General features: G+C 40.5%; 2 protein-coding genes across 2 annotated transcripts; both read right to left on the reverse strand.

The window, feature by feature from the left end:
* Positions 1 to 2,219: 2,219 nt before the first annotated feature.
* Positions 2,220 to 15,325, reverse strand: EPGN (epithelial mitogen). Its single transcript, XM_075066072.1, has 5 exons — positions 15,289 to 15,325; positions 14,655 to 14,744; positions 3,570 to 3,690; positions 2,663 to 2,815; positions 2,220 to 2,314 (listed from the first exon to the last, which is right to left on the reverse strand). Exons 1-5 carry the CDS (start codon positions 15,323 to 15,325, stop codon positions 2,281 to 2,283), a joined length of 435 nt encoding a protein of 144 aa, XP_074922173.1. The 3' UTR covers positions 2,220 to 2,280.
* A 2,682-nt stretch (positions 15,326 to 18,007) lies between these two features.
* On the reverse strand, positions 18,008 to 60,230 carry MTHFD2L (methylenetetrahydrofolate dehydrogenase (NADP+ dependent) 2 like). Its single transcript, XM_075066073.1, is given in 8 exon segments — positions 18,008 to 19,540; positions 28,132 to 28,257; positions 33,037 to 33,129; positions 48,063 to 48,170; positions 49,524 to 49,676; positions 56,877 to 56,999; positions 60,001 to 60,193; positions 60,195 to 60,230. Coding segments are annotated over 8 exon segments (945 nt in total). The 3' UTR covers positions 18,008 to 19,427.
* Positions 60,231 to 72,089: the final 11,859 nt, after the last annotated feature.

Genomic DNA, 72,089 nt, shown 5'->3' on the forward strand with positions numbered 1-72,089 from the left:
CCTGAAGTCTTCCTCCTTTGACCCATTAGACACATGAGAAAATGTCGAACCCACTGTCTCCAGGCTGAGCATAAGTTTCTAACAGGTGCCTACATGAAGCACCTGACCAAATGATTTACTCATTGCAGGCCAGATTTTGCTCTCATTACAAATGCATTAAGCCAAAGGAAGTTGATTCAAGCTGATGAATTTACTCTGAGCGGAACAATTGAGAAAGGAGAAATTGTAAAAGTGTAGAAGAAAGAAGTCAAGATAATGTAATGGAACTGGGCTTATTTAGTCTGCAGAAGAGAAGAGTGAGGGGGGGATTTGATAGCAGCCTTCAGGGGTTCCAAAGAGGATGGATTTAGACTGTTCTCAGTGGTACCAGATGATAGAACAAGGAGCAATGGTCACAAGTTGCAGTTGGGGAGATCTAGGTTGGATATTAGGACAAACTTTTTCACTAGGAGGGTGGTGAAGCACTGGAATGGGTTACCTATGTAGGTGGTGGAATCTCCTTCCTTAGAGGTTTTTAAGGCCCGGCTTGACAAAGCCTTGGTTGGGATGATTTAGTTGGTGTTGGTCCTGCTTTGAGCAGGGGGCTGGACTAGATGACCTCCTGAGGTCTCTTCCAACCCTAATCTTCTATGATTAACTAGACAGCTAGAGAGTTTAATGAGGCTGACCTTGAGCATACCTTAAGGAATGCTCACTTCAAAACCTAGAGGAAATGGATGGTAATGCACCTAAGGTCAGCTCCTTGCCCATACATCCTTGCCATTGTATTCATTGTACATTGGCACTTCTAATCAAGCAGGGCATGTCATACTAGAGGATTTAGGGTCCAGTTTAAAAGGGGAAATGTGCATGTTGACCTATCTTACATATTTTGTCGTCAGCATTTCACTTCTTACTAAGGACATTATATAAAAAAAACACGACACGCATCACTTAGAAAAAGTGAATACACATAACAAGGGAGCCCGATTTTCAAAAGACAAATGAGGTCCCCAAATTAGCCCTTACACAGTTAGGTGCTGTTTCCCCAGGGGTGTCTAAATGCAGCTGAAATCTGGATCCACAATGTGCAGCACCTGAAACAAAAACCCTTCTGAGCAATGTTGAAAAATGATCAGCACCAGTATTCCAAAACTCACAGTTAGAAGCTGGAAAGTTTTTCAGGAGCCACTGTCCTCTGAATCTATTTTATTTCCCTATCTCAAGAACAAATCTCCCCATCTGAAGACATCTTGTGGATGAGAAGATGAAAAAGAAAGCACATAATATTAATCTGGCAGGTTGGAGCTGGGCATATTTCCTTTACCCATTTCTTGTTTAAATGGTGATATACTACAAGTTCCATGAGCATGAAGCCAGCTGGGTAGAACGGTATTAACAAGTCCTTATAACAAAATACCAAGTAGAGTCTTGTTTCTCTTGTCCAGCAGTGCACATCACTGGGCAGGAAGATGCCTGACTGACAAGTCTGGGAATGTGGGGAGCTACTACGTGATGTACTGGAAGATCAAGGCTGTCCAGATGAACACTTTCATAGTCCATTTGAGCCTTAATCTTCTCAAAATGTCATTAGCCCTTTGTCCTCTAAGATCTCAGGGACTGCTCTCATTCTCAATGTTATTTTTCCAAAATCATCTGATCTTTATTCTTCTTTGTTTTAATGATATCAGTCACCCATTTCCCAGTGCAAAGCCTTGGCCGCCTTTGTCCACTGTGGCAATAGAAGTATAAATTGCATTTAACCCATTTGAGAGATCCGCTGTGTTCATGTCAGCCCAGGCCCATTCTATAGGCCATTGGGAAACCAGAGGTAGGCTAGACTGACTACTTGTCTTTGGCAGCGCGTGAACACCATTCTTTGCCTCAGAGTGTTGAGAAACACATCGTCGTCTTCCTCCATACAAAATGCCCTTCCCTGTTGAACAATCAAGGCTTGAAGTTACCAAAAGCAGCTAAAAGAAGTCAGATCTCCACCCAAAAACAAATGAACTGTAGCCGGACAATGGGGAAGGATCCTCAGCCGTGTCAATCCACTCAAATAAGTCCCCCAACAACCTTTATTAAAGCAACCAAGACTTTTATCAAAATGAGTGAAGCCAGTCAGTTTTACAGGCGCGCTAGCTGTGCACTGGCTATTTGATTTCCACTGTCTCCGGTTATCAGTGGTGCCTGCTAGTATTTTGTTGGCACTGGTAGTTCTTTCAACTAGGAACCTCCTGTAATTTACAGGAAAATCGGTAAGCATCCTATGTCAGATCTTCACAATGCTGTGTCCCCGGTTCAGACTTTGTATGGTGATTTCAACTTCCGGCACCTAAAATGGATAGCCAATTTGTGAATTTAATCACGCGACAGAACTGTAATGATGTAAACCGAGCCAAATCCTACTTGCCTAAGTCACGTGAGCAGTCCCCACGAACTCAGTGCTCGTGGGCAGCTTCAGAATAATTTGACACATTACCGATGCAGAAATAGAGGCACAGAGCAGTTCAGTGACTTGTCTAAGATCCCACAATAAGTGAGTGACAGACCCAGGAACAGATTCCTTAGCCCTCTGCTCTATCCACGCAGACTAATATAATGCTCTTGCTTCCAGGTATTCTGATCAGTTTAGAAATTCACATAACAATTTTCATGCCCCGGAAAACACCATTTTCCATACCTCTTTCTTACATAACAATAGATTAGAGCGATGATTCCACTCAGTAACATTCCAGCGCCAATTCCCACTGCAATATAGTGCTCGTAAGAAATAAGCGCATACGAATTCAACGTCAAGTGTTCACATCTTTCGCCATTGTAACCTGTCAGGCACCTAAAAAGAAAAAAAAATATCCACAAGAGTATTCAGAAAATTTTAACTTGAAACTGGAAGATACCTCTTACCTTTGATTCATTTTAAACACTTTGCAATTAAAATGTGGAAGGGAAATAAACTGGGGTAGGTAGATTCTATTTTGCAGTCAGAACCCCGTATGTCAGAAAGCTGCTGGATCCCTTGCACTGTGAATCCCCTGAGAGAGGGTGCAGTGAGAGAACACTGTGTTCTGGTGATACCTAGCTGTTATAATGACCATTGGGCCCACAAGTAGCCAAGAATAGCTCTAGAAAGGGCCAGATTTGGTGCAGAACCACTCCCAGAAGCAGGGAGTCCCTGCTAGCTCCTTTGTGGCCCCTGCCCAGCAGTCAAGGGGCACAGCTGTAAATTTAACCCTTTGGCTTCAGATTGCAGCTCGATGCTGCAGTTCTGAGAGCAGAATGTGTCAAAAGCAGCTTCTAAGCACTTCATCTTCTGCTTTAGCTTCTCCAGTAAGCTTTAATTACCAAAAGTATAATGTTGTCACAGCTCCATTGTGTTGTTAATAAAGAACCTGAACTTGCATGGTGCCTAATTTGAAGCCTGTGCATGTTGTACTGGCTTCAGTGGAACTACTCAGATGATAAATGTATGCCCGCATACAGATCAAATTGCAGGTCAGTATAAATGTTATGTGTAACATACATAGGAAACAAATATAAACTCGTCTGCTTCTCCAAGAGTGTCTATTTAAACATTCAATGTATTGTACCTGCATATGGGTTTCTTGAGTTCACTATGAAAAGCACAGAGGCCATTAATACAATAACTGTCGTGTTCTTCAAGACAGGATTGCATAAACTTCAGAGCAATAGGTTCCTCTTGGTAGTCTACTGGGAAAGACGTAGGAGAGGAGGAAAAGTTACATTTGAAGAAATAAAATTGTCTGAAAACAGTAATCATGTCATTTTTAAAAGTACGATCATTTACAAGAGAAAATCCCATTGCGCACACGTTGAAGGTGATGTAAAATTTGCTGACCAATAGTGACACTGCCAACTAAAACAGAATGGAGACGCTGGACACCTTAGCATGGAGTTTTTCAAACATCAGTTTTAAATAAATGATTTCCTCTTAATAAGCGTGCAGAAGTTTAATAATTATGCTGGATTCATTCCAAGTTAGCGTCAGCATAACCCAGCCTGAAACCTGGCAGGATAGGAGCACAGAGGATTAGCAGGATTGTTGTTAGCCACTGCTTCTGAATCTGGCCTAATGTGATTAATTTTTAATCAAAAGGACAAAACACCATTGCTTTAAGGCAGCTTGCCTGTAGTTTGTTCTCAACACTGGCAGCTAATTGTTTTATGTAAATGGCACAAATCAGGACCATTCTTCAGGATTGTGGCTGGATCACTATTTGTTGATAGAACGAGCCAGAGGCCAACAGTAATGGGTCGCGGGATGGGGGAGTGTGGTGGGGCAAAAGAAGGGAAGATGTCAAAGGCTTGCCAGTCAGAGGAAGTATTTGTTTGAACAGGTCTCCTGTCTGCAGGAGTTATTGATAGGGTGGAGTGGCCAATCGATGCCTGTTATTTCGGGGAATTGTTTTAGACATAGCCGAGTGAGTTCTAACCTGAATATTTCACAACACCGGCTTTCAGTCATGACCGCAAGAAAAGCAAAAAACACACAGGACAAGAACAACACCGCTTCCAAGTCACTGAAGTCTGGTATTGGTCTTTTGTCAAGCGGAAAGCTTCCCTCTGAGTACGTACTGAAACAATGCTCCACCAGGGCGCTCATGTACTCTATGTTGTTGGAGGTGCCGTCAGAGATGTAAGACCAACGTCCTGTCCTGACTACTTGCGGTCACTAACGATCTCATGACACATTTCTCAAGAGTGACATTATTAATCCCCCATTTCCTGACCAAATTCCAGTCGGAGTGATTCCATTCTGCCTTACTACATTCCCCTGTGCTCTCAGCTGGGTGAGCTCTTCCTCTTCTCATCCTAGTCCAAACAGTTCCAGGTGGGTCTTGTGTGCCAATGTATTGTAAACCACTTTTGTCTAATGAGTCGAGCGATTCTGGCATATAGAGGGCCTGATTCTGTCACCATTACTCAGGCTGAACAGCAGCTCCCTAAGGGAGTAGTCCCACCACCATCCAAGATACCGTTAACTGGAGATTGCGTCAATCATGTACCTCTTTGAGACTGGATGCTAACTCACCCTTCAGTTAACAGGATGAGTTAATCAGAAGCCCCTCCACCATCACCCCTGCACCAAAGACAAAAGGGGGTTGTGAACCTGCCCAGGAGTTTGGAGTGAGCGGGTCGGGGAGAGCTTTGCTGAGAGATGGAGAGTGGACCAGATGGCACACAGAGAGGCAGGCAGATGCAAAGAGCAAGCCAGCCAAGCAGTAGTCAGAGAGTACAGTAGGGTTGCCACCCGTCTGGGTTTTACCTGGACAACTCAGTTTTTGGCTTCGGTGTCTGGGTGCAATTTAGGATTGCCAGGTGCCCAGTTTTTGACTGGAAAGTCTGGTTGAAAAGGTGACCTGGCAGCGCCCAGTCAGATGTACCGACTGGACACCAAAAATCCAGTTACCACAGGGAAGGAGGCGGCACCAGGACATTAACCCACACCAGCCTCTGCTCAGCTGGGGCTGCCTGCGACCTGCTGGCAGGCTGCAAGAGCTCCTGTCCCAGCCCTGGAGCAAGGGGGGCCCAGCTGGGGAGGGAGGAAGGTGGAGACGATTCAGGGAGCTACAGGAGGAGGGAGGGAGAGGAGGGAGGGATTGGGGCAGGGCCTTGGGGGGAAGAGGGAGAGAAGGGGGCAGGGCCTCAGAAGTCCTGTTACCAGCAATTAGAAAGGTACCAACCCTAGAGTACACTGTGACCCTGGAAAAAGCTACAGAGAGTATTTTTGGGTCTGTTGGCTAAAGAGGCTTGGAGCTGTAAGCTAAGAAGTCGTTTCCTGCTATGTAATGTTTTCTGCGCTCACTCAGAGACATAGGACTTTGTACATTCTTTGTAAACAAAACTGCATCAGATAAATTCCTGATATCACCAATTTCATCTCCCAGCTGAACATCCCCAGAGCTCCAAACTGCAGCTCAGGTCAAAAAGAGGCAAAGAGTACAACTCAACCTGTGTATTGGTAGCAGCATCAAGCCTCAGGGTTGTTAAGTACTTTGGTATTTTACGGGATGAAAGGCCCTATAGACATTTATTCTTGAAATAAGTAGGTGGGTTATTCCTCCCTTTCAGGAAATGCTACTGGAGTGGGAAGAACCACCTTAAATAAAAATGAACTTTTCAGGCGGTGAAGCCAAATTCTCTGCTGCTGTAACCACGGAAGTCAATGACTCTTGCTAGCAGAGAATTTGACCCTGTATCTAATAATCTGAGTAAAACCAGAGGGGTCTCAAGGCAACCACAGCCTTGTTTCGGGGGAATCCGAGACAGACCATAGGGCTGTAAAGAACAGATCTGGAAGGAAGAAGCCATCTATAAACTTGGTAACCACTTTCTCTGTTTGCCAAGCAGGAACTGCATGAGGCTAGAGCAGGGCCTGTTTGTGTACGTTTGTGAAAGAGAGACTCATGAAGGGGAATGTAATGTATAGCTCTTAATGTCTAACACAGGAGTTATGTGCTTGATATAACCCTTTAGTTAGAGTAAAATGTCCCACACTATAAACCATGCCCATGGTAACAGCGGCTAGCAAAGAAATCAAGTGACGGTACTACAAAGCGGAGGCTTGGCAACAGTCTCGCAGGTCAGCTGAGGATGGCCGGGCTGTGCAGACAATGCACTCAGACGCTGGATTGCAGGAGCACTTTGGGTAGGTCTACACTGCAGTTAGACACCTGGAACTGGCCCAGCCCACAAGCCCGAGTCAGCTGGCATGGGCCCGCTGTGGGTGTTTAATTGCAGTGTAGACATACCCTTTATGTCACTCTGCAGCAACTCTTGCAGCTGACTCAGGGAAGTGCATTTAAGACATGTAAAAGCAGCAAAGAATCCTGTGGCACCTTATAGACTAACAGACGTTTTGGAGCATGAGCTTTCGTGGGTGAATAGCCACTTTGTCAGATGCATGTAGTGGAGATTTCCAGGGGCAGGTATATATATACAAGCAAGCTAGAGATAACGAGGTTAGTTCAATAATGAGGCCCTGTTCTAGCAGTTGAGGTGTGAAAACCAAGGGAGGAGAAACTGGTTTTGTAGTTGGCAAGCCATTCATAGTCTTTGTTTAATCCTGAGCTGATAGTGTCTGCTATAGTGTGGCCAGAGAGTTTGAAGTGTTCTCCTACAAGTTTTTGTATATTGCCATTTCTAATATCTGATTTGTGTCCATTTATCCTTTTCCGTAGAGACTGTCCAGTTTGGCCGATGTACATAGCAGAGGGGCATTGCTGGCATATGATGGCGTATATTACATTGGTGGACCTAGATGCATCTGAATTGAGCGCTCGTTCTCTTCATATAGTGTGTGGCCAGAGCGCTTTTTGTAAGATGATTCTACCCTATCTGTTAGTATAATGTATATTTGCCCTCTATCTATGAGAGATATCTCTTATGTTGTGATCCCAAGCTGTATCCTTTCTCCGTAGAGGACTGTTACTTTCTCCAGTCCTTGTGAAATGGCGTTGTTACCTTGATTAGCAGTGTATCAGAAAGAAATGTGCGCATTCTCTGGCATTCATGAGTGGGCGATATATTTCACAAGTGTCTTATAGACTTCACCCGCACGATCGGAAATTAAGGAAGACAGAATCAACAGAGCCTAGCACGTGCGTACTCCAATGAGAGCCTCCGTACGGTGGCAATACAAAACCAAGAAAGAAACGCAAACCACCACTACCAGCTGGCATAGAGTTCACATTTACATGTCTTTTAGAGCTTAGACAGAACGCTCCAAATAACGTTCGCAATCGATCAGTGTAACTTATCTATACCCCAGTCGTTGGACCAGATTTGATCCCGACAGATTACATGAAGTTTTTGTGGCTTGTGTTTCAGGCCAGTCTCGTCAGCTACAGCAGGACTGGCCTGCCAAACCTATTGAAAAACATTAGTATCTCATCATATGTAATCTGGCACTACTAACAACTTCTATATACTTCTCAGACTCAGGACACCCTAATGTCAGCAACAAACCTCGAGATGCCAACTCTGTCTCACATACTCTACACCAGTCGACCACCATTACAGGACCTAACCAAGATCAGCCATTACCATCACCGGGTTCATTCACCTGCTAGCGTCCACCAATGTAATATATGGCCATCTACTATGCCCAGCAATGCCCCGTGCTGCTATGATACATCGTGGCTAAACTGGACAGTCTCTACGAAAAGGATAATATGCGACACCAAATAGATATTAGAGGTTAATGGCAATATATACAAAACCCTGTAGGAGAAACACTTCAACCTCCCTGGCCGCACACAATAGCAGATCTTAAAGGTGGCCATCATGCAAGCACAAAAACTTCAGGCCAGTAGTCACTTCGTTAAAGGAAACCTGGCCAGTCCTGCAGCAAGAGAAAATTCAACCATCAGCTCAGACATTTAAACAAAGACTGAAAATGCTGCCAACATAGCTTCTCTAGTTCACACACCATCTAGCAATCTTGCTGATTGAGACTAACCTCGTTCATATCTCTAGCCTTGATCTTAGCTTGCTTGCAATCTAGTTATATCTGTCCCCTGGAAATTTCCCACTACTGCATCTGACGAAGTGTGATATCACCCCAGAAGTCTCATGCCTCAAAACGTCTGTTTAGTCTATAAGGGGTGCCACAGGAGGATTCTTTGTCTGCTTTTACAAGATCCTCGATTACGGTGCTAGCTAGCGCTGCTCGATTTTAACATGGTGACGTCTCTTTGCTTGCATTTGTACAATTCCAGAAGCTAGGTATACAAAATGGCTACCCCTCTTGTATTTGGTACTTGATCGAACATGTGAACACGGATAACTGTTATCATGCAGGACTAGTATGAAAAGAAGGTGAGTACTGAAAGAATAAATAATCACAACAAGAATTTAGTTTATAATTGACTAGGTGTGTGCGGATATCCTATAACTATTATGCTTATATTCACCCACAAAAGCTCATGCTCCAAAATGTCTGTTAGTCTATAAGGTGCCACAGGATTCTTTGCTGCTTTTACAGATCCAGACTAACATGGCTACCCCTCTGATTTAAGACATGTGACTCCTTTTGCGGAAAAAAAAGAGTATAAAAATCAAACAAATTAAATTACTGTTGGGATTCCTTAACTAATGCTTAAAGAAGCAATGCTGCTGAACAGAGTAGCCAAAACTCTGCTCCATGGGCTGGAGTAGGACTGTGAACCAGAGGGGTCTCTAGGCAACCGAGGCCTTGTTTGGGGAGAATCCGAGACAGACCATAGCGCTGAAAAGAACAGATCTGGAAGGAAGAAACCTTCTATAAAATTGGTAACCACCTTCTCTGTTTGCCAAGTAGGAACTGCGTGAGGCTAGTGCAGGGCCTGTTTGTGTACGTTTGTGAAAGAGAGACTTATTAAGGGGAATGTAATATATAGCTCTTAATGTCTAACACAGGAGTTATGTGCTTGATATAACCCTTTACCACTTGTGTAATTCCTTCTCAATAAACTGCTGTGCATTGAAAATAATGACTGTGGACCTTTTTCACTGGTATGACAGTAATCTGCTTCGCCAGGAGCCAGTAAAGATACATTTCAGGGGTAGTAGCACCCTCTGTTGTCAACCCAGGGGAAGTAGAATTATTCTGCTAAATATTTCACGTAAAGCCATGGTATAATGGTTAAAATAAATTTAAAATATATCATTAAAATTTGCTACTCTACATAGAAAAAAGCACAAAATCTCCCGCTGTCAGAATAAAACTGCAATATTTTCACTCTGCACTAAAAAAAACCTTCTTGGTTTTCTATGGAAGTACCATAGCAAGTTGCCAGAAGGTGGCAGCATTCCATTTTCACAGGATGAAAGTACTAAACAGCTGTATCAGACCTCATTGTTATTCTAAATGCATTTAAAACAGGAATGAAAACAGGCCTAGAAAATGTTTTGAGACAAAGTTTGGAGAGAAAAATCTTGTAATTCAAGGGCCCAGTCCTACAGTATTTTCACACACACGCACAGACACTCACACACACAGATACACCCGCTGACATAGGCGCGCACACACACACACACACACACCGGTGGGAGTTTTGTCTAAGGGCTGCAAGCTCAGATCTCAAATCCAGACCCCAAAATTAAAAGTGCTAAATACTGTAACACTACAATTTAAGAGGAATTACATTCAAAGGAATTATAAAATCTGAAACAAAAAGAAAAACATTTTTTCTAATCACATACGGAGACAATTCTACTAACTTAAATATCGTATTATCCACCTACACACCGGATAAGCTGTTTAAATGGCACCTACTGACACTGACCTTTGCAAAGCATTTTATGATCTATCAACAAAAAGCATCATCTAAGAGCCAGGTATTAGTTCCCATTTGCCCTTTAAGTCATGTGAAGAAAATACGCTGTATAAGCATGCATATAGATGGATGTTTGCCACATGCGAATCATACAAAGAAGTGAATTTGACCTGATCTGACATGAAATCAAAATAATGGATAACTGAAGAATTGGTCATGACAAAACTGACAAATTTTACAGTTTGACAGAAAATGACAGAGCTGCTATAAAAGAAAAACTAAGTGCATATGCTATATAGTTACCATATGTACCAGCACACACACAGAGTCCACATATGCATGTGCATCCACATACAAAATATCCAAAAAACATTGCGAGTGCCAGAGGTAGATTTGTATAAACTACAAATGCCCAGCCTTAGCTCCAGACTGCAATGCACTTAATAGAAATTGCATCAGACAGAGATCCGTCATTTCTTCTGCATTAACTTTGATGCATATTGCCCCATTTCTGAGCAGGTGAGAACTAATCATCCCCATGGGATGCAGGTAAATGCGTCAAAGAACTTATCTGACCGCAAGCATGACAGCTGATCCATCAGGGGGCTATTTGGAGTAGGCTGTGCAAAACAGACCAGGAGTTTGCTGGTGGGTCTGCACAGGTTCTTTTCCTTGCATTTTGAGAGTACATTCACCCTCAGTTCCTGGCACTCAGCTGATGACGATGAGTATGCAGATTTTCATCCGTGATCCAGCTCATTTAACTCTCTCCCAGTTTTGTTCCACTCTGAGTAAAACAAGAGCCTTCCTATTTCCCCAATTCCTTCCTGATGATTAGGGAGCTGGAGCACATGACCTATGAGGAGAGTCTGAGGGAACTGGGATTGTTTAGTCTGCAGAAGAGAAGAATGAGGGGGGATTTGACAGCTGCTTTCAACTACCTGAAAGGGGGTTCCAAAAAGGATGGATCTAGACTGTTCTCAGTGGTACCAGATGACAGAACAACGAGCAATGGTCTCAAGTTGCAGTGTGTGAGGTTTAGTTTGGATATTAGGAAAAACTTTTTCACTAGGAGGGTAGTGAAGCACTGGAATAGGTTACCTAGGGAGGTGGTGGAATCTCCTTCCTTAGAGGTTTTTAAGGTCAGGCTTGACAAAGCCCTGGCTGGGATGATTTAGTTGGGGATTGGTCCTGCTTTGAGCAGGGGGTTGGACTAGATGACCTCCTGAGGTCCCTTCCAACCCTGATATTCTATGATTCTAACATTGGAAGACGTCCCCCTTAGGCAGGAAGAAATTCTCATATTCCCTATCAACTTCCAGTCAGCTGCCAGCCCAGTCTCCTGTCTCTCCATGTTGCTTCTTTCCTCTCGCTGACCTTGCCACTCAAGGTGAACCACCAGCCCCTAATTTTTGAAGTTGAGGATGACTGCATACGACATGCAGACTAAGGAAGGAGGAAGGTTCCTGGCTGATGGGTGTGGGACTCAGCTCACTCCTGCCTGGATCCACAATCCCACAGGATAGTGCCATTTCCAACCTGGCATTTGCTTGGGAGTTAATTAATTTCCTAAGGGTTTGTTATTAACATGCTTTAATTATGAGCTTCCTTACTTCAGAGTTTAATGACTGTTCCACCTGTCTAGAAATGGAAGCTGCAAGAATGAAGTGAAGGGATGTGGCCAGTTTCACACAAGAGTCTTTAAACAATTCCTTCCACCCCGAAGTCCAGTCTTCTAACTCTTAAAGGGTTACAGTTTTTAAAAGCAGAGGACTCTGATGAAGTGGGTTATATCCTACGAAAGCTTATGCCCAAATAAATTTGTTAATCTCTAAGGTGCCACAAGTACTTCTCGTTGTTTTTGCTGATACAGGCTAACACAGCTATAGCTCTGATACTTGTATCTGCAAACCCCAAGTGTGCAATTGCATGCCTGTATTTGTGAGTAATTGTTAAAGCCACCATCTCGCTGACTGCAAATATCCACTTTATATCCATAACGACAGCAAGTGCACATTGAGGAGGTACAGCTGCCCATGTGGCTTTGTTCATGCAAGTGAACCTCTCATTTGTGAAAAGTCTGGCCCATAATAAATTCTCTCTCTCTCTAGTACAACCAGTATTTCAGACAGCAAAGCTAGTCAATGAATCACAGCATAAATGTCTACAACAATGTGGCACCAAACAGCACCATTTTTTTTTCTTTATCCAATGCTGGAAGAACACCTATGTCACAGAGAAACACTCTAGGCCAGATCATGGGCTCCATCTACATTAGGAGTGGGCAAACTGCAGCCTGCTACCTGTTTTAATCTGCGCCTTGAGCGCCTGTTGGGGAGCGGGGTCTGGGGCCACTTCACGCGGCTCCCGGAAGCAGCAGCATGGCCCCCCTCCAGCTCCTACGCATATGGGCAGCCAGGAGGAGGGAACTGTGGCCAATGGGATCTGCAGGAGTGGTGCCTGCGGATGAGGCAGCGTGCATATCTGCCTGGTTATGCCTCTGCGTAGGAATTGCAGAAGGGACATGCCACTGCTTCTAGAAGCTGCTTGAGGTAAGTGCACCCCTGGGCCATAGCCCCGACCCCCTCCTGCTCTCCAAACCCCTCGGTCCCAGCCTGGGGCACCCTCCTACACCCAAACTCCTCAGCCCCAGTCCCACCCCAGCCCCCTCCCACACCCTGAACTCCTCATTTCTGGCCCCACCCAGAGCCCGCACCCCCAACCAGAGACCTCACCCCTCCCACACCCGAATCCCAATTTTGTAAGCATTTATGGCACGCCATACAATTTCTATTCCCAAATGTGGCCCTTGGGCCAAAAAGTGTGCCCACCCTGATCTACGTTGATAAAGGAAAGTACTGCACCTAAAAGCAGACCAAAAATTATTATGAATTTCTTTCAATACTACTTCTTGCATACTGCTATGGCTCTCATGTGACTATGACTGAGACCAGTCAACAGGATCAGTATTTTGACTCTTTGTGGATGATGGGGGGAAAGGAAAGCTTACAGATTGACTAAAAAGCTACTTGAAAGCCTTTAGATGACCTAGCATTAATTGAATGCATATGTCGATCTAAAAACTAAAAACAAATACATCTTAAAAACAGAATAGTTAAAAATCCATTCCTCCTTTACTTACCTGCCAAGTCCTGAGTTCAAGATTCTTCATTTCCCTAACAACAAGTACACTGCTACTTTGATATAACGTCATCTGATATAACACGAATTTGGATATAATGCGGTAAAGCAGTGCTCCGGGGGCGCGGGGCTGCACACTCCGGTGGATCAAAGCAAGTTCAATATAACACGGTTTCACCTATAACGCGGTAAGATTTTTTGGCTCCTAAAGACTGCGTTATATCGAGGTAGAGGTGTACTGTCATTACATTGCTAATACCTATGGTAGCATCAAGAATGCAGCTTGCAGAAAAAACACAAAGTTCTGTACTCAGATCCTGCCAACTTTTCAAGTTTACCTTTAAGCAGACGTATATTGAAGAGAAACAAGAAAAAGAACAAAAGGACACCATCAACATCAGTTGCAGTGGTTTTGGCAATCAAAGACTGTAGTGCAACAAATAAAGAAGCTGTCCAATAGCAGCAATGGGAATCATTAGTTTTAATCTATTTGGGTATCAGCTGCATTCTCACTTGATGTACATGACAATTCAGATTTAAGAAATAGCTGCTGATACATAGAAAATGAATAATGGTTCAGGCTGGCAGAAGAGATCTTCAGAAAGTGCACAGAATCTGAAGTACCTGGTTATTACATACTTAACCCTCCCCCCTCCCACAAACCTGCATAACTTGGGATAAGTATCAACAGAGGGAAAATTATTATTTGTAGCGACCCCCCCACTGGCAGTCACTACAAAAAATAATTTCCCCTCTGTTGATACTCACACCTTCTTGTCAACTGCTGGAAATGGGCCACATCCACTTTGATTGAATTGGCCTCCTTACACTACAAAAAGTAATTTTCCCTCTGTTGATATTCACCCCTTCTCAACTGTTGGGAACTGGCCTCGCTAGCACTGACAACTCCACTTGTTAAGGCAACTCCCCTCTTTTCATGTGCTATATATTTATACTTGCTTACTGCATTCTCCACTCCATGCATCCGATAAAGTGGGTTATATCCCACGAAAGCTTATACCCAAGTAAATTTTAGTCTCTAAGGTGCCACAAGGACTCCTTGTTTTCACTGATACAGACTAACAAGGCCACTCCTCTGAAACTAATAGATAAATAATCGCATTACAATAAACGCTACCATTTGACTAAATGACAGTCACATTAAGAGTTACCAATTCAGGTACATTCAGCAGATAGGATTTTTTTCAGTCTACAAATGTTTATTTGAGACAATACAGAGCAGAGCAGAAATACCTTCTGTGTTGTTTTTTGCCCAGCTATTCCTTAGGTCTGTGGTTAGCGACGAAACAGTAATAGCTGCCTCTTCACCCAGCGCTACCATTGCTGTATAATGCAAACAACATTGGCTTTAACAGGAAAACACTTTTGTATGAAGCTTATTTCATCTGTACAAATGTGTCCAATTAAATGGACTGCTGAATGACTAAACTTAAATAATGAGGATTTCTTTTTATTACGTTCTTGCCTCTTTGAATTCCTTTTGTCACAACTTAGTTATGACTGTGGGGAACAGAAAATGAGGTACTGTTTGTGTAGTCTCAGAATACATTCCCACACTGTTATAAATCTCATTGCAATTACTTAATATTGTATACAATACAGTTCACTAGAACATGCTATATAAGGCATATCTACTGATAGATAGATTCTCTTTAAAATGATTCAAAATGAAATCTCTATCCAAAAATTCAGTGAAGTCAGAAACTATTGAAACTAATTTTGTTTCTGAATTCCTTTGAGCTTTCTGGATTCCGCCCCGCCCCCCCACTGCTTATTACAGAAAATATGAGTGAACGTTTCTTAAACAAATGTATAAATACAAAACCTTATGTTTATAAGTCACCAATAAAAACCCCAGAAAACCTACCTCTTAGCAAAATATATATTAGCATTCCAAGTGCCATATCTAGCAGCAGATTAATAGAGTTTTCTTCTCTTCCAGACAGCTGGGTTGTTCTGCTTACCTGTGCTCATGTTTCTTCCTTGCACTTATATACCGTGAAGCGTCACCTGCTGTTCTGACCAATCAGGAAAAAACAAAAAAAAAATGTGCATCTGGCAACAACCTAAAGCCTCAGGGCAACCACACATTCATTTAGGAAACTACCATTATCTAGCAATCTGTTCGGGTTCTCTTTTGAAATACCCGTTTCCTATCACCTGTAGGCATAATTGTGCATGCAAGGACACTTTTTTATGGAGAAACCTGGTATTTGTCAAAGCAGAGTAACAAGATGCAGTGAAGCAAAAGTCAGTGAAACTAGACATATGCACTACTTACAAATGAAAGATATTTTCTGTGTGGCTTGTACTTTGGGGAGCTTATATTATTCCTAGAGAGGAAGGATTGGCCAATGGTTAAGGCACTAACTGAGAATTTAGGAGACACACACCTCACTGAAGCTGATGGGTATGCTATCCATCTCTCATTCAGGCTAAAAAGGGAACAATGAAATGTCTCTTTGTTTAGTGATAGCTGAAACAATGGGAGATCACCACCCAAGGTACTGGCTGCATAAAGACCTGGGCAGAGGCTTAGCCATGCATGCCAAGGGGTTTCCTTAGAATGGATTGAAAATGCAAGGGTTGGGGCATTCTTTGGTTGGAGCTATGCAGGTGAGAAGCAGAAAACCTGGGACAAGCCAGAGAAGAACTGGTAGCATGGCTGTGAAAGGAAACCAAGAGGGCTTCTCTTTGGGCAGAAAACTGGACTTGGAAATTGCAAAGAAGAAAAACTGACTCTTCGTGTTTCTATTGTGTGCAGGGAAACAGGACGCTCTTTACATTCTTTGTAAATAAACAGGGTTGCACTGACAAATATACCTCACTCCTATCACTCATTGCTATTTCTAATGGAAACAATCCTGCAAGGCCCTCCATATTGGTTAACAGCTCAGGCCAAAGGGGCACCAAGAGCCACACAGGTACCTGAGAAGATACCTGAAAGATAGTACAACATCAGTTACATTTCTATTAGTGTTTACAATTAGGACTGGTCCCTCCCAGGGTCACTAATTTAATCAGCGGTTCCTGATCCAGCAACGCACTTGTACATGCAAGTAGTCCCATTGCCCTAACTCTCACACATTTTTATGCTCACAGAACATAAGCAGCCACTTCCCCTTTCTCAACAGAGAGCTAGAGGGAGGGACGAACATTTCACAATGTAAGGGCTTGTCTACACTGAGGGGAGGGGGGGAATCAAACTAAGACATGCAACTTCAGCTACGCTATTCGCATAGCTGAAGTTGAAGTATCTTAGTTCGATTTACCTGGCCATCCTCACGGCCAGTCGACTCCTGCGGTTCCACCGTGGACTCCACTTACTCCTCCTGCCGAGGTGGAGTATGGGCATCAATTCATGGATCGATTTATTGTGTTTAGATGAGACGCGATAATCGATCCCCGATAGATCAATTACTACCCGCTGATCCAGCAGGTAGTATAGATGTACCCTAAAAGGAGACTGTGGTACATCTCTAATGTGTCTCACGATGTCAGGTTATTCCTCTGTGTTGTTCCTCTCAGTGACCCATAGGATTAGATCCAGGAGCTTCACTTGTCAGGAGGCAAATGGCGTGTTAGCCTTGCCCATTCTAATTCACTCTCCTGGGAATGCCTTACAGCCAGGAGGTTTTGATCTTTGTCAGGTGTGCTGAGTCACTGCACACCTGAATATTCATGGGGTGCAGTTTGTGTTTTATGCCTATGTGGGTAACCCAGGCTAATAAATCACAATTCAGGAGGATAGCTGGATCAAGCGAGCTTTATTTTCTATATCTAGCCATCCATCCACCTACCCACACAATAGGAACTTAATTGTACTCGTACCCACAAGGTGGCTTCTTCATTATCAGTAGGTTCAATAGGATTGTATCCTTATCTCCTGACCTTGCAAACACTTACGTGTGCATTTAAATTTAAGCACACACCTAAGGCTAGGTCTGCACTGCTGTACTGCTGCAGCTGTGTCGCTGTAAGGTCTTTGTGTAGCCGCTCTCCTGCTGGCATAATTAAACATAGTGGTAGCTATGTTGGCAGAAGAGCATCTCCTGCAAACATAGCACTGTCCACTGGTGCTTTTGTTGGTGAAACCTGTGTCGGTCTGGGGTAGGTTTTTTCACAGTCCTGACTGACAAAAAGATTTGCCGACAAAAGTGCTAGTATAGACAAGGCCTAAGTGTATGCAGGACTGGGACATGATTTGTACGTGGTTGTTGGACACTGTTTATGCCTCAGGCTTCAAATGTTCTTCCAGTAAAAAACACATTACAGAAATGATCATTTTATTCCATTCATTTGGCACAACAGTTTTATTTACTTCCTTGGTTTACGCTATTTTGACCACCATTGATTTTTCTAAATATGTAGAAAAAAACGTTAGCAGAAATATAAATACCTTTACTTTTCATTTTTGTATTTTATGTACATGTAACAAAAATAGCAGGTGTTTGGGGTTTAAAAACTAAAGAGAAAAAACTGTCATAAGAAAAATCAGTACAAATGTAACTTTCCAACATTTTTTTTATTGTAGAAAGTACATTTTTGTAAGTGAAGAAATATTCAGCATTATATTTGGGCTTTTTTTCATTCAGACAATCTACAAACTACTGGCAAGCATCAATGGCTCTTGATTAGAGTAAATAATCAAAACCCTCTCTACTGAGATTCAGAGATGTAAACAATGGCCCAATCTGACACCAACTGACGTCAGTCGGAGCTAGAGTGGGCCCTCAGTGTTAATAATATATGCAATCATCATCAGAATGGCATCATCACTGGCATTCCCATTTTAATTTTACATCACATTGATTACTCTAATCCAATTTTTGAACTGACTCTCTCATTGAATAAGTGAGCATCAACATTTTTATTCCTTCTTTAAATGCAGATAAATATTCCCCCTTCTCCCAAGTTTGCCTCATATTTTTATAGCAGTAGTGTCCTCTTCCCAATGTCACTCTTCTGTGGTCACTAAAGTTAACAGCAAAACTCTCATGGAACCAGGATTGGGCCTTATGGCAGAGACTAAGAACATAAGCTGATCACAGGAGGCAAGAGGGAATGCAGTTCATAGTTTTAACACAACTATTTCATTCTGGATGATCTTTTTCTCTCCTTTTATGTTACCAACAACACATTTCTATAGTAGGTTTTACTATAGACTTATTAATCCCAATCCTGATCTTGCTAAGTGAGCCGTGCACGGTCACATCATAGGACCAGGGCATATCAAATATTGAACATGCTTAAAAAGAAACACAATACACTGCATGTGTATCAACACATTTGGCTAACGAACCCTGGATTTTGAAGGAGACAAACTCTGGTTTCCATTCTAGTGCACATAGCTCCCACTGACTTCTGGGTACGTAGATAAGGTCAGAAATTGGCCTTTGGTGTATAAGCTCATTTTAATGTAAAAAATGTACATGCTGAATGTGAGCCCTTCATGATTTCAGCATGACTGGCATGCAGTTGAATCTTAGGTTTGAATCTTGCATTACTTGGGCATGCAAAATTCCTACTGACATCAACAGACATTTTGAATGTGCAAGGAATTCAAGATTTAGAATAAAATTTTCAAAAGTGTATAAGTGACTTGGCAACCTAAGTTCAATTTTCAAAAAGTGATTTAGCATTTAGGAGCTTAAGCGTCATTAACTTTCAATGAAGTTTAGGGTCCTAACTGACTAAGTCACTTTTGAAAATAGGACTTAAGAGTAAAATGTTCAAAAGCATATTTTTTTTTTATAAACAAGATTGACTCACAGAACAACAATACACATGTGAAAGCTGTGACTGAACTTTGTTTTACTCACAATTCAGCTGCAGGAGGTAACAGAAGGTATTGCAACATTTTGTAAATCATCATCAGATTCATAATATTTTACATGAAAAAATAAATACAATGTAGAAATAAATATATTTGTAGTAAAAAATAAACGTTTTATGTATCAATAAATAGAATGACTTGGATTCATTTTTTAGTGTAGCAGGAGCTCTCTAGTAAATGAGCTTTTTAGCAGTAATGAGCGTGTTCTTCAAGAGCATGGCCACAGTCATAGGTCCTACTCCTCCTGGGACTGGAGTGATAAAGCCAGCTTTCTTCTTTACCTCTAATAGAAACAGAAAAAAGATACGACTGTAAGAATATTTCCAAATAATATATTTTCAAAAGCTCAGGAAAGTTTGGGAATCTCACTTTGAAAATAAAAAAGGAAGTCCAAGTCACCTGTGCATCTGGTGGATGGAATTACAGATGGGCTTCCACCACCACTGTTCTAAAAATGTACAAACAGCAGGGCTTCAGTTGAGGTTTGAGTCCTCTGTCTCAACCTGGCCTACCGCCTGTGGCCGGAATACTTAGGCCTGGTCTACACTGGAGGTGGGGAACGATCTAAGTTATGGAACATCAGCTATGTGAATAACGCAGCTGAAGTCAGCGTACTTAGATCTACTTACCATGGGTGTCTTCACTGCAGCAAGTTGACTGCTGATGCTCCCGCGTCAACTTCGGAGTAACAGTGTTGACAGGAGAGTTCTTGGCGGTCAGTTTATCGCGTCTTCACTAGACGCGATAAATCAACCCCTGCTGGATTGATTGCTCTGGAGGTAAGTGTAGACATGTAGTGTCCATCAAAGGGAAGGGAGCAGTAAAAAGAGAGTGGAATTTACTGGGTAACATGGCTTAGAGAGCTGGGATAAGACTAAAAGACTGAATGGATCGAGCGTCTCAAGTAATAAACACTCATAGGGGTCATCAGTTCTACATAATTAGTTATCTCAGAGGAGGCTGCTGAAAACCACACCAGCAATCCAGTCACAAACCATGAAACATTACCCCTCCGCCCGCAGGGTTAGGACATTCTTTCATTATTCGTGAGAAATACTAAGGCAGCGTCCTGGACATTTCAAGGAACAGCCTTTAAGGACACAGGAGAAATGGAGAACAGTGTCATGTTAACCTATTGGCATGGGAGATGGAATTTCTTGGCACAATGTGCTACTTATATATTTTGCATAAGGTTAACCATTGGAACTCCAGGCTAACCACTTGCAAAGGAATCATTTAATTTTTGGAAAACCCATCAAATGATGGAATGCAATCAACACATTATGTATTAGTTGTGGTTATTCTACATTGCAAGTCTACTTCTGCACTCAACTGTCCAGACTGCTGCAGAGCTTGTGATTTTTTTCAGGTTGTACATTTTCACCTCTCCACTACCTGCCTCAGAACTGGCAGTGCTAGCTCTTAAGGAATTGCCAGAAAAATCAAACCCTGTTATTTCTGTCAAATGCATGGAACAGAATAGAGGAGTGAACTGGAATTACTAAACAGCATTTGCCACTGAGTTGGGCTCTGCATAGCATGTGGACTCTGCTGGTGAACAGTTTGGGAAAGGAACCTATTCACAGCATATATAAAAGGATTAAGAAGGAAGCGTCTTTTTTTCCCCTAAACAGACCATGTTCATCTCTGATGTAAGTGAGAATATCCCACCAAAGTCAATAATGGGCTGAAATTGCACCATTATTTTCAAATTAAGCATTATATGAGATCCATGGAGATTAAGGGCTAGAAAATTAGGCGGCTAAAATATGAGGAATAAAGTTACTTGACAATACTACCGATAAATTAAATGTACATGGATCTGGCGCTCAACTGTTGAGTAAAATGACAGATTTTAGAAAACCATTGAGAGAAAATGAAGGGTTGCTATTAATTATTTTCTAGCTGTTTTTTTGTAATGAACAATTGATTACGAATGAAGATACTTCTCCATACTATTTTTTGCAGTTAGGGCCTGATGCTGCATTCACTGATGTAATTGACAAAGTTCCCATTGAGTTCAGTAGCGCCAAATCAACCCTTTATTGAGGCAAAATCTAGTAGTGGTAATTAAAGTTGATAGGGTTTTAATTATGCCATTGATTGACGCCATCAGAGACGTTAAAAGCTTTTTGAAAGGTAAACATAAATTGCAATATGTTTTTTTGCTTATCTTATACAGTAAGAATGAATTTGATGAAATATGACAGTCACTCTCAAAATTCTAGGATACATGATATGCCTTTTCTTTCATTAGTTTTATAATTTTGAACAAATTCCTACTCATTTTTTGATTGAATTTGGTGTGTTCATTTAGTCAAGTTATCACTGCACTGTCCCAACCAATGTCATAATCACTGAATGGAACTGTACTCGGGCCTGAAGTAATATTAGCCCATATCAAGACTGTTATCCTGTATTGCGAAGTAACGCAATGTTAATTAAAACAGAATGTATCTTAAATGGATATATTTCAAGTGGCAATATTTCATGGTTTTCTTTGTGGTACTATTCAGAATGCAATTCATGCCATCTTATTTACAAAGAGATGTAATATACAACCTGAAGATGTTTTTCCTGTAGAAAGCTTAGCAATGAAAAATCATGCATAGTATTAATTAATTACCTGAAGTGCTGGTGTCCCTGTTAGGACTAAATGCATGGGGTGCTGTTTTTCCCAGATGCTGGGCAGTTCCTATTCTTGCACTGTATGTTAGGTACGGTATATTGTGTTATATACTGTATCATTATCCTGCATCTGAGTGGGACAGAGGTTTACTTTTATACTGGCTTACATAACTACCTGCCTAGGATCAGTTTGCAAAGGACAGGCCAAGGGTCACATTTTTTAAATGAACATAGGTGACCAAGTAAAGCCATCTAAAAATGAGTTTGCCCTTACAAAAGGGTGATTGCAGTCTGGTAAATCCCTAGCTAGAGGAGTAAATGTGGATGTGTTGAATGCATTTTTTGCAGACAAACTTTGGTGCCCAGATCTGAAAATTTGGCCCTGAAAGTTCTAAGGCGATTTGGTTTGACTGTGCAGCTTGATAAATAAAATGTGCAGTTTCTGAACTGGCATTTGGATATGACAGCCCAATCAGCCACAAATGACGTGTAGCACTGCCAATTACTTTGTCTCACTTTCACTTTTAGGTGATGTAAAAGCTTTAGCCTCTGAATCTGCTTTAACTGCATGAAGACTCCTGAAACACACAGTGTCCTAAGCACTTATTTGGCAGTCTAGAAAAAGCCAACGTTCTAATTAAGCACCTAAGGGGAACGAGTTGTCATTTTGCAGCGTCTTTAGAACTTTAAAATCTCTCTTTGATTCTTAACAAGAAAAGAAAAGCAGACTGTTTCTTTGACAAACAGGATCCTCTACTTTGGAAACAGTCTTCATTTGCTAGGTTCCTTTAAAGTTAAGAACTTCAGACACTAAAGAGGATTAATCACACAATCTAAGAGTAGATGATAGTGCTCTTAAGCCAACAAACTAGACTCACTCTTGTCAACAACAGCCAGATACAAACATAACTTCACTCTTTAAACTGAACATTTGTGGGTAACAGTCTCAAGGAACAGTCTGCAACTTTTGCAGCTCAGAAGTTGATCTGGGTACAACAGTCACAAGAGCATTTTGGCACAATCATTACGTTTAGCACGTTATTTATTCCAAATTGTCATTAATTTAAAATGCAACTTTTCCACTATATATTTCACACATAGTACTATTTTTTCCCTATGTGAACATCTAGGCTGTGATTTGCCACTTTGTACAGTAGTTGCACACCAGTGTAACTCCATTGTTTCTAATGGAGCTACTTCTGATTTACGAAGGTGAAAGTGAAAGGAATGCGGGCCCACAAAATCTGTTCTATGATCTGATCTACCTAGTAAGCTATTCGTGCACTGCCTAGCACCATAGCATGTAGGTGCTTTGTAAAGTAATTAGGAAGAAGCATTCATTGTCTGCCCACATTAACTCTACTCCTCCCATAGGTGGAAAGGAAATGTATCAAGGCATTGGTTTTTAGGAGGAAAGTTTGTATTTGTTGCTCTGTTTCTGTATGTTTAGGTCAATATACAGTCTTTGTTGAACATATGTTGCTCTGAAAGGGGAAACACATAGAGTTAACCTGATCTCCAGTGTGTAAGATGTTCCATCACCAAGAGCCTCAAGCCACGTGGTAGAGATGCTTGTAGATATTGGCCAATTTTTCAAAACATCCACTAACGTTGGATGCCCTACCTCAGACCCTTAGGGTATGTCTACACAAGGAGTGCTTTACTTGTATACTAGCCTGGCAAACCACTCCTAGTGTGAACGCAGCTTATACTGGCAAAACTGAGCTTTTACTAGTATAGCTGAGTTTGTTTGGGAGTGAAAGGGTGGGTAGGGGACTAGAATAAGCTATAATGGCAGAAGCTCAGTTTTGCCAGTATAGGGCTTTTGCCAACACAGCTCTGTCAGGGGTCACACCTCGTCACACTCCTGACCAACATAGCTAGGCCAGCAGAAGTTTGTTGTGTGGAGGTAAGGCCTGATTTTCAGAGGTGTTGAGTACCCACAGCTATCATTGCTTTCAACAGGAGCTGTCTCCTTTGGTCCAAAAGTGAAGGGCCAAACACAGCAGGACCACCTGAGTGAGAAAGCATGTGCGTTTGAGCAACGTCTGGATATAACAATATATTTAAGAGGTTTGGGGTGTAGTAAGGACACAGAGCTAAATTAAGCATCGGTGTACACAATGAAGGCAATGGATTAACAGCTGTTTACATCAGGATTAAATTTGGTTCAGAGACCCAAGAGACAATCTGGATGGAAAGAGTCAGTCCTGATCCTGCTTGGAAGTCCATAGATAATTTCACATTGTCTCTGTGTACGGACCAACTAAGACCATCTGAGAACAGATATGGTGTGCATCTCTGCATGGTCAGAAACTCTAGATGTTTTGTGTAGAAAATAGGCTATGGGTACTTCAAAAACTGTTGCAGCCATCAAATTTACTATCTGCTGCAAAATCTTTATTGACATATGGAGGCTCTGCTGCAGCCTTCCTGCCAAATCTATGATATCCCAGACTCTGGAAGGAAGGAAGGAAAAAGAAGACTTTTAGCTGAGCCACATGAGAAACACCAGGAAGTTATCAGCAAATGTCAGGTTATCTCAGGCACATTAGAAGTCACTATTGAGAAAAGACCCAACTTGAACTTTGGGGTCAGGGTTCACTTGCAAATCAGATACAAGAGGGGAGGTTTTCAAAAGCACCTAAGGGAATTAGGAGCACAAGTCTCACTGACAGTCAGTGGAACTTGTGTTCTTAAGCCCCTCAGGTGGTTTTGAAAATCTCCCCCAGGACTAATAGGGGAAATACTTAAAAACTCAAACACAGTGATTAGGCCCTTTGACATCAGTTCACGTACCTAGAATAGTTGATACACGATCAAGTGCTGCACAAAGCCCATTGTATTGGGTCTGCACCAAAATACTTATTCCTCTTTTGAAACTTACTAAGCTATTTACTTTAATGATACTCTGTGGAAGTGAGTGCCACAGGCTAATTATATAATGTTTTGTATGTTGCACAACTATTCCCTATTACAATTTTTATGTTTGTTTCCTTTGAGTCCCTTCAGATGTCTGTTTTATCCTTATATTCTGGGAAGAGTAAGCATGAACACCCACATGATGTTGATCCTCATCTCTGTTCAAATGTGAAACTTGAAAGCTTTGTTTTGGTATCATTTCTTTGAGCATAAAGAGAAATTTTATAAGCACCATAAAGTAAAACTTTATAAGATCTTCCAAAAGAGATGTAGAGAGCCATCCTGAACTCCCTCCAGCAGAGGTGGGAATTCACCCCACTGTCCACTTTTAAAGCATTTAAAGCTTCCTTTAGTTTAAAATAGCATCCTTCCGTATTTATAAAGCAGGGAATCCAAGATGTTAGTTGTGATGTGGCAACTGAAGTTCCCACCGTGCTGTTAAAGGTGATCTCAAATCATACTGCTTGATTAATCCAAGCCATATTTATATATTTTTCTTATAAAGGAAATTTAAATTTGCATTGCCCAAGTGAGAATTAATGCCTCACTTTCTATTCCAGTGCACATTTTTGTATGTCAAGGATGGTTTAATAGTAGGGAACAGCTAAGATCAGGGAGGGTGGCAGGATGGAGCCAGGTGACACTTTAAACTCTTACTGCATATTACTGCTGGCCATTTAATGCATTTTATACTCAACTGAAAAAAAAAATCAGATGTGTATAAATATGAATTCAGCCAAATGGTCAGATTTGTATACTAACTGATTATAATTCAGAGAATCATTAAGTTAATTCTCAGTACAATACTTTTCTCAGTTTAAGATACTGTCGGTAAAAACACACATGTAACTTAAACACATTAAATAAAAATGCAAATATCTAATAACTCAGATTGTGATTACTATATCATTTTCAATTGATATAATGGCTTGCTCCACTTCTTAACTGCTAAATCAAATAATTTGCATGTAAATGTTTTACTTTACAGCCTATATGCATAAGATTGTTGCTGGTTCATTAGTATCGGTGAAAGTTTCACTAAATCATTAATAAAAACAAAACAATCTCCCCATGGCAACGTGCAGCTAAGTACTACCTGTAACTTCAGTGGCATAACCCAAGTTAACAAAGTTCCTCCCTCCTTCTGGGATCTTCCCTCACCCCAGGTAAAATCCTGAGGAACAACCCACAGCAGAACTTGTCAAGACATACACAGCACAGTAATATGTCTGTATGTACAGAAACTTTGAATCATGACCTGGCCATCCGGATATAGCTTTATATTATATTCAGATTTCAGAGTAGCAGCCGTGTTAGTCTGTATCAGCAAAAACAACAAAGAGTAAGTACTTGTGGTACCTTAGAGACTAACAAATGTATTTGGGCATAAGTTTTCATGGGCTAAAACCCACTTTAGCCCACAAAAGCTTATGCCCAAATAAATTTGTTAGTCTCTAAGGTGCTACAAGTACTCCTCGTTGTTTTTATTATATTCAGAGTGTCAGATAAACTTTTTAAGAAATCAAGAGAAATGTGGCACACAAAATTTAAGATGTGTTTCTGCAAATCATGTTTCCTTGTATATACTAGTAGTTTGTGGAACTTTTGTTTACTATATTTTGTTGCAGTTCTGAACAGCATCTGCTATGTAACATTTCTTGTACCATTTTACCATCTTTTACTTACTACCATACAAAGCAGCAAGTGAAGAGAGCATTTTATTACAATTGTATTTTCAAAATAATTTCCTGTATATCTCTATTTTAAACATGCAATTATACATACGCACATACACCTCTACCCCGATATAACGCTGTCCTTGGGAGCCAAAAAATCTTATCGCGTTATAGGCGAAACCATGTTATATCAAACTTGCTTTGATCTGCTGGAGCCCGCAACCCTGCCCTCCCGGAGAGCTGCTTTACCGCGTTATATCCGAATTCGTGTTATATCAGGCGGCGTTATATCGGGGTAGAGGTGTACATGTCTAAAATATATCTAGAAGCAAGCCTGTTGCTCTGCTCATGAGAGTAATTTCATTGACTTTAATAGATCTTTATGTGTGAGTAAAGCAAGCATGCAGGATTTTGTCTAGTTTACATATGTGAAGCTCTAGTAGTCCTTTTAAAAACATTTTGAATACAATTGTGCTGTCGGACTGAGAGACTGTGTGTCAAGACTGGAAAGATTATTTAAAAAAAAAAAGTGAATTAATTTCATGCATATCAAAACGAGGGGCCAACAGCTAGAACGTGGATAGATGTAAGCTTCCCACACACAGCTCTGCCAATAAACTTTAATTTTGAACTGTAACAATCCTGCTAGTCCAGTCTAGAACTTCTTTTGAGGAGACACTGTCAATCAAGATGTATTGTGCAGTTGTTTGGTAACACATTGCACAAAAAAGGACACTAACATGAGATCAATGTGCACATTGTCATTTATGATCTAAGATAGGATTGTTTGCACCCAGATTTTCAGGATCAAGAGATTTATACATAGCAAGTCTTAGCACGGAGAAAATTACTTAAGCAAAATTAATATTTTAAAATATGAGCTTCCAGTGGAAGTGCAGAAAGATCCTTGATAACAGAAGCTTGATCAGTGATGCTGTAATACATACTCTACACAATTGGAGTCGTTAAAATTGTAGAGGAGGTCTGGAAACTGCTTTCTCTAAGGCCTGGTCTACACTATGGGTGGGGGGGGAATCGATCTAAGTTATACAACTTCAGCTACGTGACTAATGTAGCTGAAGTCAACGTACTTAGACCTACTTACTGCAGTGTCTTCGCTGGGGTGAGTCAACTGCTACCGCTCCCCAGTCAACTCTGCCTTCGCCTCTCGCCAAGCTGGAGTACAGGAGTCAACGGGAGAGCATTCGGGGCTTGATTTGTCACATCTAGACTAGACGAGATAAATCGATCCCCACTGGATCAATCGCTGCCCGCCGATCTGGCCGGTAGTGAAGACATACCCTTAGTGGTTATGGACACAAGATGCCTAAAGGGAGCAGGGAAACTTGGGGAGGAAGTGGGACCACAGCCCTTTGCCATTGCTTCCCCTGAACCTGTCATCAGTGCTGGCATGCATTTTATAATTATACCTCCCAGTTTCCTTTAAAAACAGTTATACTTGGGCTCTTTATTAATAGAGTATGTATTGAGTTTAGATACAACTTCTTGCTTCTTCAATACACTTCTTCAGATGAGGAGAAAAGATTTGATTTGACAAATTAATTTAACCTTCTCATTTTTAAAATAACCAAATACCTTAAACCCAACTTATCTAGTCCTTTTATATCAGGAGGGTTATTTTTCTTACCTTGAAAGTCCACATCCCCTACTAATTTGGTTTTCCCTGTCAGAGGGTCATGGATATGATTGATGCCTACGTCAATCACAGCTGCACCTTCTTTAACCATATCAGCTGTAATCAACTTTGGAATACCTGAAATCATCAAGAAATATTTGATTAAAGCAGCCAGATACAGAACTAAGTTATCTGCTCTTAATTATAGAAAAGGCAGGAAAAAATTGGGTTTATTTTTTCAGCATCTTTGTCATAGTTCTGATACACAGAAAACACTACGGTTTTAACTACATTTTGAGGGTCAGAAACAAAGCTGATGTCAAAGTTGATGGCTATGTGAGATCCTATTTCTACAGGAAATCATTGGATTATTTGATTTTCCATATATTTAATTGTTAAATACTTGACATCCTAGCCATTTAGCTGAACAGTGTAAAATACTGTTTACGTAACATTGCTGACACAAATTTTACTATTCTAGAAGCAGATAAAATATCGCAACCATTCAACATCTACATGCAGCCACTAGGAGATCTAGGAAGACACTATGGACTCAAGATATGCAGGTGACACACAACTCTATCTTTCACTACATATGAAAACACCACTGTCACCAAGCTAACCCTTGAATGAGATCAGTTCATGGATGAAGAACAACTGCTTGAGGTTGAACCTGAGCAAGTGGAGGTTATGCTGCTGGCAGAAGTAAACGCAGAGAATCTCGTAGCTATGAAACAGTCTCCTTTGCTTGAAGATACACACCCACAATTGGTTAGTCAAGTCTACATTTTAGGAGTGCTCTAGGATTCCTTGCTGATGCTAAGCAACTCCATAATAACACTAATAAATAATTCTACTACCTATGTCTAGTTAGGAGATTGCATCCTGTCCTGATGGATGATGACCTGGTCTCAGTAAAACATACTTTCATCAACTTCTAGCTGGACTATAGCAGTGCAGTTAATCTGAGGATGAAACCCTCAGCAACTGACAAATTCCAACCTAACTCAAGTGCACAGTGCATGTCTTCAACCAGCCATCACTAACAAAAACAACTTAATACACGTAAAAAGAAAAACTCACATAATTCCCCTCAGCTCAGAGAGAAGATGGGAGACAGAGAAAACTACACATGACAATGATGGTTACGTCACTTAAAACACTATACTGGAAGATACCATGGTGATGAATATGGTATAAGAACCAGAACAGAATGGAAAGTTATCTCAGTATTTGCAGTTTTAGCTAAACTTCCTTATAATCATGAGAGGAAATAACGAGAATTCTGCAAATACTAAGGCTGTTATCCAAAGTAATTGGTAAGTATAACGGTGACCTCTTTGTAGACACACATTCAGCCTGATCTTACTCCCATTGAAGACAACAGCAAAACTCTTTTGATGTCAATGGGAGCAGGAATGGTCCACAAAGACTTTCTTTTTTGCAAGGATTCTCATCAGAAGGAGCTTGATTTTAACACCCAGGCTTGTGCAGAGAGATGACTGCTCTGATCTGGCCTCTAGGCTCTGCTGAAATTCAATATAAGCTCTTTGAACCATTTCAACAATTCTCTTTGATGCAGAGAAAAGCCCTACCTCTCACGAACAGAATTTTAGTGCCATCTTTTTGAACTGTGTTCCAATATTTAAATAAATAAATAGTTAAATAAATTTATAGTGTTTTATATTTTTAATTTAACTTATTGCTATGGCTTTAGAGACAATCACAACAGATCTGACTAGTCATCAGCTCACTCCTGGCTAGGCAAATAGTTAACTAACAGTTAAGACAACAGTTAAGACAAATACTATATGACACTAAACCATTATGTGCTATTGAGGAATAAAGTATGGAAATACTTGTATATTACCTACGTATAATATTTTACATGATCTAATCAGAATAACACTCAAACCACTCAAAGCCATTTCCAAAGTTTCTTACCTATTACATTATAGAACCGCTCGCTTTTTAAATCAGAAGACATTCCATCTTTAAAATAAAATACAGTCTTGCTTCATGAGTTCTGGGGATACCTTCACTCACTTGATGCTGCCACTGTTTAGTAATATGGTCATTCTAATACTCTAAAACAGAACATCTGCAGTACTCCTCAGAGATATATATTGTAATAGGTTTCTCCTCTCCCACTAGCTGGGTCACAGGCAGGAATGGTTTGAGAGAGCTGTGGGGGGCAGGAGAATAGAAAGCAAAAGTGAGTGTTTCTGGATGCAAGCAGTTTTAGGGGAGAAAGGGACTGCTGTATAAGAGATAGGTGATACAACATTTCTCTCTATATATTGTATATGGATGAGCTTGAAAAGTGTTGAAAGAAGCAAATTTTCCAATATACTTTCCAGTAATGCTGAGAAGCACTGGGCTATGTCTATTTCATCAAGCTGTTGCACAATACACTGGAAGTTGTACTGGTAATAGGACAACTCCACAATTTTATGGGGGAAATTATCTGAGTGGCATAGGGATAAAGGCATTCTCTACAACTCTTATTAAACCTAACAGGAGTCGCACAGCTAAATTCTTTATAGAAAGGTCTGAGAACATGCCCCATCAATAGAGTAATATTTAAACTGAACAAAAAAAAATCACCTCCCCCAGAACAAAATGAATAAAGTTATTTAATTCAGTCTCAGCGCAGAGGGCTGGACTAGATAACTCTTGAGATAGCTTCTGAACCTATATTTCTAGGATTCTGTGATTTACCAAAGCCTCCTTTGCATACCAACTGCTAGGAGATCACTTTCTCCTAACATGCTTTACTTCTAATATGTGGGAAATTCTTAAATGCATAGGTTTTGCAGAAAAAGCTAATTATCTAGTTTTCAATATCACAATTTAGGCACAGCTCTTCTCTGCAAGAAATCTGAAATAAGAACACTTGAGGAAATGAATAAAATTAAGGCTTCAAAAACTAACAATTAAAATGAAGATAGAGTATTGCATCATGAGTAGCATTTATTGCAGAAAAGGAGTCAAATGGGGGGGCCAGCCTGAAAGTGGGCTTTCTATAGATGTGTTAGGGAACACACAAGGAGCCTCCTCCTGCTGGCATTTCCCACATACAGGCCTGTCACAACTGCAGTCCCACCACAAATGGGGTGGGGAGGAAATGGGTTCATGCCCTGAACTCCCTTCATCTTAGCAGCAGAGCAAGCCAGACACATCAGTGAGAATATTGCACCATCCAAGAGAAAGATGCAGTCTGCACAGTTCCTGTGAACTCAGGGAAACTTAAAGGGATTATGCCTTCCTGAGGCGCTCTCTCTCCCTGAGCTTCCACTGGGGCTGTGCAACTCCATGCCACACCCAATGCAGGGCTGTGTGTACTTTGCACAATCTAGCTCAGATATATCTCGTATTGTGCAACGAGTGTTGTATCATGTTCCTGTAACACAGGGGTTCTCAAACTAGGGGTCGGGTCCCCCTCAGGGTGTTGTGAGGTTATTATGTGGGGTGTCGCGAGCGGTCAGCCTCCACCCCAAAGCCTGCTTTGCCTCCAGGATTTATTATGATGTTAAATATATAAAAAAGTGTTTTTTAATTTATAAGGGGGGGGGGGCACACTCAGAGACTTGCTATGTGAAAGGGGTCACCAGTACAAAAGTTTGAGAATCATTGTTCTAATAGGTGAGATGAAGAAAAACTGTAAGAAGCAGGTATTGCTGAATTGGTACTGAATGCAGTTTAACTGCAAGCATAGCCAACAACTAACTTTGTTCAGAAGCTGTGATTAAACCCTGACAGTAAGTTCTGATGAACTACTAAGAAGCATTTATCTACACAGACATGCGAAAGAAAATGATTCCACATCCTTTATTATTTTTCACTTACAATTGTGAATTCTGGTTAAGTGCACAGTCTAGTAATCACCATGTCGGAGATCTGAGCTTAAGACTCGAGCTTATTTTCTTGCTCCTAAGCTGGCATGTGAAGAAGTGCATTTAGCCTGTCAGAGAAAGCAGCACCTCACTTCACACTTGAACAGAAATGATAAGCCTAAGAGTAATCCAACCCCCTCCCTATTCTTCTGAAAGGCAGTTAGCAAGCCTTGGGGTTTGGAGTGTGGAGGAGTGATGGGGGATGCAAAATGACACAAATCCTGTGTACTGCAAGAGGGGCTTGAATGGCCACTGTGAAAAAAAAAACCAGAAGAATTGCATGACATTGGCCAAACTTGTTTCTAATGTTGTTAGGACGTATATTAAAAATACCATTAAAGCAACACTTGCCATCCAAAGTTGGAACTCTGATTAGTTCTTTATTTAGTGAAGAAAGGCCAAATCAAAACACAAGTATTTCTGTTTATATATCTCCAGCAGTATCAAACCACTGAACTTTCCAGTTACTAATTATAGAAAATCCATTCTTTCAACAGTCCATTCTTCCATTTCCCTCTTTATACTGCAATTGTACAAAACAAGGATGAATAATACATACATAATACCAAAACAACTGCATTTAATTTGCCAAGACTGCCCTTAATTCTAATAGCAAAAGAAAGGCACTATTGTTACCTGAACGTGGCCTCCAGCTGATTTAAGGAAACCCTGAATGACTCACCATTTTTGTACAGCACAGAAAATGTTTTAGTTTTTATAATTATACCTGTATAAGCTGTGCACTGACTGATTTCCATTCCTGAGTTCATCCTTAAGCTTCCCTAAGGGGAAGGTGTCATATCTGATGAGAAACTAGCTTATGAATCTACAAATATGAAGGGCAAGAACTGAGGGCCGAATCTCTTCCCTTACTCAAAACAAGCGGACTCACTGAAGCACTCTCAGCAAGCATGATCACAACCCACTTAGTTAACATATTTAAAACAGCTAGTTGTAGAAACCGAGTACCTGGTGAGTTTTTAATATTTGCCACTGTAGTATTAAGGACACTTAGTATTACCTGCAGCTACTATTATAATGTCAGCTAGTTGGGTATGGATCTTCAGCTGCTCTTTTGGAGTATATCTGTGAGTAATTGTCACTGTAGCATCACCTGTAATGTACAATATTCACAATTAATTGTCATTTATAAAACTCCCACAAAGTATTTATTAACATGCGGAAACGATTCATTAGATTTTGGTATATTAAGAACACACATTTGATCAAATAAATTCCTATCTTATGATCTGATACATCATCACACATATTTCTTTTTTATGATCTGACACCCTTTTTCAGTATATGCAGAATGCCATTGCTTGCCTTCCCACACGTACAAAGAAGTGCAACCACATCACTCTCATCCTTTAAAAACATAACCCAGTGCAGTTGTTTAACAGTGTGGACTAAATTCCTTCCTGGGTTAATGTCACTGAGTTTCATGGAATTACATGGAAATGAATCTGGCCTTATGTATCTGTCTTACTAAATGTGATAGGAGTATAGCACTGTAAGACACCTTCACTTATCACAACCTAAAACACTGGATGTAAGGGGACTATGTTTATAACTTTCTCCTCATGTGCCCTTGGCCATTCATCTCTTTCTGTGCCAACTATACATGTCTCCTGCCATTCTGTGGCACAAATTCAGAGGGAGACTATGGACTTCTCTATGTCTACAACTGAGGTAACAGCAGAGTTACCTTCACATCTCTGCATTTCCCGCAGGTCAGAGTTTAGTTTTCAATGTATGTTTTGGAGAGGTTGGAATATACCAAAAGGGCAACGAGTGGTAATTAATGTTAACAGGAGCAGCATTCATTCTTGTTGATATTTCCCCTCAGATTTGGAAATGGTTCATCATGGAGGAAGGAGACATCCATGGCTCTGCCTCTATTCTATCCACAACAGAGCTTGGATTTCATGGGGATTCCTGGGAGCTATGACACCAATATGGAAGTCTACCACCAAGGATTTTCTGCTTACAAAGCTCTGCCCCTGGCTACCATTAGTTTCATGTTGGGAGCCAGCACATGGAATATCATTGTTGATTGCAGTGGTTCTAGCAGATTTCAGAGAGGAGAGAATTTCTTTAAGAAATATACATGCCCAAAACTATTAACAACACTGTCACTATTTGTGTATCTGGTAAAATTCCTACTGGATAGACTTGAGAATGCCTGTGACTGTGCCCACTTAGGGGAAGAAATTAGCCAGACCAAATCACATGGTATCATCAAGTGAGGTATCTTGGCTGTCCTATGCCTTCTTCTCCTAAACCCCAGCAGAAGCACAAAGATAGCTCGTCGCGCACTGCTCAGACACATATTATTCCATTAATATGGATATCAAAAAAGGTAGAATGGAAAATGTCTCCCAAATCTCCATATCTGCTTTTCTTTCACTGCAGATGCAGAAAAGTCTTGTTCCACTATCTCCTGTTACTTGCTGTTAAACAAAGAGCTGATTACTCATCTGTGCTAGAGACCATGGGAAGAGTTTGCATGCATGGCAAACGGAAGCCTACAGTCTTCTGGGCAAACTCAGCAGCTCTGGAGCCCTGCCCTTGCATGGGTGTATGTATTTGGGCACGGACAGTTCTTCTGTGGCGCCTAACACTAGACATGAAAAGTCCTACAATTGTGGGGTACCTGAGAGTAGCCCATCATGCAAATCAAGGCAGTTTGTGAGCATGGGGTCCAAGCTTCCTTGTTGTTTTCCAAAAGCAAGGAGGAGATAATTGGAAAATCAATGAAGGTAACAATCAGCAAAGAAGACTCTTCCCAGGCCCTGAGCCTTATACCAGCTCTCTTTCTCTTTGCTATCTTCCCTGCATATCCTGAACCTGTTTCACCCCATGTTTTTCACGCTCCATCCATCTCAGGTCCCTTGGCACATTGTTTCCTCTTAAAATTTTACACTACAATTTTCACTATTTCGTCCCTGCCATCAGCTCTGACACCTCAGGAACATCTATTATTGACCAAATCTGCACCGCATCTCATTGATATACTTTTCTTCCTATACTTTCAAATTGTGCCCTCACTGGATTCTCTGTTCTTCTTCCCTATCCATTCTTCATGTATCCACCCTACTGGGAAGGTCACTCCCTCTTCCAGCATATTCCTGTACTTTATGTGCTCTCCCACAAGAGAAATGAATCACAGTAATTGGCAGCAGGGAGACACCCAGAGTGTGGGAACAGCTTCACTTAATCAGTGGACCAGAGGAGGTTACACTGAGAGAATTTAAGAAGCTGTTGCGAAACCCACCTATCTGTTAAAGCTTATCCACAACTAAAGTTAAAAACAAACAAGGAAAAAATAAAACCAAATAAGCTAAAGGAAACAAACAGGCATAGACTCACAGAAACTGGAAAGGGTGAATCCCCTACAAAGTACCCTCTGGACATCAGCATGCAGATCTGATCTAACTGTTCATCACTGAGGCTCTTTGTTGATGGGGTCCCTGGGGAAAAGAAACCTGGATAGTTGGTTGGCTGAAACACAATTCTAAGTGATAGGAGATAGACAGAAAAGATGATAAGGGGTCAAAGGGAGGGCAGCAACTTTCCGTACTCAAATTCAGGCTCTAAGGACAAAGAGCCTGGCTGCAGCTGACTGGGTGTTAGCTGGACCATTCTTCTAGAATCTCTTAGCTAACAGGTCTGCTGTGACAGCAACACCCCCAATCATTCTTGTCAAGAATCCTATAGATGAAGTGTAGGCCTTGAGGTTACTTAAAGCTATATTTTTCTCTCTTAGCATCTTAGGACTCAATAAATGACATGCACAAAACAGATATTGTGGAAACAGAAAGGAGATGTTATTCTTTCTGGAAATCTGCTGTCATGTCTTTCAACTTACTGATTATCACTGGCACAAAAAAAATTAATGAGGGAGCAATCCCACTGGTTGTTTAGATGGCAAAAGTTTATCTTCTTCAAGGATTTCTCGCTCATATAAGTGATGTTGGCATAGAAAGTACGCTTATTAAGTTTGCAGACGATACCAAACTGGGAGGGATTGCAGCTGCTTTGGAGGACAGGGTCAAAATTCAAAATGATCTAGACAAATCGGAGAAATGGTCTGAGGTAAACCGGATGCACGTCAATAGAAGACGAATTGCAAGAGTGGGCCACTTAGGAAGGAACAATCAGTTTTCAGCACACATACAAGAATGGGAAAGAGAACTGTCTAGGAAGGAGTATGGCAGAAAGAAGTATCTATGGGGTGCATAATTGATCACCAAGCTAAATTATGAGTCACAGTTGTGTGACTGTGCAAAAAAGCAATACGTGGATTCTGGGATGCATTACCAGGTGTGTGTGTTAAACATGACACGAGCAGTTATTCTGGCTCGCTCTACTCTGGCGCTGGTTAGGCTCAACTTGGAGTATGTGTGTACAGTTCTGGCACCACATTTCAAGAAAAATGTGAGAAATGGAGAGGGTCGAGAGAAGAGCCAACGAAGAATGGATTAAAGCGTTTGAGAGACCAGACCTACAAGGAAGGGTGCTGAGAGAAATTTGGGTTTATTTAGTTTGGAAAAGAGAAGACCTGAGAGGGAACATCGATAGCAGTTTTCAGGGTATCTTAAAAAGGGCTGGTCATCAGAGGAGCGAGGACGAAAACTTGTTCACCTTAGCCTCTGATGCATAGACAGGAAGAAGTGGGCTTAACTGCAGCAAGGGAGATTTAGGTTGGAGCATGAGGAAAAGTTCCTAAACTGTCAGGGGTAGTTAAAACTGGAATAAATTGCCTTAGGGAGTTGTGGAATCTCAGTCTTGGGAGGATATTTAAGAGTAGGTTAGATAAATGTCTATCAGGGATGGTCTAGACAGTATTTGGTCCTGCCATGAGGGCAGGGGACTGGACTCGATGACCTCTCGAGGTCCCTTCCAATCCTAGAGTCTATGAATCTATGAATTGATACTTTAGCCAACCTGCTTGCATACTGAGACGTTTATGTGAGATGAATCTCTTTTATAGTTAATTTATTTTTTCCACCCAAATTGCAGAAGAACCAGATGTCCTCTTAGGAAATTAATGCTATGGGTTCATTGATATAAATAATTATAGGTTCCAGATTGTCTGCATTGATCCATTATTGTTGAGATTTCAGGAGAGAGCACTGAATGCCTCACATTGCCAGGACAATCTGACTCTGGAAAACAGCCTGAGGTGTAGATGCTATCCTGAATGGAAGAGTTTTATGCTGGTACTAATCATTCCACATTAACAAGTGCAGGAATTGATAACGCTGTGGAGCTACTGGAATGTGTAACACAACTCCTCTGAGCATAAGTAATGCCCTAGCTGAGCTGCTGCCGCCATTGATTTCAAATTTCTTGTAAAATAGCTGAATTCTTTTCAGGTTTTTTTTTTTTACATTATTGCTTGGTATCATTAAACTTCAAATGAACTGTGAAGAACAGGGTAGCATGCCTACCTTCCAGTTCCATGCTAAAACTGCAATACCAGAGATGCAGTGCTGAAGACCCAACCTCTTTTCTAAACTGATGGGGAGATCAAAAGGGGGAAAGCCACAGAGGAGGAAATGTCCATGAGGCAGCAATTAGAAACTGGATGTTATCAGTTTCCATTCCCTTAGGGAGAAGAGTCTAAGGAGGGGAAATATAGACCCTGACATTATGGAATCCAGAGCCAAGAAACATAGCGGTGTATCTAATAGGGGATCTCTGAAAGGAGAGCCACCTTTGCAACAGTACATATGGGTACAGTTATTAAGATTTTAGAAAGGAAGACTTTTAAAAAGCTGAAAAAGTCCACACCAACAGTCATCAAAGAAACTTCCTCTGAGGAGAAGAAATGCCAGCTTGTTTAGAAAAATATACCTTTCCTTCATGCACATAGTCACACAGCCTCTTGAGCTACTATACTGCTGGCCAGAGACTCTGCAAAGTTAAGAGTAGGCTGGAAACTTAATTAGCTTTTAAGGATGAACATTAGAGGCTTTCCCTACAACTTGTGAGGAAAGATATGTCCTTAGGCAGTCCCTAAAGCCAAAGAACTAGCAGCTGCATTGAAGAATGGGCTTCACATCCACAGCAGTTATCCTGGGACTTGTATGAACCTCAAAGTAGGGAATTTTTCTGTTTATTTTGTGGTTAGGCTAAAATACCATAAATATATTTTTCCATACACCATTACCTAAACTTCAAAAATAGACTGGAGGAAAAGATTTTGCTGACTAAGGCTTTTTGTGTGATCCTGCTAAATCACTCCACCAGCCTGCAAATATACTTAGGATTGATGCCTGGACTCTAGATCAGCGGTTCTCAAACTGTGAGTCAGGACCCCAAAGAGGGTGAGACTCCATTTTAATCGGGTCACTAGGGCTGGCTCAGACTTGTTGGGGCTTGGGGCTGGGACCAAAGCCCAAGCCCAAGTGCTTCAGCCTTGGGTGGCGGGGCTCAGGCTTTGGACCTGCCACTTGGGCTCAGGCTTTGGCCCCTCCCTCTTGAGGTCATGTAATGATTTTTGTTGTCAGAAATGGGTCGCAGTGCAATGGAGTTTGAGAACCCCTGTTCTAGAGAAGAATATGATTTCCTTTCTGAGGCCAGCATCAATTTTCCTGCAAGAGGGATCAGACAGGAAGGTGTTGCCATCTGCAGGACAGAAGGACTTCTAGAAAGATATCAGTATAGCTGAATCCAGCACAGGAAAAGAGCCCCATAATTGTGATATGTCTGTAAAGAATTTGTATCAATTTATCAAAACTTTTGATATGGGGGATTCCCCATCAGGAACATCTCTGACCTCCAATACAATCTAATCCTGATCAGATAAAGCTAGACAAATTCTGTATCTCCTCTCAGCATCTAGAAAGATCCCCTGTGCCCCCAACTTTTTCAGCTTTAAGACAAGCCTGAAAATCTGTAGAAAATAATTTAATCAGATTATTGATGCCATCCAATTTAACATTCCTCAAAGAGTCATAGTTTGAGGATTTGTATTTATTGTACTCACTGGGTTCTTAAGAGGAAGAGGAAAACCTTTGAAAGTTTCTTTTGAAAGTGTGTGGGTTTGTTTAGGGGTAGATGTCTTATTCTTAGGAGAAACTGAGGGTGACTATTTTTACTTACTTTTCACCTTCGCCCTTATTGGTAGAGGAAGGATCATTGTTGTTAGAGAAAGAACCACTCAGAAAAAATACAAAATGGGACTTGGTTTAGTGAGATTTGGCAAGGAACAGGGGGTTGTTCCATCAAGAGGTCATAAATGTTTAAAGGGTGGTTCTACTCCAACCAGTGGCTGCAAAAATGACACTGTGGGGTTAGATGCTTATTGTCCTTCACTGATTTCAGATACAATCCTTAATTTTATAAATGAAAATATGCATTTTAAAAAATGTTAGACCTTCAAGCTCTACATGAGATCTGAAAGTCAAGCTTTTTTTTCTTTTCTCCTCACTCATCATCATCAGTTACCCTGTGCCAAAATGACGTGCATTGGATTCCAGATGCTCCTTAACAACAGGTTGCCATATGCTAGGTGAGGCATTGTTGGTGGGATGGTCTTGGGACATCACTGTGAGGTTTTTGATTTGTCAGGGAAGTGGAGGTCAGAATGAGGGAAGAATTCTGACTAGTATCTTATTTTTTAGAAGTCAGATGGTAAGAGGTAGCTGGTTTATGAGGGTAGGTTCAAACATCGTATGATGCAAATTATAACTCTTAATGTAACCAGGACAAATACACGCTTTAAAAAAAGATTTATCCCATTAGATCTTTTCACCACAATTAGTATATTCACTCTCATTTATAGATTAAAACAAGGAAAGGTATGTAAAAATGTATGCCAAAATGCTAAGTTTGAGATTTCAAATTAATAATAGAAAATCCAGTGAAGAATCCCTTAGCAACTATCTCCTTGCTCTCAGGGATTACAAGAATGTTGTCCATTATCTGAGCATTGGGTAACTTGACTACAATGCAGTAAATACTACACATACTATACACAAAAGAACTTCACTTTGCTGGAGGATTCTCTGCAGCTTGAGGTCTTCAAACCACAATTTGAGGACTTCAATAACTGAGACATAGGTTAGGGGTTTGTTACAGGAGTGGGTGGGTGAGATTCTGTGGCCTGCATTGTGCAGGAGGTCAGATAAGATGGTCATAATGGTCCCTTCTGACCTTAAAGTCTATGAGTCTATAACCAAAGATGTGAATACTGTTGCATACTACAAACATGTAAGTATAATAGATATTTGTAATCTGCAACAGTATTCACATCTTTGGTTATAAAACAAAGTGAAGTTCTTTTGTGTATAGTGTGTGTATTATAGTACATGTAAACTGAGTGTTTTGAGGAAACCAACAAAACACTTCCCTCTTTTTATCCTTTCCCTCTCACTTGGGCCCTGATTCACCTGGGCTGCGGCTGAGCTGAGGTTGTGGGAGCCTCATAAGTACAAAGGTGGCTGTACGCTTCTTTTGTACCTCCCAGATTAGGCTACAGCAGAGGCTGCTCTAAATATGCTGAGCCGCAATGACTCCGCACAGAGTCACCTAGCACTACAGTGTGGCTGAAGTGCAGAGCTCCATTCCACTATGACATGGGCTGTATAAGAGACGGAGCCAGTTCTGCGGGCTATATGCCTCTTGGGAATCCCCTCTAAGACTGACAGCTTTCCATCATACAGGGGTCACAACACAGGGCAGAATCTAGCCCCTTGTGTCTGTAATTCAATCATTTTATAAAGACTGATTAAATAGGGATGGAAATCACACCTACAAAGACAACTTTTGGGTCATCTACAAAGCTCCTATCAAGCCAAATAAGAGTTAAACTGATAGAAGCATCTTTAATTAATTCATCCTCTAATAAGTCACCCAATTCCCAAGTTACGGCCAGCTTTTGGGTTGGCAAAAACCCTCTTACACACCTCTGCATCCATCTTCCTTTCATTCCCATACTTGTTTTGTTATGGTTGCTTTGACTAGAAGAATAGATAACTTAACCTATAAAATACAAAGACACCTCTCTAGAAGTACAATACATTTGGCTGGGATGAAAGCAGTATGTTGTATCTTTGCCAACCAGGAGCACGCTAGAACTCTCAACATGGGAGGGAGAAAAAAAGAGTAGGTTAGAGGCACAAGTTGGGAGCAGATACTATGGTTGAGTTTTATGGGGGCGGTGGTGAGGAGCAGCCAAGGGCATGATGGTGATCTCCTTTATCAAGCTATACAAAAAAAAAATGGATTCTATTCAGTGGTTGGGTGAAGCTTTTCACTGGGTCCCCTTGTTCCCCTGCTTCATTTCCCCAATGTTCATAAATATTAAATCCTGCTTCAAAGGCGAGCCAGTGAAAAAGCCACTTATATGCGGAATGGTACCTTATGTACAGAAACACAAGAGGAAAAGGACCTATTAGTAACAATAGTCAGAAAGTAGAGGCTTCATCCTTGCCAAATAAAACAAGCAAATTAAGTCCTACAAAGTATATGCAGGGTGAACATTTAAAGACCATGTAAGATAACGCTACCCTTTTAGAAGGCAATGTTGGATGACAGTCTATTGTGTACAATACAGAAAGGAATATTGAGTCTACAGAGATATTCAAACTCTGGAAAGAGTACAGAACTTGACAAATTAGCTCAAGGGGGATGAAAAAGATTTCCCAATGAAGCAAGGCTCATTGAATTTAAAGATATGTTTTGAGAAAAGGTGACGGCAAAAGAAGTGTTGTTATAGCTTTTAAGTACCTCTGGGGTGAAACAATGAAACAGAAAATATTTCCAGGAGGAGAGTTTTCAGAAAGCTGAGTAAATACTGCAAAACAGCATTTGAAAACATTTGCTGGAATAAAAATCCATAGATGTATTTCAGTGGTAATTCATAACCCTTTCATTTCTCTCTCACAAATATTCATACAAATAACGTTCATGTGCAAGAACGTTCATAGAAAGAAAAAGTCTTACAAATACTTGTGCAAATATATAGATGCAAAGTTTTGTGACAGAAATATTTGCCTGGTCATCTGGAAAATGACTTAAACAGCTTCAGTGACTTATTCAATTCCTCCCCCTGTATATAAAAGTTTCAGATATCCAATCATGAAACAGAAACAATAGTCCTGGGACTCAGATGTCCAGTTACAAAGCATAAATAATGAATTATGGATGGCGAATAGGAGTTGCTTATAATCTGTGAGCAATCACACAGACTGAAAGATATTTGCATAAAACATTAATCAAATAAGCTTGAAAAAGAAGTTCATACTAGCTTAAATCTGTTGATATAAGTAAATCTGCAAACAGACAAAGAACTAATTTACTCAAATAAACTATTTGCTACAAATACTTCACACAGTTCTGGATATCAAATGTATGTGGAGGAGTCATTCAATCACAGAATCACAAAATATTAGGGTTGGAAGAGACCTCAGGAGGTCATCTAGTCCAATCCCCTGCCCAAAGCAGGACCAACACCAACTAAATCATCCTAGCCAGGGCTTTGTCAAGCCTGACCTTAAAAACCTCTAAGGATGGAGATTCCACCACCTCCCTAGGTAACCCATTCCAGTGCTTCACCACCTCCTAGTGAAATAGTGTTTCCTAATATCCAACCTAGACCTCCCCACTGCAACTTGAGACCATTGCTTCTTGTTCTGTCATCTGCCACCACTGAGAACAGCCTAGCTCATCCTCTTTGGAACCCCCTTCAGGTAGTTGAAGGCTGCTATCAAATCCCCCCTCACTCTTCTCTTCTGCAGACTAAATAAGCCCAGTTCCCTCAGCCTCTCCTCATAAGTCATGTGCCCCAGCCCCCTAATCATTTTTTGTTGCCCTCCACTGGACTCTCTCCAATTTGTCCACATCCTTTCTGTAGTGGAGGGACCAAAACTGGATGCAATACTCCAGATGTGGCCTCACCAGTGCCAAATAGAGGGGGAATAATCACTTCCCTCGATCTGCTGGCAATGCTCCTACTAATGCAGCCCAATATGCCATTGGCCTTCTTGGCAACAAGGGCACACTGCTGACTCATATCCAGCTTCTCATCCACTGTAATCCCCAGGTCCTTTTCTGCAGAACTGCTGCTTTAGCCAGTTGGTCCCAGCCTGTAGCAGTGCATGGGATTCTTCCGTCCTAAGTGCAGGACTCTGCACTTGTCCTTGTTGAACCTCATCAGATTTCTTTTGGCCCAATCCTCCAATTTGTCTAGGTCACTCTGGACCCTATCCCTACCCTCCAGCATATCTACCTCCCCCCCAGCTTAGTGTCATCTGCAAACTTGCTGAGGGTGCAATTCATCCCATCATCCAGATCATTAATAAAAGATGTTGAACAAAACGGCCCCAGGACCAACCCCTGGGGCACTCCGCTTGATACTGGCTGCCAACTAGACATCGAGCCATTGATCACTACCCACTGAGCCTGACATCTAGCCAGCTTTCTATCCACCTTATAGTCCATTCATCCAATCCATACTTTTTTAACTTGCTGGCAAGAATACTGTGGGAGACCATATCAAAAGCTTTGCTAAAGTCAAGATATATCACATCCACCACTTTCCCCATATCCACAGAGCCAGTTATCTCATCATAGAAGGCAATCAGGTTGGTCAGGCATGACTTGCCCTTGGTGAATCCATGTTGACTGTTCCTGATCACCTTCCTCTCCTCCAAGTGCTTCAAAATGGATTCCTTGAGGACCTGCTCCATGATTTTTCCAGGGACTGAAGTGAGGCTGACCGGTCTGTAGTTCCCTGGGTTCTCTTTCTTCCTTTTTAAAATATGGGCACTATATTTGCCTTTTTCCCAATCATCTGGGACCTCCCCCGATCACCATGAATTTTCAAAGATAATCGCCAGTGGCTCTGCAATCACATCAGCCAACTCCCTCAGCACCCTTGGATGCATTAGATCTGGACCCATGGACTTGTTCATGTCCAGCTTTTCTAAATAATCCTTAACCTGTTCTTTCACTACTGAATGCTGCTCATCTCCTCCCTATACTGTGTTGCCCAGTGCAGCAGTCTGGGAGCTGACCTTGTCTGTGAAGACCGAGGCAAAAAAACATTGAGTACTTCAGCTTTCCCCCCCATTCAGTAAGGGTTCCACACTTTCCCTGACCTTCTTCTTGTTGCTAACATACCTCTAGAAACCCTTCTTGTTACCCTTCACATCCCTTGCTAGCTGCAACTCCAGTTGTGCTTTGGCCTTCCTGATTACACTCCTGCATGCTTGAGCAATATTTTTATACTCCTTCCTAGTCACCTGTCCAAATTTTCACTTCTTGTAAGCTTTCCTTCTGAGTTTAAGCTCACCGAAGATTTCACTGTTAAGCGAAGCTGGTCACCTGCCATATTTGCTATTCTTTCTGCACATTCTGCTATTCTTTCTGATTTAAGGAAAAGGTTTAACATTAGTTATGGATGTAGCTGTGTAGATTTTTAATTAAATTTTCATGTAATTTAGGTCACATGTAGGGGCCTAAAGGATGACAGTAGTAAGTAACAGGACACTCAGGAAGCAGGCCGAGCTTTCATTGGAGGAAATACATTCACATTGCAGTTGCTACAAAGAAAACACTAGGAGAACCGGTTCATTTAAATATTGTATCGACAATTCTAAGCATGGGAGAACAGAGGCAAATCCTGAATACAAGTGAAGAAAACTGAGGTATTTAACTGGCCTGAATATCTAAGCTGTGAAAGAGGTCATTATGAACTAATTCCATAGCAATTTCTCTTTCCGATTATAAAACAAAAAGTGTCTCAGATCACTAATTCTTCTGAGTCTTGGCTGGTAGAAGCCAGAAACCTGTACAGTATTTTTGCCTATCAAACTTCACTGCTCTAATTAGATCGGCATTGTAGATGGGAACTTGGAAAGTTAGTCCTGCTTCCTTAAACCTCATAACTAACAATATAAGAGAACTAATTCTTCTTCCAGGGCAATGAATGGCAAAATTCCCATTGATTTTCATGAGAGCAGGATAGAGCCCAAAGCTTTTCACTGCCTATAATTACTACACAAACATACAGAGATGTTCCAGACACTAACTTTCCCACAGAGGTTGCATGGAAAAAACAACTATATGATTAGTAAGAAGCTTTCAACATTTCATCATAGTAATAACACATTTCACTACACTCCTACTAAACATGACTGAAATTAAGCAACTCCCATGTTTACTTCATTTATAAATGACACTTCTGAAGTTCTAACATCAAAACAATGTTGCAACAGGATAATATCTTATTTAAAATTAAATAGCATTTGTTATTTTTTTACACTGCAATTATAGCGGCATATCAGTGCCGCTATAACTAAGGAAGCATCAATAATTCCTTAATAAACCTTATTTTCCCTTATTTTCAGGGGGGACATAAATTGAACCATAACTAAATTCCTCCAGGCTGAAAGTTAATGTTATAGGTCTCAGTTGAAAAGATACTTTGGTTTTCATTTATAAATGTTGATAAGCACAGCCTAAATAATATGGCATACTACAAAAGTGGTCAGATGTACATACCAATAAGTTAAAAGAATATAAAAAAATTAAAAGTAATATACAAGTTTGGAGAACGAGGGATGTATCTGTATTATTTTTTTTCTAAATATCATGTGTACCTCAGTTTACCTCTGTGATATCACGCTGCCTGGCTCCACTGAATTAAATCAAAGGATGCTGCTAGGGTGAAATCAACGGGAAATGAAACTATGGCAAAAAAAAGGTACAGTCCAGAGAACATCACCTTGGGGAAAGAATGAGGAAGCTATCAATTGGGAAATATCCCTGGGCCAGATTCCAGCTAGGCTGGCAAAGTTTACTCTTCCGTGCCTAGGATAATAGGGCATGCTAAAACCTTAAAGATGCTGGCTTAGGGAAGAAGGAGGCAGAGTTAGTTGTCAGCAGCTGCCTTGGGGGAGAAGAGTCTGACAGAGAGACACTAAGAAAGCAACACAGAAACCGCAGCAAACCGGCTCGTCCTCTCAACCCAGAGATGGAGACAGCCAGGCAGAAGGGAACTTTCAAAAGCTTGCAAGGAAAGATTATGGTGTAGGTAAAGACCTATGCGTATAAATGTTTTGGTTGTTATCCTTTGTTGTGTGAATTATGTACATTTGACTGAATAAACAATGCTTTCTTTTGAATGAAATATTTTTGAGTCACTTTAATCAGCAGCTGTTTCAGGTTCCCAGAGGAAACAGTTGACAGGTGCCAAACAGAATTGGATTTTTTGGGTTTACAAGGTTAGTAAATGGGAGACTGAAGCCCAGACATCAAGTCTAAGAGCAGTAGGACCACATGGTTTCACCCGAGAGGGGTGAAGGTAGCTAAACCTCTCCCCAAAGGGGTGCAAGTTGAGAGAGATTAAAAGGGGTCTAAAGTGCATCTCGCCCTGTAACCGTGGCAACATGACTGACAGAAGATACTACTTTAATACATTGAAAAAGTAATCATTATCAACAGTTTTAAGCCTTATTGGAACCAACAAAGTTGATTTGTTTTGGATGCATTTTCTCATTAATATAACTTAAAAACCCATCCTTATCTGAAGTCAATGGAACTACTTATGTGCTTAAAGTTAAGAATGTGTAAGTACTTTGCTGAATCAGGGCCTTAGGTATATGGAGGCAAAAGGACAGGGCCTTATCCTAAGGTCAATGGTAGCAGCAGGAATTCAGCAGATGCTCAGCACCTTTCAGGATTTGATCCTAATAGTTGTGTAAATTAATACTTATCGCTCAGTACGATGAAGTCCAAATTAATGGCCTTACACTAATAGTCTCATTTAAGTCAATGTAATTATTTGGGAGAGAAAGACACACTGCATTTGTTGCAGAGCTTTGAAATCAAGATGAAACGGTTGTTGCTGAGACTATTCTCGGTGATGAAATATTGTGACTGGCCCAGAAAAAAAAAGGGACAAGGAAGACAGGAAGAGAAGGAGCGTTGGGATTATGGATAGTTTGTCATACTGACACTGTGAGCTAGAAACACACTACCATTTCTGCTTTGAGATTTGTGTTTCACAGAATCATAGAATATCAGGGTTGGAAGAGACCTCAGGAGGTCATCTAGTCTAACCTCCTGCTCAAAGCAGGACCAACACCAACTAAATCATCCCAGACAGGGCTTTGTCAAGCCGGGCCTTAAAAACCTCTAAGGAAGGAGATTCCACCACCTCCCTAGGTAACCCATTCCAGCGCTTCACCACTCTCCTAGTGAAATAGTGTTTCCTAATATCCAACCTAAACCTCCCCCACTGCAACTTGAGATCATTGCTTCTTGTTCTGTTTCTTAACAAGCTTTCAATAAGGTCCTAAGTATGGACATGTATAAAAAATTAAGTCACTGCATATCATTTTTAACATTTCTATGGTCAACATTTCTTATAGAAAATTTTATTTACTTTTAATCAACCCCTTCCTCAATACACTGTTAGAGACCACTGTCTAACTGCTTCAGTTGTGCTTATCATCAGATTCAGTGCAGAGGAATATCTATCTTGGGAGACTGGTTCTGTTTGTGTGGAATAGATTTGTTGGTGAGTAAAGAGATTTCAAATAATTGGTTATGCACCTAAACAAGGTAAACTTAGAAACTATACATTAACAAAATTGCTAGGATCTGTTCCAAAAATGACAACTGCCTCCTGGCCAAATTGAACACGTTTATTTTAAATAGGGATTGATGAATCTCTGAAGTGCAGAGTTTGGGCTGAATTTGGGTAAGTATCCAAAAGTTCAGATTCTTATCCAAACAATCTGAACCTCAAGAGTTAAACAATTAAGCTGGAAATTTTGCAAATACAAATATTTTCACGAGATTACGAGCACAGTGTTTTCTGCATGCAAACTGGAAGGAAACATTATTCATCCAAACACTTTTGGAACACGGAAAAGATTGTTTGTGTATGATTCTAAAAAAATAAAATTGATTGTACTAGGGATGAAATGTACCATTTTCTCTTCCCTCTCCCCTTTGCCTCTCTCTCATTTTGGGCATCTTCACTGATTAGGTTATTACAGTAAATCATAATACTCTTGGACATACCTCCAGGCCTTTCATGTTCTCCATCTGTATGTAAAAGCATTGAAATAGGCATTCCTACATTCTTAGATCTTCCAGCTACAACAACATTTTTTCCAAATGTTTGTATTCCTTACAGGGAAAAAACAAATAAAAAATAATTCAGCTAGTCTAAAAGACCCAAAAAACCTTACCACTTGAACTTGAATATTTTTTTTTCTATTTTAGTGTTAAAATAAGTGTTTTCATACGAGGGAATTTTTACCCTCAATTTTATATTTTTCTGCAGAACTTATCCAATTTATCACTTAAATTATCTTTCATTACTTAAAATTGAGGTTCATCTAAACTCTAGTACAGGTACTTGCAGATGATATTACAAAAATATGCAAAATATATCAGTGACCATAAAATTACATCATGAAAGATCAACACAGTGTTTTGACTATTGTCTCTGTGTTCAATTATTGTACATCTACTGGCTTTAAATATCTTATTCTATCTGCAGAATACTGCTCCATCCATCTTACTATCCTTTCTTCTCCATTCAGTCCAGTACTGTAACATTAAAAAATATTATGAAACAGTACATGTTTGCTGCCAAAAGTTTTGAAATGCCAAACCAACTTTTGACAGCAGTAGTCTCTTCAGAGACTGCACTACTTCAGTGCAGAGAAAACACTTCTTTCATTTCAATTTATTCAGCTAGTTAAATTCAATGATGAGTTCACTGAAAGTTAAGACATCAATTGGGAGTTGACAAAGAAGGAAAACTTCTTTTCCTTTTCTCATCTAGGAATAAAAACTTGGTGAAAGTGCATGGGATGTACTAGTTATAAAATTTGGAAGCATGTGGTGACCAGAAGTAATCTGTTCAATTCACTAAACTACAGATAATATTTACTTTGTTTAATAAAGCAGTTAGTTTATCACACGTTTTGAAAAACTTTATTTTACATTTAAAACTTTTTTTCTTATGCATCCAGCACATTTAAGGTAGCTTTATTTAAAAAAAAATAAAATTCTGTTTTTGTTCATGTTTAATTGAATTTGAATTGCCATCCAAATAAAATTTGGCACAAATCACAAGTGAAAAATTAATCATCATCTAATAAATAAAGGCATAATACTTCAGTTTCTAATACAATAAAATATGTAAAAGTTAAGAATCTCAATGAATAGAAGTTTAGCTCAACTAATTGCTTAAATAAATGTATACAGTGCGTCCTCCTGGTTAGCAAAAAGAAGCACCAAATTTAGTGAAAGGCTATATTTAGTAGCAATTCAACACGTTTTAAAGGTTACCAACTAATGAGAATCAGACTTTCTTTAGGAAAGAGTTTATTTAAATCAAACTTTCCTACTTACTGATTAAAATTGATTATTTAAATTGCTTTGATTTAAATCAATCCACCCTGCTGTATTCTATCACGTACATTTCTTTTTTCTTCTCCAGAGCATTTCAATAGACATTTAGTTTCCTACCTGTTCTTTTTATAATTTCCCAAACAGCAGCAGCAGTGGCAGGTATTACAGAAGGTTGATCAAGACACAGTCGTCCAACATTGATAATATGGAATCCATCCACATCCTTTTCAGGTGCAACAATATTGCAGACTGTTCGTTCATCTATATGATCTGGAAAATTGTTATTTAAAAATTATATTTCTTCTCAGCTGTCAACAGAAGTGAACACTCCCAGCCCAACTTTTTTATTTTTAAGGAAAACCACATGTATTTTATTCAGTTCAACAGTCTGTCAGGTCACCATAATTATTCACCATGACTAAACTGCCAGCATGATACGGGGGAAAAATCCTTCCTACTCCACATATGGTGATCAGTAGTTTAACTGAGATCTATGTCAAACAGATTTAGTTAAACTATCACATCTTTTGTAATATAGACAAGCCCAGATACTCATGAGTTAAAATTTAAATCTGTTGTTAAAATATAGTGTTCATTGGTCTGTGTGAAAATAGCATCGTGGTTTCAGTCCAGGTCCCAGTGGATTGATGTCTGCAACACTCAGAAACCACCACCAGAAATGACAGTCTAAACAGAGTAGTGAGGGACCAAATGAGAATGGAGAGTGAATTACTCTCTCGCTCTTAGGGTTTGTCTACATTACCCACCAGATCGGTGGGCAGCGATCGATCCTGCGGGGACTGATTTATTGCATCTAGTCTACACGCGATAAATTGACCCCGGAGCCCTCTCTTGTTGACTCCTGTACTCCAGCGCTGCGAGAAGTGCAGGCAGAGTCGACAGGTGAGAGGCAGCAATCGACTCACTATAGCGAAGACACCACGGTAAATCGATCTAAGTACGTCGACTTCAGCTACATTATTCACATAGCTGAAGTTGCGTCACTTAGATCGATCCCCCGCAGGGCTTAGGCTATGTACGCAACCACTTATCTCAGCAGATGTTGCTCAGGGGTGTGTAACAAACACCTCTCTCAGCGGCATAAGTTACACTGACGTAAGCGCTGGTGTGGACAGTGCTATGTTGGCAGTAAACATGCTCCTGCCAGCACAGCTACTGTGGCTCATTCGGGGTGGTATAATTATGTCAATGGGAGAGCACAGAACAGCTACATGAGAAATCTTGGTGCAGCTGCGCTCTGTAAGCTGCCTAGTGTAGACATGTCTTAGAGGTGGCCCCTCTAGATCAGTGCAGATGCCTAAAGGCAGGGCTCTGCAAGAAAGCGGGGAGTTTATAAAGCCACTATTATAACTGTTCGGAGTATATAGAGAGGACTCCAATCCCCAGGCTTTGAGGCGGGACCTTTCACCAGTTCTAAATTCACAAGAAATACTTAATCAACAACTCTCACCTCCACCCTTGAATCTGTTAATATCGCTGCTGATGCTTTGCAGACAAAACCAATGACTCTAGAGCTAAAAGTCAGCACACTCCAATCTATTCCCAGAGTCAATCATTAGTCAATAAATCAGACTTTGTCCTCCTTACTTATGTTACTCTGCCACCATGTGGCCAATTCATTTCACTGACTGAAAACTGCTGAAATTCATACTAGATAACCTTAAAGTTTTGCACTTTAAAAACAAACAAAAAACCAACACTTTCCAGCCACAGATCTCAAAACAACTTAAGAGGTATTAAACCTCAAAACCCTTTGTGAGGTATAGATTATTTATCCCCATTTTACAGATGGGGCAACTAAGGCACAGAGAGGTGTCCAAGGTCAAAGAGCAAGATGGGTGGCAAAGGTGGAAACCTGATCTGACTCGCAGTCCTGTGCTTTATTACTGTTATTTGTATGACAGTAGACCTTAGAAACCCCAGTCAGGAGTCCGGGCCCAATTCTGCTAGGCCCTGTACACATGTGTACCAAAAAGACAGTTTCTGCCCTTAACAGCTCACAATCTAAGTGCACGATGAGACAGCAGGTGGACACAACAGAGGGGAACACAAAGGCAACAGATCTTGATTAGCTCAGTAAGCAGTAGTCACAGCGCACCAACTGCCTAGCCATTGCTGAGGGTTTTGTAGGCATCACAGCATGGATGGGCTTGTAGGAGAGACGTAAAGGAGGATAACATAAAGGCTTTGTGAATTTTTTCACACAGCTCATTCTAAGCATAAGAGATAACATGAGAAAAAGCATGAAGCTGTTTGAAGGAAAACTGGATTAATGGGTGATAAAGGTTAGCACTGCTTGCGGAACAGAGCTGAGGCTGACCACTTGATAGCATACAAGACGCGATAGGTAGGATTGAGATATGCCATAAAAAGACCTTAAAAGTGAAGACAAACCATTTGTTTTATGTGGTGGAGTAGGGGGAACCAATGGAGGAATGCAAAAGGAAGTGACAAAGCAACAAGTCAAGAAAATTATCGTTGCAGCAATGTTTTGAGTGTATTTAACGGGTGATGGGCAAGATGACTTACCAAGACTCGAAAGAAAGATGTTGCAGTAGTCAAGTTGGGAAATGCTGAGAGCCTGCATGAGAGTTTTGGCTGTGTTGACAGAGAGAAGCTGAATCTTACGGTATGTCTACACTGTGAGCTAGCGGTGTGATACCCACCTCAGATCAATATACTTGCACTAGGTCTCTTCGAGCTAGCATGCTAAAAACAGTAGGACAGCCATGGTAACGTGGACAGTGGCAAGTGGTGGCACAGGCTAGCTGCCCGGAATATGTACTTACAGGATTCAGGGAAATTTGTATTCCGGGCAGCTAGTGGCTACATTACTATTTTTAGTGTGTTAGCTCGAAAAGAGCTAGTGCAAGTATGTGTACAGAAGCTGCATCTCACACCCCTAGCTCGTAGTGTAGACATATCTTTAGAGACCTTGTCCAGAAAGAAGCAGCAAGATTTAAATGTAGCCTGGATGTGTGGATCTAGAAAGAGGGCAGAGTCAAAAGAAGATGCCAAGATAAAGTGACAAGTAGGACCACAGTCTTGTCCTTGGTGACAGAGAGATGCTGGGATGCAGAAGAGTAGTTTGGGAGGATGTCTACACTGTAGACCTACAGCCGCTGTAAGGTCTCCTGTGCAGCAGTTCTATGCCAGCAGGAGAGAGCTCTCCTGTCGGCATAATTAAACCACCCCTAAGAAGGGCAGTAGCTATGTCGGCGGAAGAGTCGGTCAGGGTGTGCTTTTTTCATATCCCTCACCGAAAAAAGTTTTGTTGACAAAAGTACTAGTGCAGACATAGCCCTAAAAAGCGTGCTTTAACCATGATACCATGTTTCCTCTGGAAAAAAATTACATCTCTCACTTCTATTCTAGCTACTATTTTATCAAATGATGTTTTTCTTTGGAGGTTATACAATAGCTGTAATTAGTTATTGATTTGTTAATTAGTTGGATACTAGTTCATCTTCACATGCGGGGAAAAAAATGCAGAAAACGTTGTCCAAAGCCTATGATTAGCAAGTATGAAAGGGTCACATTTAATGAAAAACCTTATTAGCAGAACAAGTAACCTAAAAACAGAACAAAACAAAACAGAAAGCCACTTGCATATCCCATGAAAATGATAAAGTGGGCCATGGTCAAGTAGAAAACAGAAAGATGTTTCAGAGTAGCAGCCGTGTTAGTCTGTATCCGCAAAAAGAACAGGAGTACTTGTGGCACCTTAGAGAGTAACAAATGTATTTGAGCATAAGCTTTTGTGGGCTACAGCCCACTTCATTGGATGCCTAGACTGGAACATGTTCTCTATATGTATAAATATCTTCTTGCTGTATGTTCCAGCCTAGGCATCCGATGAAGTGGGCTGTAGCCCACGAAAGCTTATGCTCAAATACATTTGTTACTCTCTAAGGTGCCACAAGTACTCCTTTTTTTAGGAAAGATGTTTGACTCAATGCAATCAATACAAAATTTTCTGGGATGCTAATTAAGAAACAGCAAGCACTTTATTTAAAATGTTTGTGATTTGAGATGGAGGGGAATACATAGCAGCTGCCAAATGCCAGTATGACACACAGCACCCCAAAATGAATAGGGGGAACCAGGACCCAACTTCTCCCTTACACCACTCCAAGGAGTGTGTTGGGCTCATCAGGAGAAGTGTATACGGCCCACACACTGGGACTCAAGCAAAGGATTGTGTCTAAAAGATAAAGGCCTAAAATGATTAAATCTCTTGACATTTGTACTACTAGACTGCGTCTGCCATAGTATCCATGGGAGCGCAGAGTTATATAAACATGGACATCTCATATGCTTGTCCCACTCTGCACATGCATTGATCTGAGAGCCACCTATGAAGGGACCCCTCCATGCACACCTAAACAGGGGTCACATTAAGCAATGATTTCTGGAGCTCCACTTATGCAAATTAAGAGGTAATTGAAGCAAATCATTAAGTAGTTCAAAGTATTTCTATCAACAAAGGTTTAACTCACTTGTAAAATTAGGACTTCCCTGGGGTCACAAAGAGTGAAGCAGTTAGCAAAGCAATCAGATCTTATATTTCTAATGGCCCATTTTTATAATTACTGTCACTCATATAGGTGTGTGTTACATAATTAGTTTTTATTATAATAATTATATTTTCATATCATAAATTATTTTCCATGATACACATTTAATTACTATATTGTGTCTGTGCAGTGTTCCAACACCTTTGGAAAAGAAAGATTGCAGAATATAAAAACACCAAAGAGAAAGCAGGTTCTGTCCTTCCAACAGTTACAGTTTAAAAAAAAATAAAATAAATAAGAGGCTCTTTGTGGCTGACCATCAGTTGTTAATTCATTCTAGAGAAGCTACATAGACCTAGCATTCCCAGATCTCAAAGCAAAGACAGCTCTCATTTCGTGTGCCTGCGTGTATGTGTATGAAAATACCATAGGAACAGATTCTCTACCAGACAAGGAAAGAGATGCAACTGAATCTCTTAGCTGTCTAAGGAAGAATATTGCCTCATCTTTGAGAACACCCAAAAGAACCAAATTACCTTGGGAAAAGGCTAGTGTTTATTTTTTAAAAATGAATTACATACTTAATGCAAAAACACAGTGCTCAAATACAGAATGGGGGACGACTGGCTTGACAACAGCACAGCTGATAAGGAACTGGGAGTTGTGGTGGATCACAAGGTCAACATTAAGTCAGCACTGCGATGCTGTTGCACAAAAAGCAAAGGCAATTTTAGGTTGCATTAACATAGACATAGCATGCAAGTGACAGAGGTGGTAATACTGCTCTACTCAGCGGTGGTTAGGCTCAGCTGGAGTACTGTATCCAGTTTTGGTCACCAGTGTGTAAAATCACACAATCATAGAAGATTAGGGTTAGAAGAGACCTCAAGGGGTCATCTAGTCCAACCTCCTGCTCAAAACAGAACCAATCCCAACTAAATCATCTCACCCAGGGCTTTGTCAAGCCAGGCCTTAAAAACCTCTAAGGATGGAGATTCCACCGCCTCTGCAGAGAAACTGGAAAGAATCCAGAGGTGAATGTCAAAGATGATCAAAGGGATGGAATGCAAGCCATACGAGTAGGGTCTTACCAAATTCACGGTCCATTTTGGTCAATTTCATGGTCATAACATTTTAAAAATAGTAAATTTCATGATTTCTACTCTTTAAATGTGAAATTTCATGGTGTTGTAATTGTAGGGGTCCTGACCCAAAAAGGGAGTTGGGAGAGATTATTGTTGGGGGGCTTAAGATACTGCTACCCTTACTTCTATCTGCTTTCAGAGCTGGACACCTGGAGAGCGATGGCTGCTGGCCAGGAGCCCAGCTCTGAAGGCAGAGCCTCCGCCAGCAGCAGCACAGAAGTAAGGTTTGCATGATATGGTGTTGCCACCTGTACTTCTGCACTGCTGCCTGCAGAGCTGCGCCCTCAGTCAGCAGCCGCCACTCTCCGGCTACCCAGGTCTGAAGGCAGCGGTGCAGAAGTACGGGTGGCATAGCATGGTATTGCCACGCTTACTTCTGTGCTGCTGCTGGCGGGGCGCTGCCTTCAGACCTGGGCGCACGGCCAACAGCTGTCGCTCTCCAGCTGCCCAGCTCTGAAGGCAGCGTAAAAGTACAGGTGGCAATACCACAATTCCCCTAAAATAACCTTGTGACCCTCCCTCGTGGCTCCCTTTTGAGTCAGGGCCCCCAATTTGAGAAACACTTGTCTCCCCTGTGAAATCTGTATAGCATAGTGTAAAAGCACACAAAAGACCAGATTTCATAAGGGGAGACCAGATTTCATGGTCTGTGACACATTTTTCATGGCCGCGAATTTGGTAAGGCCCTACATATAAACAAAGGGTGAGGGAACTGGGTATGTTTACTTTGGAAAAGAGGAGATTGAGGGGGAACATGATAGTAGTCTTCAAATACTTGAAAGCCTGCCATAAAATAGATGGAGAAAAGTTGTCTTCTCTTGCTACAGGGCGCAGGACAAGAGGCAATGTGTTCAAATAACAGCATAGCAGATTTAGATTAAATCTCAGGAAAAACTTCCTAAATGTAAGAACAGTAGGACAATGGAACAGATGCCTAGGGAACTATGGAAGCTCCTTCACAGGAGATTTTCAAAAGGAGGCTGGATAGCCATCTGTCTTGGATGGTTTAGGAACAACAAATCTTGCATCTTGGCAGGTGGTTAGACTAGATGAACCATGTGGTCCTTTCTAACCCTATGATTCTATTCTGGGGAAAAATCTGGAACTAGGAGTGTGTTGGGATCACCCTGTGGGGATTTTTAAGGCTGGTAAGAGAGAAGGTGTGGCTGACTGGCTGCAGCACAGAGAGAGACATAGCTGGGAGTGACTTACATACTGGAGGCTGTTTGTGAGCAGTCCAAGCTGGTGGCTTCACAAGCAAAGCATTGGAAAGGGCATCCCAGGTTACAGGGCGGAGTGACACAGCTACTCATTAGTCTGGACTGTTCCCAGGTATGTCACAGCTTCCCCAGCCAGTGAGTATAGCCCCATCCCCTCTCACACACAACACAAGGGAGTGGGAGAAAGTCTGCCCAATTTATATAGAGACTGACACAGAATAATTCCTGTCCACCTTTGAGAAAAAATATGTGAGATGCACAATATTCCAGGGCATAAACAGATACCTATCCTCTTAATCCCATTAACAGGGAAATTTGTGCATTTGATAAGAAACCTCAGCTTCAATAAGAATAATCTCCACTGTTTCATTAGTGAGATACAGGATAAAATAAGGAATCAATATTAAATAACGGGTGTAAGCATCATGCAGCAGACTCATTATAATCAGCAGTTTCCTCTGAAAGGCTTTTTATACCAATGGGGTGCAGCTTGTATGCACAAGTTGTTTACAGTTCTCTCTTACAACTGTCCAAATTTAAAGCATATAATAAAATTGCATTACTTACCTGGAAGAGGTAACTGGACCAATATACCATTAACTCTTGAATCATGGTTTAATTTGGCAGTCAGATCTAAAAGTTCTTCCTCAGAAATGTCTTTAGGCTTCAATATTATCTCACTACAAATGCCTGATAAAAAAGCAAAGCAAAAGACATTTGCACGGTGCAAGCTTTTTCTAAGGTGAGCTGAGACATTTTTGGCGAGGTTTTTTAGAAGTGCCCAGCACTCGCCCAACTCTGCTCCCATTGACTGTCTTCAATGAGCACTTAAGAAAATCTCACCTTTTCTGTTTAATTTTAATAGTATGCATATATAATTCATGTGTAATCTTATAAAGAAATTCATAGGAAGTTAAATGTCTTAATTCAGTAGGTCTAACAATATTAAAACAGATTTATATATGTTTGGAAAATCCTAATCAAATAATTTGTCAAGCAACATCATAGAATTGTAGTTGTATTGATATCGAAGTGATTCAGATTTCCATTTAGACTGTGGTGTTAATTCAGGAGGGCTGCTTATTCTTCCAATGTAATCATTATTAAATGTATTTTTCCTGCAGGATTTTAGAGGAAACATTTAATAATAATAAAGTAATTCTATTGATGAGACAATGTAACAGAATTCTAATTTCTTTTTATATACCAAGTTCTCCATCTTCCCTATGAATTGAAATAATAAAATTATAGGGGAAAAATAAAGATTTTTGCAACATCATCTGACATTCGTGAGCAGTTCAATTTTTTTGTTTTGTTTTTAACTTAATATAAAACCAAATGCATGAAAACAATACAATTTAATCTAAAAATATATAAAACCAACTGACTGTTAGTGGGTCAATTCATTCTTTTCACTACTACAGGTAATAAAGTATAAGACAAGAATTTTTGTTTAAAGCTGGTATTCTTAAGGACATCGAAAAGAAATACCCACAGCCTCTCTGTTTTATATTCTTATACCACACATCACCATGGTGTCAGAGCATCCTGTCCCATAGTATAATCTACAACCCTTTCCAAGCAGGGTAAAGATGTGAAAACTGAAGATGATGAAAATAGGGGTAAAAAGCAAGACTGTAACAGGATGGTCTGCCCCCTTTAAGGTCGTGGGGACACAGAGCCAGCTGGCGCTGTTAAATTAATTATATATCACTGGTTTCTCCTGTTCCTTTCTTCACTGCTACTGAAATTCACCACGATCAAAAGACTGATGTAAGATAAGAGGTGAAATTCTGCCTCTATAGAAGTAGTGTGTCCGTTAGATAGAATGAAAATAATATTGTAGCTGAGCAACTGGCTGCATTCCATATATTTGCAAGGAATGACAGTTTTCTTTATGCCGAGATATAGATGTACCTCTTGTAGTCACACTGTAAATGAAGGGTACAAAAACTGATTTTAACCTATTTTTTAAATTTTGTTAGGGAAGACCTGGATCCTTTTTCTCCCTCTCATTTTTAAGGTAGATGATCTAAATGACCTTATATGCTTTATTTTTGCTTGAGGAGGAAAAGCTGTGATTTTTTCTGGTGAGGTTCTTTGTGGTTTTCATGTAATTTCTTACTGTTTTAACGATGATATTTGAACCAAAGAAAGAATGTGCCTTGTCTTAAGAAAATAGATACCCTCTCAAAGCAAGAATCCTGAGCCCTCTCTAAGGAATACTGAAAGACGTGTTCATCAGGAAGTTTGGGCAACTTAATCCTAGCCAGCGATATTATTGCTATAAATGATACTTGGTAGAAGCTGTTAAAGGGGATTGATTCGAGAAAGCTATCCATAGCTAATGGCATGCGTTTTAAAAATGGTATCTGAAGTCAGGCAACTAAATCCTTATTTCATCATATAAATAAGTGGACTGACTTTCAGAAATGAATGAGAACGGAGCATACTTAGAACTTACATTTGAACAACTGAAGCCAGGCCTTTAGCACGGTGGTTCCCACTGAGAAATAATCAACCTCTGAAATGGAATTGTAAGCAGAAGCTTTTCAGAATTTTGATAGTGCAAAAGAGTTAGACGAATTATGGGGAGTAGTGGTGAGGTGCTGTGGTCTACGGATTGGGCACTCAACTGCAGAATCTATGAGCTATTTACAGGTTTCAGAGTAGCAGCGGTGTTAGTCTGTATCCGCAAAAAGAACAGGAGTACTTGTGGCACCTTAGAGACTAACACATTTATTTGAGCATAAACTTTCATGGGCTACAGCCCACTTTATCAGATGCATAGACTGGAACATGTACCGGTAGTAAGAAGATATATCTACATACAGAGAACATGAAAAGGTGGAAGTAGCCCTACCAGCTCTAAAAGGCTATTCTTAAAGCTGAGACTGCTGTCTTTTGGATTTAGAGGTGTGACATTGTTGTTTTTATTTATGAATCCAGGAAGAAGGTATTCTGTGGCAAAAGGAATTTCACAAGGTACTGTGGCTATCACTTTATGTAATGCCTTACAATCATGATATTATTATACGAAATTTTCCTACAAAATGTAGCTACTTCTTTTGAGATGCGTCAATTCACAAGCTTAGTTCCTTCAAATTCTAGGATATTAGAACTTGTTTCTAGGGATTCAGGTGGCTGTACTAGTTATAGAGAAAGATTAATTAAGATTGGAAAAGTAAGCTCTTAAATTTATCTAAAAGTTTAAAATAAGTTATCCTGGGGAGGCTTGTGGGAAGGACCAAAAACTGGAGTGACTTCCACTGGATTACCCTTAATAATCTTTCTTTCCAAGGCAGGCAGATATAAGGCATTGCCATAAAGTACCATACAAAGAGTTGAGAAGCCATAAGCATTTTCCCCGCTGTGGTTTCCCTTAGTTTCTGATCTCTGAGGGAAAGCATGCAAATAATTTAGTCAAAAACATTTAAAGTGTAGAACATTACTTCATTGAAGGCCAACACCACTCTCACGCCTAATAGAACTATTTTCATATTATATTAATTTCTTTGTTTGCCTCTTGACTATATTCCTGCAGTATGACAATACAGTATTGTCCACAGTATGTAAATCAGGGGTATTCAAAAAGGGAAATGATTCAAAATGAAACCAAGATATTTATCATTTTGAATGAGAACAAATCTCATGCTTAATATGCAGATATTTGTTCTTACTCATCACATACCTACAGCAGCAGCTGCCTTCATCTTATTTCTTACATATGTATGACTGGCTGGGTTGTCACCTACTAAAATGACAGTGAGCTGAGGTCTCCTGTTCCCAAGGGACATCCATGATTCTACATCCCTCTGGACTTCCTTATAGACTTGTTTAGCAAGCTGAGTCCCTGAGATAATGGTTGCTTCATCACTATAAAGACAAAAGATACAAATTCAAGTGTTAAAAACCTACCATCTTAAGTCAAAAATTTCACAATCAAAATACCTAAAATACTCAGATCTCCTGTATTATATATTTACAAACGTTGGGGCCAATGGAGATCGACCTGCTGTTTGAATGATGTATGAATGATAGTATGAAGTTCAATTGTGGCATGACAGCTGCTTTCTAAACCATAAAGAAGTAGACGGTCCTGCGTCCAGAGAACTCCCGCACATACAAAAGGGCAGCTCAGCCATCTGTGTGGTACTGTTGCCCCACTTTCCTCAGACACACAGCTGGTTGCATCATGTTAATGCCCAGAAGTCCATGGGATTGGGGGCAGAGTCTGGGGATAAAGTCCAAGGGAATCCAGTTGGAGATATATGCCCTTAAAACCTTCCTGTAGCTGTCCCCCCACACTCACAAAGTAGGGGATACTGCTGCTCCATACTTAGTTCAAGGCTATAACTGTCCTGTTATTTACAATATAATCCCTTTTATCAGATCTAGGTGGTGCCATTTCTTTGCTTTCCCAGGGCCTGCTTGAGATAAGGCATTTGGTGAGAACAAGCTGGTGGAAGCTCAATCTAGATCAGAGATCGGCAACCTTTGGGATGTGGCCCACCAGGCTAAGCCCCCTGGCAAGCCAGGATGGTTTGTTTACCTGCAGTGTCCACAGGTTCAGCCAATCGCAGCTCCCACTGGCTGCGGTTCGCCGCTCCAGGCCAATGGGGGCTGTGGGAAGCAGTGGCCAGCACATCCCTCGGCCTGCGCCACTTCCCGCAGCCCCCATTGGCCTGGAGCGGTGAACAGCGGCAAGTAGGACCCGCGATCAGCCAAATCTGCAGATGCAGCAGGTAAACAAACCAGCCCAGCCAGGGGGCTTACCATGGTGGGCCATATGCCAAAGGTTGCCGATCCCTGATCTAGATAAAAGCAGGGATGTTATTTCACAGGATGAAGCAACTCAGGGAACTGATATCCAACAGGGGTTGGGAGTGCTCCGCTTACAAGAACAATTAGTTCATCAGAGTTTCTCCAAATTTATAAAGGTAAACATTGTTGATGCAAGATAAGATTAAAAAAATAAATAAAGCTAAATCACAGAGCAGTTGAAGTAGATAGTTCTAAATTCCCTCCTAAACAGGAAGGCCTTGTCTACACTACAAAATTTTGTCGAAAAAGTGATGTCGACACTCAAAAAAATCGACATAATAAAAATAGGAAAGTCATGTTCACACTAGCTCCCTGTGTCGGCAGATCGCGTCCACAGAGGGGGCACTAACATCGACACTGTGAGCAACACATTGTGCGTACCTATCCTACAGTCCAGCTCGACACCAGCGGATTGCGGCAAATCTTGGGACCGGGCTCAATGTCCCATGATGCATTGCTTTCTGTCCCCACACTCAATGGGCTTCCAGCTTTCTTTCATGGCATTTTTGCAATGGCCCTTCTTTGCTGTGCCCCCTGCATCTTTGTGAGAAGGGATGGATCCCACCTTGCTTTCCTATGATCTGTTAACTGTCCTGAAGACATCATAGATGGCAGTGCAGTTAACTGTGAAGTTCTTAACTGAAGAAGACTCTCAGACACCTGACATGCTGCGTGATATGGATAGGAGCAACTTTAGATTGCTTTTGGCACTCACAGAACAGCTGCATAGGGTAAACTGTTGCTGTTTGGCTTGAGAAACAAGCACTGAATGGTGGGATCGTATTGTCATGCAGGTGTGGGATCACAAGCAGTGGCTAGAGAACTTTTGGATGTGGAAAGCCATTTTCCTGGAACTGTGTGCGGAGCTTGTCCCCACACTCCGGTGCAAAGACACCAGAAAGAGAACTGCCCTATCGGTAGAAAAACATGTGGCAATTGTGTGTGGAAGCTACCAGTTGGTTGCAAATCCATGTGGAGTGAGGAAGTTGACCATTGGGGCTGCATTAATGCAAATGTGTAGGGCAATAAATCACATCTTGCTATGAAGGACCGTGACTCTGGGAAATGTGCGCGAAATAGTGGACAGCTTTGCAGAAATGGGTTTCCCTAATTGTGGAGGGGCAATAGATGGCATACACATTCCAAATTTGGCACCAGACCATGTTGCGAAGGAGTACATCAAAAGGAAGGGGTACTTCTCCATGGCATTGCAGGCACTTGTAGATCACTGTGGGTGTTTCATTGACATCAACACAGGGTGGTCCAGGAAGGTGCATGACGCACACATCCTCAGGAACACCAGCCTGTACAGAAAGCAACAAGCGGGGACTTTCTTTCCAAACCAGAAGATTACAGTGGAGGTTGTTGAAATGCCCATAGTGATCCTGGGAGACCTGGTGTACCCCTTACAGACATGGCTCATGAAACCTTACACAGGACACCTGGACAGCAGTAAAGAGTGGTTCAGATAGCAGGACTATCACAGGATCCCAGAGGGGGGCAATTCAAATCAGGGAGGCTTTGAGGCAACACTTTGAAAATGAGAACCAGTGATGTGTATCTCTGTGATTGGTGCTTCAACATTACATTACATGTGGTTTTTCTAGGAAGCAATGGTGACATTTGGGGCCTTACATTCCTATAAGCACATAATTAACATGCCTGTGCATTGATTGGTAGTGCCTGCTATCTCAATTTGTAGCAAAGATGAGTTACCATTCAAAAATTTTGCTTTTATTGTACAAGAAACACCACACACAATCACACAGAGATGCTTGGTGTGAAAGGAGGTACCAGGGAAGGGCAGACCTTCATAGCTGTGTGCAAGTCCAGCTACCATTTTGAAAGTTGTTCGAGGGGGTGAGGGGAAACCAAAAAGTCCCAGAAAGGACTGTGTGCGTGGAGTTTGGGGGGCGGGGGGCAGCATGGAAAAGAGTTCTGAATGTGCTACAGGGGAGGGCAAGCTCAGATCTGCTTAGTCTGCAGCATTATTTCAGCATCTGCGTTTGCTCCTCCATTACTTTAATCATCCACTTAGTTGCATCCTCAAACTCCTGATTCTCTTTTCTCTCCTGCTGTTTGGCTTTCCAGCACTCTTTGCATTCCCTTTTCTCTGCACTGGAGCAGTGCAGTACCTCCTGGAATGTCTTATTTGCTGTGTCCTGGGTGCTTTCTTATCTGGCAGAGACACTCTGCCGGGGTGTGTGGGGTGTTCCTGAAGGCCACATCTGCCAAAGCCACAAGGGACAATGCATAGATGTGGGATTGCTAAATTCACACACAGCACTGAAACATTTCAGTTAAATACACTTTTTGCAACATAACAATCACTTTCTCACTGACTCTTGGCAGGCACAAATCTCTGCAAAGCATGGTGAGTGTTGGCAGGGTTGGGGGAAGTGCTCCACATGGGGAAAAGAGCACACACTCTGCAAGGGCTGTGGTGCAACCGACTAAGGAAAAAATTCCAAAATTCTCTTCTCCACAGGCCGGGGTCATTGTAGCAGATGTCTCACTGCTAAGGGTAAGCAGGAAAATGAGGGTACATCTATTCCATGCTCATGGCTTCCGCCCTACTCCCTACACTGCTCGCCTATGTGCCACTTTGGTCCCTGCACAAGTGATTGCCGAATGGCATGGTAAAGGTTCCTACAATGGGGGAATGAACAAAGCTGCTCTGCCACGGAACTTTTGGCAGAGGATTGCCGAGTACTTCCAGGAAACTTTCCTGGAGATCTCTCTGGAGGATTCCCATGAGATCATGGCATGCATCAACACTCTGTTCCACCGTAATGATTAGCTACACAGGGAAATGTCCAGCACACAGAAACACAGCCTCCCACATTTCTATACCCTGAACCCACCTCCGCACTACACAAATCACAGCCATCTGCTCTCCTGCTTCTTGCTCACCAGAAAGCAACTGCTGAGACCGGAGTGGAGAACAGTTCCTGGCTGCCTGCCCCATTGGGAGCTCCACATCATCGTCTAACTCCATCAATAACTTCGTCCTCTGGGTTAGGTCTGCTTTCCGTCACCTCTAGGCCCGCTGAAGTATCTACAGGGCTCTTGGCAGCAGAGGTGGGGTCACCCCCGAGGATAGCATCCAGATCCTTATAGAACTGGCAGGTCTTAGGTGAAGCACTGGAGTGACAGTTTGCCTCCCTCACCTTATGGTATGCCTGCCTCAGTTCCTTTACCTTCACTCTCCACTGCAGTGCTCCTGATCACAGCCCTTTTCTGTCAAGCCTCCAGAAATGTGCCCTTAGGTATGCCAATTCCTATGGCTCAAGCACAGCTGTGACTGCACAGCCTCCTCTCCACATATCCTGATCAGATTCAACAGCTCCACAGTGGTCCAAGCAAGACAGTGTTTGGTGTGTTAACCTGACATGGTCACCTGGGAAGATGTGATGAGACCTCTCCATGCTGAGCCAGCAGGAAATAGAATTTCAAAAATTCCTGGGGCTTCTATGGGGGAGGGAGGGACGGACGGTTGTTTACGTGGCTGCAGGACAGTGGAGTTCAAACTGCTGACCAGAGTGGTCATGATGGGCATTGTAGGACACCTCCTGGAGGCCAATTAAAGTGATGAAATCAAGCATGGTGTCTACATTGGCACTTTTTCAAGAAAAATGTAGAGGAAAAAGACATAAATCTCTTGTTAGGGTGGTTGTATTTTGTCTCCAAAACCAGGCATATTTCCCGACAAAAGTCGCATCGCAGTGTGTATGCATTCACTGTTTTGGTGACAAAGGGCAGTTTTTGTCAACAAAACTTGGTAGTGTAGACAAGGCCTAAGAATCAGAGGCAGAGTAAGCGAGGTCTAAACGCTGTATTGTTAGTAGCCAGCATGCTATATATTGTTAGAGATATAGACCGAAGAAACTTTGAGGACTTTTGCACCATTTCACAGCTTCACTCTCCCTCTTTCGCATGTCCAACAACTAGAGGTCAGATGACTTCTATAACTATGAATAACATTTTAAAAAATAACTTATTTCTCTCTTAGAAGGGAGTTAGCACTTTCAAAGCTGAAGCAAAGTAATGCAGTTCATAAAGGCAGCAACTCCCCAACCTTTAAGGCTCAATCCTGAGCATTTTACATAGCCAAAACTCTCACTGATTTCAAGAGGTGCATGAGGAAAATGGGATCTGCATTTTATAAGCAGAAGCAACATTAAAAACTTGTCCACCATGCCATTCAGTTGTCCCTGATTATAATAGAAATGCTTCATTTTATATACAATATTGCCTTCCTACAATTACCTTGTAGTAAATTAGTCATCAAAACTGTCAGATCATGAAGCTGAGGTTATAGATAATATTAGCACTCCCACATTGTTTAAGTATCTAGTAATCTTAGTTTGTTCTTTTCCTTATTTAGGGTCTTTCTTCTACAGTGTTTCACATTTGGGCCAGCTGGTTGCAGGTTACGTTATCCAGATCAGCCACTTGTTAACCTTTTGTGCTTATATTCCAGCCTATTGCTTTTTCACAGAAAAGCTGAAGTGTGTGACTTTAGAAAATTCATTTTTGCTGTGTCAGACAATGCACCCCTTAAATATATAAAGCAATAAAATTGTTAATCAAAGAAAAAACTTGACTCATTTATCTGGTTTGGAACAAGATGTTCTGCATGACCCAATCAATCCAAGACCACCTTTATATGTAAAAATGAAACAAAATCTGAAATTATAACCTCTATCTTTGCTTAAATTGCATCAGGCCAGGTCTGCCTTCCTAGCAAAATATCAAACTGTCCCCTCCTTACACCAATCTCTTCTTACACTACTACTTTATTATTTCAGAAACCTGTGCACCCTCTTTAATATTAATATGGGCTGTTGTCTGAATGGACCTCAGAATGAAAATTAACTGTGGTCTCCCAAGACAGATACAGGGGGCCAAACTAATCCACCACATACAGAACTGCAGGGAAACACAGCCCATATTTTTTTCTAACTAAAGAATCTTTCACTTTTGTCAGGTTGCCACTGTAAAATTACTGTAGCTCTGGGGAAAAAAAAAACAGACTCTTGGAACCACTTTCAACCAAGAACACCAAAATTAGACTTCTCACATCTCTGGGCAACAGAAATTACAGGAACTTTCATTCTCAAACTCTCTAAAATCTGCCACTATTCACTCCCCTATATTTTAAGTAGTAAGTACACCTTGAACTGTACTTGAAAATAGGAGTATGGACTATGGAGTACAGCTTAATAGGCATCCTGCTAGAAGCATCGCTAAGCAAGTGAGCAGCTGAATTCCTCACTAGCTGCAGTTTTTGAGTAAACTTTAACTTTCTCTCTCGGTCTTATTATAACTACCTTTAATCTTAACTGCCACTCTTATGCTGCTGATACTTAACTGAACTTATATTTCAGCTGCTTCTTTACCAACTCCTTCCTGTTGACTTTCTTGTCTCAAAGCGAGTTTGCAGCTCTCTCTCAACATCCCTCAGTTAACTGTTTGAAAATGAAAGTCATTCACTTGGACAAGAGCATCCTCAGGAGCAATTCCATCGTCTCCATCCAGATCTCCCATTTGACTCTCCTGTCTGTACCCACCTTGTTTTCCTTGACTCTGTTTTCCAGTATCACCTGTCTGACATATGTAAATATATGACATATTAGCTCTGCGCCAACACTGCCTGCATACAGTATGACCCTGCTTGGACTACCCCTCCTCTGAAGTTACGTGTTTATCTCCTCGAATATTTCAATTCCTTGTCTTTTCTCACATTCCAAGGAAAATCAAGGAAGCCAAGCATGATAAATATATATATTTAATATTGTTTCTAGACAGGAATAGTATATCTTTTTATATTAAATTATGTCTATTATGTCTGACTGCATTTTTATAGATAATATAAATCTTACTTTCAGAGGTTTAAATAAGATATATATGAAGTGCCAAGTACCAGTGGACATGTCTACTCTTCCTGCAAAACACAGAACTGCACAGTAGAGGGTACCAGTGTTCTATTCTTACACACAGCATCAGGAGAACAGCTGGTGGGCCACATATCCATGACACAAGGATCAGAATACTATAGGAAGCTTGCTCTCACTTTTCTAGATAGGAACCAGGATTATGAGCAAGACACCTCCCATTCACACATCTTGCTTCCTTCTTCTGAAAGGATATAGTTTTGTGTCTAAACATATGCACATGCACACACTGCAAGGGACCAAGCCCTGCTTTGAACCGAGTTCAGTTTAGAATAAGTGAATTTTATGTGAGTAACAAGATTAACTTTGTTTAGCAGGTATTTTTTACGAAAAGGTGTAATACTGCCAACCCAGGAGGTGTCCTTGAAAGGTCAGTGTTTGGTATAAACATCCTAGTGAGAACAAACTCCATTTATTCCATAGCAAAGCCAACAAAATTATAAATATGTATAAGCTCAAATGGAACCACTAATATACAGCTGGTGTTCTTTTCCTTTAATTCAAAAGCTGGCTTTAGCCATTTTCTCCCACAATGTTTTGTAGTGGGAAACACTATCCTTCCTTAACTATGATACTAGAGATAGGAGACAGATGTAATTTCACACTTCAGTTATATACATGCTCTTATTTACCCTTCCTGTGGTTCCCTCTCGTCTTGCATGTTATGTGCTTTGGCTATTACAATACTTTGGCTCCAATCTTTCCTTTTCTGCACTTGTTATGCCAATTAAATATTGACAGTCACCCATGTTGGGCAATACTGAGTGTAATCAATCTGCTCTTTAAAACATATTGTCATAGTGTATATAAGTGAAATCATGTTATTCTTATGTAGCCTCCTAGTTTTCACTGTAATTGTATTATCAAAGGACTAATTTTCTTAATCCTACATATACAGTCTAACCTTCTAAAACATCTAAGGGCAAGCTTGAATCCTTAAAAGAGTAACACCAGCCCCATGGCGCAGGTCTAAAAGAGCTGACATCACTTAAGTCTGACCTTACACACAACAAAATATTTAGGACTCTCTAACATTCATCAAGCTGAAATTGGTGGTATAAACTAATATGGTTTAGAGCATGAAGTGCCAAATTAAAAATGCAATGGATCAATACAGTGCATTGACTTTGGTCAAGAACAAATGTTATGCCAATGTATTGTGGCTGAGAGGTAACATATATTTCTTAGAAGATAGGATACATACCTACTTTGTGTTCCTTCTAAATATAATATAAAGCAAATCATACAAGCATAAGCCAGAGCTAATTGTCAATGGTAACAGCTCATAAAAGAATGTAGCTTTTTCAATGTATTTTAACAACTGAATGGAGGGCTGTTCCTACCTAGTGGTGCATTTTGCTGAAATCGATGACATTCGTGCTTAAAGCATTGATGATATTTTGAAAGATAATCTTCAAGAAAACCTCAACACATTAAGGGAGCAAACTATCAAACAGCTGATAGATTTTAATATGAACAAATTTAAGAGCAGAGATGGATTACTTAAAAACTACAATACAAAAACTATAACGTGCAGGGTAGAATACTGGAATATCCTGGCAATGAACGGAAGGTTTCAAGTTAGCACTAATATGAAAATGGACACAATTTGTTCAGTTAAAGCACAGAAGGTCAAAAGGATTCCAGGCTACATCAGAAGATGTAAATAAACATAAGCAAAACAAGAAAAATTATACCATTGTAGAAGGCCATGGCAAAGCCCACCTGGAATACCATGCCCAGTTTCAGACATATTACTTCTGCAACTATGTAGAAATTCTGGAGAAAAGTCCAAAGCGGCCACGATTTCACCTCTTGTCTTTAGCATGGTCCTTGGGACCCAAATACCATATTTTTACTGCATTTATTTATGTATTTCCACTATGCCAAACAGAACTCTGGAGTTATTGTACCATTCAATAGCGTGCCTTTGAGATCATAGCTACACTCTCCAGTTTTGAAACTGTTTGCTTGACTGACTTTAACATTAGAGTTTTAACACTATGTTAATATATTGCAACTTTTATGTTCTTTAGCCTTAGCCATATTATAGTTTACAAAATCTTAGCACAACTGTCATCAATACAAATTCCCTGAAGAGCAAAGACTAACATTTTACTCATCCAAAAATCTAACATCACAACTACCATATTATTCCCAGACTATTAAAAAGTCTCCCTAATCCACTGGACCAGTTATAAAATGAAAAGATACATGAGGTGACACAAGAAGAGCCAAAATGTAGATAGTTCTCTGGCACAAATCAGTGTTCGGTGCAGCAGTTCACTGTTTGCTATGTCTATAGTTGTTCTCTGGAAATACAACAACCTGAAGAAACCTCTTTCCAGAAGGAGAAAAGATAAAATAGATTTGGGGCTTGCCTCCTCTTTACATATACTACTCTTGTCAAAATAATTACAGGCTGCCTCTTTTTTCTTGCAGACTATCCATCTTCTTCCTTTACTGGCCAAACAGCCAGCAATTTTTTTTGCCCAATTTTCACTTGTGCTTAAATTATTTCAAATCAAGGTAAGGAGACAGAAAGAATTGTTATGCGTAGTCTATCATATTAATTCTTTAAGTAGTACAGATATTAAATGCTTTGGGGCTATTCATAAACACTTATTCTCTTTGTTTTATTCAGAAAAATAGAATGCACATTGACAGAATATGAATATATTTTCACAATTAGCCATATTTGCCACGTGTGTTGAGACATCTCAGTTACACAAACAAGAACTCCTGAGACTATTATAGTAGATATACAATGGAGAATTTTTTTTTAAAAGGTATAACATCAGATTTATTTATTTCAACATTTAAAAAAGGAATAGACTTGTACATGTCAAGTATTAGTGCAGTAGAGTAATAAATTATTCTTCATTTGTAGGTTAACTTTATAAAGCGCAATACCAATAATGGCTATTATAATGAGATTTTTCTACTTAAATTTCTTATCAGTGCTTTGTTATTTGATAATATGTATTTCTATTTAAGCTTTGTTTGACAAATATGGATATGGGAGATTATGAAAAGAACAACTGGGAGTGAAATCTTGGCCCCCTTGAAGTCAATGGCAAAACTCACATTGACTTCATTGAGGTCAAGTATCAGGGGGTAGCCGTATTAGTCTGTATCCACAAAAACAACACAGAGTCCGGGGGCACTTTAAAGACTAACAGTCTTAATTTAAATAAATAATATATTATTATTCTCTTCATATGTCAGCATATAATGCCTGCATCCATAATTTTCACTCCATACATCTGAAGAAGTGGGTTTTTTACCCATGAACGCTTATGCCCAAATAAATCTGTTAGTCTTTAAGGTGCCACCAGACTCTTCACTGAGGTCAGAATTTCATCTTAGACCTCCAGGCTTGATGTGCAAGTCTAATGCATCTTGGAAAAGCATATTAGTCTGATTTGCACAAAATATGTGGCTATAACTTCAGTAAAAAGCTATATAGAGAATATGCTGATTTTGATGGTAAAGAAAAGCATGTTAAAGGAAAAATGCTGGCTGTTAATTTCTACTTTCTTATTCAATTTAGTAAAATAAATTGCTCATGTTTTGTTGTGACAGTGATCAATATGTTTTTTTGTTTTGTTTTGTTTTGGAGAGAGAGGGGCTAACCACTCTATATGTTCAATACAAAACCACCACCCAATTTCTTGTACAAATACACATATAACAGTTAAAAATCCCCTATGCAAAATGTAGTTTGACATGTATAACAAGTTTTAAAAAGGGACACTGTTGAAGTTTTTAGATTCAAAATTTTGACCAATTTTAAATTGATGTCTGATGAGTACAGTCCTCTGAATTCATTTTTTAAGTTTATTATTTGATCAAACAAATGTATTTAAAGGAAGCAATATTTCTTCAAGTCGCCTAAAACCAGTATTGTGCTCCTTCTCTTCTAGAGCAACACTTAAATTGCTTCCCCAAAGTAACACCAATCGAGTACATGTCTACAGACAGGAAGATGTTTTGGCATGACAATAAGACACTAAAATAACATGAAAATTGTTGATGATTCAAGATATAGGAAAAATATAGATACGGATGTTTAGACTTCTAAGAAGATTAAGTGCAATTAAACACAATTTAGAGTAAAATTAATATTAAGGATTATTTTAAAATATTACTTGGCAGTGTCCCTTTAATGATTAAAAAAAAAAAAAAGGTCTAAGAAGGACATATGGGGGAAAGCAGACAGTGGTGAATTCTGGAAGATGGAATCTCTTCTCTCTGCTGGTCCTAGAAGAGAAAAGAGAAACCAATAAGAATAAACACACTGTCTTGTATCCACCCCAGTCTTGTCCCACAACTCAACATGACGCCATTCACAACCTGATGCTACTTCTTCATGGCACTCTTTTGTATGAATTCTATTACATTAAGAAATATATCACTTATCAGTATAACAGTCTGAAAATTCCTATTATGAGAATTTTTTTCACCATATCTAAACTGCAAATTTTTTACTATCACTTCTAAGCCTCCTGTTAATATCTACCACCTTGCTGAAAATTATTATTTGGGACTACAGTAGTACGGGCAGAAATTGCGAACCAGTTCCTGGGCATCCATATGGATATAAAAATCAGAAGATAATGCCACCATTTAATATTTAGGCAAAAATATATTCCTTCCAAAGTAAATGTTTTCCATCTTGTGCATTTCTCTTAAGATTAGTCAATATTCTTTCACATCTGCAGCAAACATTCTAAAAAAGTGTAAAGCACCAGTTACATTGAAAGCAAAGATCACGTAATGTAAATTCTATTTTTCATCTTTAATATGAGGCTTTCAACCATTTATTTGCTCACTAGCTATCCATAGAATCTTTTAGAGTATATTCTCTAATTCTGTAACTGCTATTAATGATAAAAATGAGTCTTTACATACTTTAAAGGAGGTGGTGACAAGTACTACTTTGGTATATCTTTCATAGTGTCACACACAAATTGGTCTAATACAAAAACTTTCCAAA

This window comes from Chelonoidis abingdonii, chromosome 5, assembly GCF_003597395.2.
Source record: "Chelonoidis abingdonii isolate Lonesome George chromosome 5, CheloAbing_2.0, whole genome shotgun sequence".
Classification (NCBI taxonomy): Eukaryota; Metazoa; Chordata; order Testudines; family Testudinidae; genus Chelonoidis; species Chelonoidis abingdonii.

Coding starts and splice junctions, on each gene's coding strand:
- EPGN (XM_075066072.1), bottom strand. CDS start 15,325: ATGGCACTTGGAATGCTAATATATATTTTGCTAAGAG. Junction 14,745..15,288: donor AATATATATTTTGCTAAGAG/GTAGGTTTTCTG, acceptor TGCATTATACAG/CAATGGTAGCGCTGGGTGAA. Junction 3,691..14,654: donor GGCAAAAAACAACACAGAAG/GTATTTCTGCTC, acceptor CGTCTTTCCCAG/TAGACTACCAAGAGGAACCT.